Raw genomic sequence first — 72,089 nt, forward strand, 5'->3', positions numbered from 1 at the left:
AAATAGCGTCTTATTTTTGATTATTCGTACCACATATTATCACTTATTTTGTCAGCAATAGGAATTTAATTTTTTATGTTTTTTGACTAATACTCATATATTGGCGCAGCAGTCGCGCATCAGCAAATCGTTATTTTTAAATTAATATGTTCATATACCGTCATATTGATTTAAATAGATTGTATATAACTATAAGGAGTCAAAAAGTTTCGGTAAATTTTAAAAAATTCGTAAAAGAAAGAACACACAAATATTTCTTGTGTTGTTAATTCAAATATGTCGGAAATTTATTATTTCAGAACAAGGTCATCGAGTGGTGCACAATTCCAACTTGTTGCAAATTTAGTAGATGGTTTTACGCGCCAAAATGCTTCGTTACACGTACGATTCTAAAGATTCATCCGTCTGTCACGTCAATAACAACGACTCAGAACAATGCGTGATTCAACCGAAAATGTGAACTTGTTAATAAACATATATTATGTACATTTTAAATCAATAGTGCTTCGTCAGAAGGGTCAGGATCAGGATGATAGCTGGCTAGCTCTCCGTCAAATTGGCCGCTCACATGTAAATATCCAAATGGGCGGGTAAATCATGCTGATATGTTAATATCTATGCTATATATCAAGTGCGTTAATCTATTATCTTTTGTTAACGTTGTCATTTTATCACTGCATACTAGCTAATCGTTTTAATTCTGAAATTCGAAGTTATCGTTATACATTTTAATTTTTAATATTTAAGAAAACTATCAAACTATTCGAATTAATATTTTTGTTTTCTGTGTTTGGTTTAGAAACGTTGGAATATCACATTAAAGAGACTGAGAGACTGTCACAATCCCATGTATACAAATACCGGATAAATATGGGCATGATAATGACCTCATGAGCGAGTTAAGCCTGGAAAAGGCCGTAGTTCAAAGCAGTCACAAGGAAAAATCAAACTATTTTATACATTTCTCGCTTTTGGCATTTTGGCAATGACAAAATCATATTTAGATGATTTATTTGCTAAACTCCTTGTATTGGTGCTGATTGCTCAAGCACATGGACTTGAATTACAAAACGAACGTTTTACCAGCTAAAATTAGATTATTTTGAAAATGTTTCGGCAAACACAACCAACATAACATTTTCAAACTGCAGTGTATCCTATGTGCAGTTCGACGCATTCTGCAAATTTAATAACATGACATATTTGGACTTTACCGGAAACAACCTGAAGTCATTCAACATAGCTCTCAACCAACTGCAGGTTTGAATTTAGCTGACAATAAATTGCTTAGCTATTGAAAGTAAGCTGCTGCTGAACTCTCAAATTTACAAGAATTGTACTTGGAACGTAATAATTTAAAAAAGCATTGATTGGAATTTAAATGTGCATATCAACCTGCAAAAGTAATTCTAAATGAAATCAGTTAAGCAACCATCAGTCTGATTTCACCGACCTTACCAAGAACTTTGGATTAAATTTGAAGACGCACGGGTTGAATTTTCAGCAGTAAGCAAAATGGAACAGCTTACATTTTGGAATATGGAACAGAAACTGATGGAGCATTATTGTTGGTTAAGCAATTCTACACTGATAATTCCGATCTGGCAACTAAAAGAGATAAAATTTGCGGCAATTCTACTATATAGAAAGTAAGACATCAGTTATTATTAATTTTTAAAAAGCACCAAGGCTTAAACTGTAAGATTGAAAGGCACGTTAAGGTACACTATGATGATATTGGTATTTCTAAAAGGGAGAGTTTTATTTAACTATGATGATGTGGTTGTATGCTCTTCTGGCAACAGTAATTTGTATTGGCCCAATACAAATTGTAGTATTTGCTTTAATGTATACGTTCAGTTTGAATTCAGAAACGAAAGGAAACGGACAGAAACATCCACAAATTTGTTAATTTTTAAAGATTACTTATCTCGATATATAAAATAAAGTCGACATAGTTACTACTACGCTTATAACTTGTTTTGAACTACACGTTAAAAGTGTTGAAGTGGCGCTATCTAGCTTAGAGGGGATTGTATGTAGCTTGTCAGTTTGTCATTTTGTGGCAGGTTTTTTTTTTTATGTATTTGCGTCGCCACTCGGGAGGTGAGGAGCATCTCGACCTACAACATATTAATATCATTGTTTTGTAAATAATTAGTGGGATTGAGACAAATCATGTAGGGTGACTGCACCAGTAACAAACCGATTAAGCGACATTTTGAGAAATAATTTTTGATATTGTTACTCAATTATTACAACAATCACTGCAAAAAAGGATTACATACTCCTTGTCCACTATAGAATCATGGCAGCTTATTCCAATTTTCTTAATAGCTGTTTAGGTTTTCTTTTGACGTGATAACGTCTTTAAAATCGTTTACAGGTGACCGGTTCAGAAACTGTGTCACGAGCGAGGTCGATCGCAGGTATACCCCCCTCTCGTTATAACGAGAGAGAGACGAGACCGATCTCCCGTCTCCATCTCGAGCGCTGCCAGTCATTCCGAAAACTTACTTGGCGGTGACGCGGAATCACACGAGGCGGAGGCGGGCATAGCGTTCGAGTGAGTTGACCGATCTTCCGTCTCTCACTCTAGCGGCATACAAACGGAATGGAGATTTTCTCGTGCGGTTAGAGTTTCGTTGAATCTTTATCGGCCGATAAAAGTTTGTGAGTGTGCGGGGAGCCTATTAACAGTAAAACAAAATGTGAAGTGCAAGTGAGAGTGTTACAACAATTGCAAACAAAACTTATATCACCAATAAGACGTTATCACATGCAAACATCTCGATCGTAAACCCACTACTTTACAAACAACCATTTTTAAAGTAGAAAACTTCTTTGGAAGATATTAAACAGGTTTCTCCGTCTCTCTTCTTTGTACACGATGCTTCGTAGCTTCCCCCACTCAACAGCCTGGCGACCAAAACGAAAAATCTTACCGACAAAACCGTAATGCAACTAGGATTCGAAGGATAGCAGATGAAAGGACTGAAGAAGAACAAAAATTGCACGTGAAAAGCGCCGTGTTAGGTGTGACTCGACTTTGTGCTTCTCAATCCACAAGGAAACAAAGAAACGAGGCGGAACAAAGTTTGCCAGGTCAGCTGGCTAGTACAGTATGTTTATACAAAAGTATATTAATATTTGTATCAAAAAATAAAAAGAAAGAAAAGCAAAATAAAATAAATAAATTACCAAAGTATATATAAAATTAGTTAACCCGGCAAAACGTTGTTTTGTCATATATATTATTCTATTTTTCTAGATAAATTCTAGCGTGAATAAAAAGTAACTTACTTATTATAAGTGTCAGTATGTAAAACTTGATTAACTGAATAAAATATATTTAATAATTAATAGTTAATATAGGTTACACGGAGATAGCAATATGATAATTGTAAACGTTGCTACTACACTTGATACATATACTCGTACCATAATTGTTGGTAAATTGGCAGAAATGTATCAAAATTAATACTGTGTTATATCTCTGTAACATGCTACTACTAGCATACATAGTGAGGAAGAAGATTGGAACTAACCAAGAAATGTAATGTAAAAAGTATTGGAAATATATTAGTCTGTTGCTGCACATACACCCAAGTCATAATAATAATGATGGCCGAAAACTGTAGCAGGCAGTGAGTCCTCATTCCTTCTCATTCCTTCAGGCAGGTTGAAAAATAGTTAAATTACTAAAATGGCTACAAAAATAGGGGTTGGTGATAAAAGTAAATATTTAGGGATGTATGTATTTTTAATGCCACATTATAAAAAATAAAACAAACTATTTTCATCCAAAAATTTAACCACAAAAATAATGGGGTATGGTGTATGTATATACTTAGGAGTATGAAAATAGATAGTAGCCTCAGACACTGAATACGCATATAAAATTTGGTAAAATCGGTATATAGCCGTTTCGGAATGCGGTAGCTATCACTGCTTGACTGCGACACAATGTCTCATGTCAAAGTCTGTTATATGGTCAGTCAGTGGTGTTAATATATTTACTATTAATAAGCAAATAAGACAAATAAGATATATTTGATCTGAATTATATTATTCCCGTTATCACAGATTAGTATCATTTTGTTGTTAAAAATTTATTACTAGCACTTTATTTTTTGTTTTATTGTACTCGTGTGAACTTTTAATCGTATGTAAATGTTAATTATGTGTAAAAGTTGTGTTGGGGCGAAACCTGCGTAGCTTGTCTTCCCTGGTTCACAGAAGACGGTTGCCGATTTTTGCTTGCGATGCTCTCCGGCACCCGCTCTGACTGAGTTTAGCCGGTCTAACATCGCGCTCTAAGAAATTACAGTGATGTGGTGGATGAGAAAACTCTTGCTGATTTTAACCGTTTATTTCCGTGTTACTTCCACAAGAGCCCAAGAGCGAATGAATCCCACAAATCAAGCAAATGCAGATCCTGGGGACATTCCTGCCAACGCTGCAGGAACGATGCAGCTGCTGTCCGGAGCGAACTCGGAGAACAAAGCACACAATTGCAGCTGCTCCCCTGGCAGGTGCTCCGCCAAATGCAAACGACAACAATTCGCCGTGTCATCAGATTCATTTTGTCGGACTTGGCCGGGTACTGCCGCCCGCGCGGAAGGTTGATATCCTTCAATGATATTGCGCTTGTGGTAATGAGTTACATCGATTGTACATAAACAAATAAAATTGAAACAATTCAAAGTATAAAACATGCACTAATAGTAAAGATGCCTTAATGTCTAAAATATAGAAACAAGTAAGTGATAATATGTTTACATATGTAAATAACGCAACAATAAAAATTCACTTGGCGCAGTCTATTGGCAAAGCACACATATACTTGTCTGGGGCGTTTAATAATGCCGTCGACGTCTTGATTGTTGCGACGCTATACAATACCATCGGCACCAGGATGCACGCTTGCACACGGCCAAGCACCCATGAACATGTTGCGAAATGTTTCGTCCTTTAGAAGCACTAAATCACCAGTACGAATATTGTTTTGGAACTGCGTTTTCCACTTGGTGCGTTGCTGCTAACTCACACAAGTACTCTCTTGACCACCTTCGCCAGGGTGCTGGAGTAAACTGCTGCACTCGTTGAAATCTGCATAGCCTTGTTTCTGGTAGGTCGGTGAGGTCTTCATCCGGAGGTCCGCTTATTGGTCGACCAATTAAAAAATGAGCCGGAGTCAAAGGATTCAGGTCATTCGGATCATTTGAAAGCGGTGTTAATGGTCTTGAGTTTAGGATACCTTCTACTTGTATCAAATGCGTATTTAGCTCTTCGAAAGTAAGCGATGCGTTACCAACAACGCGTTTTAATGCTGATTTGACTGATTTTACACCCGCTTCCCAGGCCCCAAAATAGGGGAGAACGCGGGGAATAAAATGCCATTCAATATCCAATTCGTTCAGTTTTTACCTCTTCTTATAGAGTTTTGATTTGCAATATCAGATATAAATTTTCCGAGCTCATTTAACTCTCTTTGTGCTCCTACAAAATTCTTGCCATTGTCAGAATAAATTTGTGATGGTTTTCCACGCCTGCTACAAAACCGGCGCAAGCATGCAATGAATGCGGCAGTCGTTAGATCCGAAACAAGCTCTAAATGTATTGCCTTTGTGGCGAAACAGATAAATATGCATAAATAAGCCTTATGATTTTTGGCGCCGCGACCCTTCCTGTCCTTAACAATAAAGGGGTCCTGCGTAGTCAATTCCACTTAACCTGGAACGGACTACCAGGACTGATGCGTGTCTCAGGCAAAATCACTTACATCAATTGTTGTGATTTGGTTGGATTGCATTTAAAGCACGTAATGCAATTTCTTAATTTTGCGACATAAGCTTCTCCCAGATAGCGGCCAATATTTATTTCTAATAATTGCTTGCCAACAATGCGTGTGGACCGCAATGTAGCTGAACTTTTATGTTCTCTTTCCTAATATGAGTGTGGTTAATGTTGATTTGCTTTATGCAAGAGTATGGGATGACGTTTATCGAATGAGTAGGTTGAATTTCTTAATCGACCACCTACCCTTAATATACCCTCTGAGAAATGCAAAGTGGATTTAATGCCAGGATAGGCTTTCTTTGCATAGATTTTCTTTGTTTTCAATGAATGTATTATCTTTTCAAGTGCTGCAGTTGTGATAGCTTAACCAATGCAAGGTTGGCGTATTTTTAATTCATTTAGTTTGTAAGTGGACCAGAACGTTTGTGCGTTTGTTTTCCTTACAATTTGAAATAAACCTAAAACAATAACTGACAACGCGGCACAATTTGCTATGATCGGAATTATTTTTGAAAATGTCAAATTCTGAGATCACACTTGCAGCTGTAACATGTATTTACCTTGCACTGTTCAGTCTCGCAATCTGAAGATATTGAGAGTGGAATTGTATTTCCGATGGCCATTTATCAGCGTTACATGTTAAAAAGGTTGGCCCTGACCACCAAATGTTGCTTTTTATTAATTCCCTTGAAGTAACTCCCTTGTTATAAGATGGCAGGATTGTCAAAAGTCCTGACGTGTGACCATTTACCTATTTGGGAAATTTTTGAATTTCGGCTACCCTGTGTATTATTTTAACAAAGGTTTTTCCACTTATTTGCTTGATGCCGCTTGTGAGCCAATGCAGCACTTTATTGTTTGTATCACTCCAATAATATTCGGCGTCAAGGTAATTTGTAGAGTATTTCAATTTTCTAACTGTCAGTTTGGCAGCTGTAATAGCGCTCCTGAAGTTCTAACCGGGGTATAGAAGAAGATTTGTTTTAATGGAGCCACCTTAGTTTTGCGCAGAGTAAATTGATGTGTTAACATTACCTGCCTTGTTAACAGTTCTCACGTAAATGCGCTCCATATGCAACTTAGGACGCATCACAGAATCCGTGTAGTTCGATTGAATCATATTGGTCGCACATGATACGCCGATTTATTTTAATTTGATCAGGTTGGTTAGATTATCAATGGAAATCGTCCATCGGGTATGAATTTCGATTGGCAACGATTCATCCCAATCTACTTTAATTTTGCCATAACGATTGCATAATCCAACTTTGCAGTTGTATTATGATTGGGGATAAAAATCCCAATGGGTCAAAAAGTTGTCCAATTAATGACAATATTGTTCTTTTTGTGATGCGAGTGTCGCTTAAAGTTTTGTTTTTGTAACCGAATGTATCTGTTAGTGAATCCCATGATAAACCTAACGTTTTAATTTCGGCAGTGTCGGAAATTGTGAGCGTATTTGATGTGTCGCCTTCCACAATTGGCAGAACAGACGTATTGTTAGACAACCATTTGCGTAATTCAAAACCGGCGCTAGCTAGAATGTTTGTCAGTTCGGTGCGCAATTGCGAAAGGCTGGAAGTCGTATTGCTTCCCGTCAACAGATCATCCACATAGAAATCATTTTCAATGACCGAGCTGGTATGTGGATGAATCTGTTTGCTATCCAGAGCCAGTTGTTTTAGGCAGCGGATAGCTAAAAATGAGGCCGAGGCGGTGCCGTAGGTGACTGTGTTTAACTCATACTCTTTTATTGAGTCATCAGGCGAAGTTCGCCATAAAATGCGTTGTAACGATCTATTCTCAGGGGCGACAAGAACCTGTCGATACATTTTAGCAATATCGGCCATTAATGCATACTTGAATCTGCGAAATCTTACAAGAATTGAGAATAGGTCGCGTTGTATGGTGGGTCCCACCATCTGAATCTCATTGAGAGATATGGTGGAATCCGACTGAGCTGATCCATCGAATACCACACGGACCTTTGTGCTGCTGCTTTCGTATTTGAAGACCGGATGGTGCGGTAAATAATATATTGGGCTCGATTGACTGTGAGCTGGGTTAATTTGACTCATGTGGCCCAACTGCTCATACTCCTTCATAAAATTGCAATATGAATCGCGAAGGGATGAGTTCTGGAGTAATTTGCGTTCTAGTGAATAAAACCGTTTCAATGCCAGGTGCCGCGAGCATCCTAGCTGATTTGCATTTTCACGGAGTGGCAGAGATACAATGAATCGACCGTCTTCCTGACGACGCGTGGTGTTAACAAAATGCTCTTCGCAAAGTCTTTCTTCTTTCGTTAAGGGAGATATCTCTGGCAATTCTTCGAGTTCCCAAAACTTTGAAATTTCAAAATCATTTACGGCTAAATTACTAGACACATTTGTCATTTTTGAATGTATGGGTATTTGCCCAGCTATGACCCATCCTAATTTGGTTTTTTGTAGTCTGGGCAGATTTTTCCCTAGGGATATTTGCCCTACACACAGCAGACTCCAGAATAACTCTGAACCGATTAGCATATCGATGTCACCGGGTGTATTAAATTTTGGGTCAGCCAGTTTGATGTTTTGAGGTATATTTATTCGCGAAGCGTTGATTTTAAATTGCGGAAGTCTTTCAGTGATTTTGTCCATAATTAGACATGATAATTTGGTTGTGAATGATGAGCTATACGATTTAATTTGTATAGCTGCCTTTTCGTTGACGCGTGATATGCCTTGAGTTACTCCAGTTACGGCTATGTTGATGGTTTCTGAGTTAACACCTAATTTTCGACACATCTTCTTTGTAATAAAGTTCGACTGAGAGCCAGAGTCGAGAAGAACGCGGCAAGTGACTGATCTTCCGTGCTTGTCAAGCACGCTGACGCATGCAGTTGAAAGTAGTGTGTGCACGTTATTGCACACAAGATGGCTAGAAGTGCTAGGTGTCGCATTAGTTGTTGGCGAATTTGTATCAACATGTAATATTGAGTTGTGCCTTTTTTGGCAAACCTTGCATGCATAATTGCTCTTACATTGGTATTGCTTGTGACCGCTACCCAAACAGTTCGTACACAGATTTAGTTCTCGGACCTTCGTTTGTCTTTCGGCTGCTGGTAAAGCATTTAATTCGGGACATAAACGAATGAAATGGTCTTTATTACATAATTTGCAGGCGCCGAATTTAGCCTGAGTGGTAGCGTTATTAGAAGTGCGGAATGGTTTCGATGAATTTTGTTTAACTGATGGTTTTGGCCCTTGAAAGCGCAAGGTGTCCAAAAGGTCGCATTTTCGCCTTAAAAATTCAAGTATTGACTCTACGTTTGACAAGTTGTTAGATTGATTTTGAAGTTCCCAGTCACTTCTGGTTTTAAAATCAAATTTGCTTTTAATTAGGAAACACATTGTGATATCCCACATATCTTTGTCCGGCACAATGTTCCTAAGAGTTCGTATGTTACCCTTCGCAGTGTCGAGAAGGTTTCGCATTGACGCGTGTATGTCTTTACTATCTAAAGACGTATCCCATATTGCTTGCAATAGCTTGTCAACAATTAATCTTTTGTTTTGGAATCTTTCAATTAATAAATTCCAGGCAATCTCGTAATTGTCTGATGTTGGTGCAAGAGATGAAATAGTATTTGCCGCTTCTCCAGTTAAGCACGAGCGCAAATATTGAATTTTCTGGACGTTGTCCAGGTCAGGATGGTTGTGTATTAAAGATTTAAACGTCTCTGAAAATGACGTCCATGCGTCATATTGACCATTGAATTTAGGCAATTCTAAATTCGGTAATTTTGCATTAAATGACTTTGCATTAGATTGCGTCATATTTGACGTTGGTCTTGCTTTTGATGCAGAGTCTTTAAGCAGACATTTGTACTTTGAAATAATATCAAAATACGAATTTTCGAAAGTTTCATACTCATTGTTATGCATATCTGTATTTTCGCCATCAAGGATCTCAAATTGATACATGATATCATTAAATTTGTCGAGCAATGGCAAAATTGTGTCAAGTCGCAATTGAATGTTGATTCGGTCAATTACTTCTAAATCGCAATTAATATAGAAAGTATTTGCACGAGTTAGCGCGGATTTAATTCGACTTTTTTGGATTGTAAGCGATTTTAAGTTATCTCTTTCGGCCATTTTGATACGAGTATATCGGCAATTGAAGGAGGTATAACGAAAAGGATAAAATGAGTTGACTCACTCTTTAGTGGTTGATGTCGTCGAAGACGAGCTGCGTTGATGTCGTCGAAGACGAGCTGCGTTGATGTCGTCGAAGACGAGCTGCGTTGATACACACGATGCTGGAAAACTGACCAACCTCGGCGGATTCCTCTTGTAAATATACTTCATCCGGTTCGAAGGACCAATGTTGGGGCGAAACCTGCGTAGCTTGTCTTCCTGGTTCTGAAGACGGTTGCCCGATTTTTGCTTGCGATGCTCAAGCAACTCTGACTGAGTTTAGCCGGTCTAACATCGCGCTCTAAGAAATTACAGTGATGTGGTGGATGAGAAAACTCTTGCTGATTTTAACCGTTTATTTCCGTGTTACTTCCACAAGAGCTCAAGAGCGAATGAATCCCACAAATCAAGCAAATGCAGATCCTGGGGACATTCCTGCCAACGCTGCAGGAACGATGCAGCTGCTGTCCGGAGCGAACTCGGAGAACAAAGCACACAATTGCAGCTGCCCCACAACAGGTAGCTCCGCCAAAATGCAAACGACAACAATTCGCCGTGTCATCGAATTTCATTTGTCGGACTTGGCCCGAGCAAGTTATTTAATGATTTAATATATTACATCAATTGAAGTCATTGTAATGTGTTGTATTCGACAAAATCCGTCTTGAAGCAATTGATAGTATCATTTCTGCGGAAATTCAGATCCGTCTAGTGACCAAGTTTGATATTGTTACAGCATACGATCCATGGTCCATGCGGAAAATGTTCTAAAATTTTCATAAAGGTTTCACTAATGATACGATAACAAATACCGACGGATGATATCAATATGTCGTCGAAGAAATTCGATTATGGCGGACAATCATTTGTAAAATATATCAGCAACATGAACATTGACGTTGACAATCATTGGGTGGTGCCGTATTCGCTTCTGCTAAGCAAGACGCCACAATGCTCATATTAATGTTGAGTTTTGCAGTTCTGTGGAGAGCATCAAATATATTTTTAAGTATGTCCGCCAAAAGCATAAAGTGATATGACTGTATTTAGGAAGCCACACAGTACACATAAATCATGAGTGGCTTGCAGAAGGGGGCTATTTTAGCAACAAATAATGCAGACATTGACAATTTAAGTTTGAATATACAACAGTTGTTGCCAGGGAACTTGTTATCATATAAATCTATTGATACAATTTGCGATACCAGCGATGTTGTCAATTTTTCCCACAAATTTTTGAACTCACTGGATTTGCTAGACATGCCACATAATTTACAATTGAAAGTTGGATCTCCAATTATTTTGCTTTAGTAATTTAAATAACCCGCCACGGTTTTCCAACGGTACGCGATTAGTGCTTCAAAATCAATTAAAAACGTTATCGAAACCAGCATCTTATAGCAGTTCAGATGTAAATACATTAATACCACGGATTTATTCCAATTATACCTACAAAAGTGTTAAATTCAGATTCAGAAGCAAATTCCAGTTTCCCATTAGATTGGCATTTTACCAATGACAATACGCTACGTATTGCTAGTAATCACTAAAAAACACCTGAATTGTGTCACATACAATACTTAGTGATCGTAGATAATTAACCCCTTTCACAAAACGAAATGAAACAATCAAACAAAAAATAAATCAAAGAAAACTGCGGAATTTGTTTTGTTTGTCAGTGGACAAAGAAAACTCAGTAGAAAGTTAATTTTGCGCAAAACACCATATAAAACAATAAACGTAATAAGTCGAAGAAGGCTGCCAATTTGTTTCTGTTAATCGATTGGAAAAAAGAAAACTTCAGCTTTTCCCCGTTTTACCGGTAATTATTCCAATTTTTCTCGCCGTAAAACCACCCTAGACTTTTAAACGGCAGCATTTTAAAGTTGTTATGCCGATTTTTGCAATTCATTTTAAATCTTAGATAATAAAATTATTAATTTTGGGCGCATTTTTGCACGATTATTCAGTTAATCAAGTTTTAAATACTTACACACTTATAATATGTAAGTTACTTTTGTCTACACCTTTAAATTTATCTAGAAGCTAAAATAATTTATATTTCAAAACAACGTTTGCCGGGTTAACTATAGTATCTATATATATATATAAATGCAAAACCGTGTTGGTTACCTTGATTATAACTAAAGAACGCTAATCCACTGCAGCCAAAACAAGTATATGCAGCTTTAGGCCAGGAAAAGGTAATGGGATACTTTTGAAATGAAAACTTTCTACGCAAAGGCACTAAACGACACTAAAAAAAGAGACAAACATATTTGCGTATAGGATTATCTTGCGGGAGAATAAGAGAACGCAAATACAAAGTTTTCTATTATTCCTGTCTCCTTTGTGCGATGCTTCGTAGCTTCCCCCAAGCATGGACGTGTGTATGTGTGTACGTGTGGGTTGAAGTTGACCGGTTGATGTTTTGTTTGGAGAAGGTTAATAGATACTTTTGAAGTGAAAACCCTTTAGAGAACACTAAACGACACTAAAAAAACAAACATATTCGCTTATATGGTTTAGCCTACGGGAGAAAAAGAGCACACAAATACAATGTTTTCTATTATCTCCGTCTCCTCTTTGTGCGATGCTTCGTAGCTTCCCCACTCAACATGCAGCGACCAAAACGATCAAATCTTATCCGACAAAACCGTAATGCAACTAGGATGGAACAAAGTTTGCCGGGTCAGCTAGTATTCTATATATTTCATTCACGTTTACATTTGTTTCATATTGTAGATGAAGGTAGCTTAAGTTGAACCACCACAATGTTTGCTAACTTAGTTGTTAACTAATAATTAACTGTTAACTAATTTCTACTAATTAGTATATATTTTGCTCACCAGGTCGCTCGTCATTGTAAACATATTGTCCTTGTTTATACCAACATTATCAAAATACACCAAAGTTGCCTGTGATGACTTAATTCCTGAACACATAGCAAAATTTCAAGATAATGATGTCATACGTGTCAGTTTATTATCAAAGAATCAACTGAAAAACATTTGCATGAATCCAAATGTTGAAGCACGCAATTTTTTGGAATCATTGCACGGTGTTCAAATTGATGACTGTGCAAATATCAATCATTGCAAGGGATTAATCACAAACTTTAAAAATATTGTACAATTGAACATGGAATCAACAAACTTAAGAGAATTTGACTTCAGTTTGATTTCTTCTACTGATTTAAGTGAAATTAATTTAAACGGAAATGCTGGGATAATGTTACGAGGATTAAGCATTGCTAAATTAGTAGAGTTTTCTTGTGCTGGATGCGAACTCAACTCGTCAAGTATTGAAACATTGTTGCAATTCAAGGATTCCATGATAGTATTAGACCTACGAGAAAATAATGTAGACGAAAATGAAATACGCAAACAACTTCCAAATCTGCAAGAAATATATGTTGATACAAAGTATACTATTGCTATGGAACCAGTGAACAAGAATAGATCTAGTGAAATGGGTCTTCCGAATGGGTTTGAATTGTCTTTAGACAATATTTCGGAAAACACTACCAACATTTCACTTTCATACTACAAGGTATCCTATATGGAGTATGACGCATTCAGCAAATTTGAAAACATGACGTATTTGAATCTCACCGGAAATCTCTTGAAGACATTCAACATAGCTCCCAACCAACTGCGAGTTCTTGATTTGTCTGTCAATCAAATAACATATATTGACTGTCAACTTCTGCTGAACTCTTCACATTTGAAAGAACTATACTTGGAACAAAATAGTTTAAAAAGGATTGATTGGAATTTAAATGCGCATATCAACCTGCAAAAAGTAATTCTAAATGAGAATCAATTAACAACCATCACTCTGATTTCACCGACCTTGAAAGAACTTTGGATTAAATTTGAAGACGCACGGGTTGAATTTTCAGCAGTAAGCAAAATGGAACATCTTACATTTTTGGAGACCAGCGGAACAGAAACTGATGAAGCTTTGTGTTGGTTAAGCAATTCTAAACTGATAATTGGATCAACTGAAGAAAATAAAATTTGCGAGATTTTGACATGGAGTTGGCCTTGGATAATTGTATCATGTTGTACTCTTTTCGGTTTATTTCTTGCTATTTTGTTTGTCTTGTTTATTTCTAAACAAAAAAATCAGGCGGATCAGACAGAGAATAATTTATTAGAATATGACGCGTAGAGTTGAAATTTGAACAAGAAGAAAGAGTTTATTATTAAACGCCAATAATAATCCAGTGTATCTTAGTTTTCCATAGAACAGAACTACCCCCGACAAAATAACAAACTTAACTAACTTACAAACACATAAGGTGGCTAAAAAGACCTTAAGTTACTTGGGGTGAAGCCCTCGTGGCGCAACGCTATTTGTGAAAGAGCGCAAAACTCAACAGAATAATTACCTATAAAATTTCCTTAAATTAAACAAATAAATCAAGCTATGTAAAGTAAACACTTACTGTACGCTATACCCTCACAATATCGTTATGAAAAACGATATATTACTAAATCATTGCAAGTCAAGGCAAGTATTTGTCAAGCCTGATGTGGATAGCTATTTCGACCATTGTGAGGGTATAGCGTACAGTAAGTGTTTACTTAACTTTACTTAAACTAATTGTGCGAATTCACTTAAAATTAATAATTTTATTATTATGAATAAAATAATAATAATTAATAGTTAATATGAGAGTTACACTGAGATAGCAATATGATTATTGTAAATGGTATAACTACACTTGATACATATACCAGAATGATGGCCGAAAACTGTGTAGGGAGTGAGAGAAGTCTTATTGTGTGTGAAACAGGAGACCAGCTTCAGTCTCATTCCTTCGAGCGGGATGAAAAATGATTAAAATACTAAAATGGCTATAAAAAAATAGGGATTGATGATAAAAAAGTAAAAAATTAGGGTTGTATGTATTTTTAATGCCACATTATTAAAAAATAAAAACAAAATATTTCATCCAAAAATTAAACAAAAATCTAAGGTGTATGGTGTATGTATAGGGGTATGAAAATTGATAGTAGCCGAGGCTAAACCATATAAGCGAATATGTTTGTCTCCTTGTAGTGTCCTTTAGTGTCCTCTAAAGAACTTTTCACTTCAAAAAGTATCCTAGTAACCTTCTCCAAACAAACACATCATCCGGACAACATCAATCAACACGTACAACACACGCATGTCTATGCCTAGGGGGAAGCTACGAAGCATCGCACAAAGAGGAGACGGGGATAATAGAAAACTTTGTATTTGCGTTCTTTTATTCTTCCACAGGATTATCCATATAAGCGAATATGTTTGTCCTTTTTTAGTGTCGTTTAGTGCCTTTTTAAGAAGTTTTCCCTTTAAAAAGTATTCTATTACCGTCTCCCGGCTCTAAGCTACCTCTTCACAAATTTTTAGCTAAATCGGATTATCCGTTCTTTAGTTATAAGTGCAGTAACTAAGTCGACTTTCTTTTATATATATATAGACTAGCAAATCCGGCGAACTCCGTTTCGCCACCAGATGGCTTCGTTTTTAGTAACATTTCGTTTGGTGATCAAAAGATGAAGAATTTTTTTTTTGTTTTTTTTTATTTGAAAACGAAATTTTTTTTTATTTGACAACAGTAATGAACGCATTTCGATTTCAGAAATGAAGCGTTATTCAGTTGAACATCTATAAGTAAATTCTGTAAGTAAATGAAATTGAATCCAAAGAAAATTTTGAATCGAAGCATTATACATGTCCGCAAATTATCGGTTTCATTGAAGTGCTTTTTGGTAAACCACACTTTTGGTTTTTTGGTCTGACATTAACACAAACAAAGCGGATAATTTCCCTACGCGTGAACACGCAACGTGTATCTGCTCATGTGAAAAACAATGATTTTCTAAATTTATCCCGCTAACACTAAGCGATTGGCCTTGCGACTTGTTAATTGTCATTACGAACGCTAGGCGAATTGGAAATTGCAATCGTTTTGAAGTCAAACGGAAGATCAATCGGAATCATTGTTATTCCAGAAATACATACATTTTCACCTGCGTACTTTCCGTTAATAATTGTTGCCTCAATCAAATTCGGCATAAGTGTTTTTACCGAAAATCGAATACCGTTGCAAAGTCGCGGTGGATTCAAATTACACAATATCATAATAACTGCACCAACTTTGAGTTGTAAGTTATGTGGTGGAAATCCACGTTACTCCAGAAAGTTTGAAAACTCCGTTGTATAATTTAGTACATCATCGGAATTTGTTATGGAATCAACGGATTCGTATGTCACCAAATCGTCAGTAATTATTTTAACAAATCTTTATTAATTATTATCATTGTTCTCGATACCGCGACTGAAAGTGCTCAAAAGTGCAATTTTTCAATTTTTGACCTTTTATTTCAATTGCTAATATCTCGTAAACTAAAGGAGATAGAAAAAAACGAATCGCAAAAATATCGACGACAGTGATGAGTATTATTAAATATTTGTTCAATTAAAATAACTATTCTCTGAAAATTTCATGTTTAAACAATTTAACTTTTGCAACTTTTATACACTTTCAATGCGTCTGGCAGGATGATAGAACCGACCAAACTGTCTGGCGCGAAAGAAAATACAGTTTCATAGCTCTCTGTATAATGTGAATCAAATTGAGCTTTCCTAATATAACGAAAGTAAAAAAGTTAAAAAATAATATACTTTAGGGGTGTCTGGCTAGGGTTGGAACCATACCAGGTGACTGGCAATGGGCAGCGCATGTTATAATAATGTTACGAACAAAATATGCAAAAATGGAATTTGCTAAAATAACGAAACATAGGTCATCATGTGTACATCTTTGTTGGCTGTTAACTGCCAAAGGAACCACGATCCAGGTTTCATAATTGGGGATCTTTCTTACCTGTGTTGGAGAAATACATGGACAAAATTTCATCTTTCCTAAAATGACGAAAGTCTGGCCGTCACGGGCTCTTAGTCTATTAGAGAATGTTTTTATAATAAAATGAAAAAACAAAAGCAGACAAAAATTACAGATTACTTACAATAAAAAATACACTTGTATGTGTTATAATGTGCTGATTACGTGCAATTTTGTTGTTTTAATATGTATGTATACATATGTAATTACTATGTTTTTGTATTAAAATACTTAAGTACATATGTACATATTTACTTAATAGATTTTTCATTTCACAAAACGCTTTGTATGACGTCCGCTTATTACGACATGTTTGTCAATTCCTTTCGATGTCATTATTAACGGACTCTACTGTACAATATGCATACAATATTAACTTATGTAGTAATTTGAAGCAAGAAAGGCACAAAGGGGGTTTATCGCTGCAACCTGAACAAAATGTTATAACTCGCTTCGATTTTTGAGACGCAAACTTTCTTCCCCCCTTAGCATTTAATTGTTTATAGCATTCGCGGCAAAGCTTCCTTGCTGTTCTTGTAGTGGCCGAGTATTTTTCGAAATAATGCTTTTCTCCCTTTGGCACCTCCTGTAATTGATCAGGTAAACTAAGGAGTCCATCTGTTACGATCTCTCGAAATTTGAGTAAATTTGTTCCACGCTTTTATAATGGCTGTGCCACGAATTATTTCAATTACAATCTTTTTATACTACATTATTGCTTTTCGGAGTAGTACACTAATAGGATGTAAGTTGATCTGATAAGTCCACTCCTTTTTTTGCTTGATTATAATCTTTTAATTGCGTCAGGTTTTAGTTTTCCTTTGGATCTTCGCGTAATTTGCAGGAATGGTAATGAGCTGGTACACCGCTCTTTTGTCGGTCCATTCCAAAAATTTTACTCCTTGTTTATTTTGTGTACAAAAAATTTCCCCGCGTTTTTGTTTTGCTTTGACTTGCCTTGGCAAAAACTTTCTTATTCTATTGACGGTACCACAAAAGTAAGTATTTTTCCGAAGCAATTCCTCGGCTAATGGGACGCTGGGGTAAAAACTGTCGGTAAATAATGTGTCGGTGTGATAATGATCTACCCCGCTTTTCCCGGCATATACTTCTATACTGTAAGAGCTGTTCGGAAATATAGTTTGTATAATTTGATTCCAAATTTATGTCGTTTGCCGGGAAGGTATTGTCGAAACCGAAGCCGTTCTCGCCAAGCAATCATCGACTCATCAATCACAACCTCTGAACCTGGAATAATAATAACTGTTGAAATTTGTTTTTAGTTCAACCAAAATATTAAAAAATTTGTTCAACCGGGTTATTATCACTAAAATGTAGATATTTTAGTATGCCAAGAAAGCGATCTCGCTTCATAATTTCGTTAATTTTTAGATTGGTGTACATTTTAGTTTTAGACCAATACATCCTAATTTTCAGGAAAGTGTGGAATTTCCTTTATTAGCAAATTTGCTAGAAACTTTTTTATCTTGTCGAAACTTACTGCTGTCCATTCCAAGTTGTGCTTTCCAGTGCTGGTACAAGACACTGCATCTTCTTTCATTTCAATTCGTCTCTGGGTTGCATATCTGTTCATTGCATCAGCCATAAGATGCAAAATGCTATCGTTTATAAACAGTTTGTATAGCAAATATGGATCATTGCAATCCACATCTACAAATAATGCAAACCAGGATTTATAACGTTATTGCCCGTTTCGGTAACGGGCCCCCAAATTTCATCTTCAATGTTGACGTTTTTTAGATGCGTAGCCTTTAGATTCAGAATCCGTAAATAACTCTTCGTAGGAAGATGACCGCGGTTTCGGCACCCTTTTCTTCAATATAATCGACTCATCGGAAGAACTTTCGCTATCAGTTAGCATCAGCATTTCGTTTTCGTTCTATTGAATATAAAAAAAAGTATTTTATGAACTTCATATATGCACACTAAATAAAGAAAATAGTACTTACCAATAAACAAGATATCGGCAATATTCAGCAATAATTCAGATGTGGATGCGAAGTTACACACAGCGCGATGACTTGTAAAATATGCGTTCGCTAACGTTAGTCGTGCCAGTTGCTGTGCTCGTGCTGTGATTTACACAATTTGAAAAATAGACAAACGCTGCCAGATGGACCAGACAAAGAAATATTGTGCCGGTGTCAACGTGTTAAAGTTAACCTCAAATCTACATATGTGACACTTGTTTGTTATGAATGAATCAATGAATGAATGAATCAAAGACTGATTGAATAAACATAAGTCTCACATAAATGATCGGCAAACTTCGCTCCATGTCGGTTCCATTCGGAATTCAATTCGTGTGGGTTCGAGTTACGCCCAACTCGAGTTAACTCGAGTTAGTTACTTGAAGTAACAGTTTTGTGCGGCACGCCGGTTGTTTGTCGCTGTTTGTTGGTTAAGGTGCATCAATCTCTTGTGAAGGAATAAAGAAACGGCTGATGTACAAGTGAAATATTCTCAATAAAATAACCCTTTAAGATGAAACACAATATCAATTATAATAATATAGGTAAATTGCCATAAATTAAACGAAGCCATGCGGGTTAGGCAAAACATAACCAAAACGTGCAGCAACAGCAAACAGTATCACCACACGTGACAACGAATTAATTTAAATACAATACCAGTGAATCCGTTAAAAAACCTTACAACCTAAACTAAATCTAAAAAATGTATCACAAAACGATATAAATATTAAGATATAAATATTAAATCCCAAAATGGAATTCAGTGACTACATTAATGCATTAAAAACTAATCAAAAATTAAATGTAATACTGCAAAGCAGTCAGAGATATTTTTGAAATAATAATTGTAGATTAATATTACTGTGAACTCCTAATGTTACGTACAAGTAACTAGTCAACTCTTGATTGTGTGTGCATTATTCGACAGTAACTCTTTATGGAACAGCTGTGTTGGCGGGCTTGCAAGTTTCTATGCGTCGCCTATCACTCGCTCTCTCTCTCTTTCTCATTCGCCATCTTTTTCTCAGTTTGTCTACTCTCGTCTTGGCCGTTCAGCTTTGTTTGAATTGCTGATCCCTAGATCTGTCTTTTTCTTCTTCACCTTTAGTGGTGCACTGTCAGCTATTTCTACTTACGAATATTACGACAAGGGCTCGGGTCTACGGGTCTCTTAAGGTCTCAAAATGATAATACACACTTTCGTTTAACAAGTTAGCATCTATTCTTCTCAATCTCCTCTAGATGTCGCTTCCTACATTATATTTAATTTAAAACACAACACGAATTTAGTATGAAATACCGGTATTTCGAGGCTGATACACATCAAATTCCTCTGATGAACTTGAGATTGCTCGAAAATTTTTCCTTACATCCAAAAAATGTCTTGAGCGATAGCTTAATTACCATGCGCAACGGAATGACACTTAGGTGCCGACCGCTTTTACAATCTTATTTGTATAATTTAATTCCAGCGATATCTAATCGTTCGTTCTAATCGGTCAGTTTATGACATGACGGACTCTTGCTCATTTGTAAATATTTTTACTATCTATTTCTAATATTAATATTGTTGGTGTACATATTATGATATTACTATTGACATTGCACCACTGTACAGCTTAATGTCTTTGTTGTCCACATCCGAGGCGACGCACTGTCGGCACTAAATACGCACAACACAAAATTCCAAGTTGGAAAACATCACTAATGTGTCTGCCGCTTTTCTGTTTGCGGTGCAAACATGCTGGGGCCGGCCGAAGAGGTGCCTCTATGAAGGATCGATGGTGAAGCTGTTTGCGGTGGCGAATATCCGTGCTGATGGTGCTCAGCGACTTCTGCTGCTGGATATAATCGAGTCCTTAAGCGATACATGTTGATGATGTGAGTATGATGCTCTTTGCCAATTTGTGATGCATCGTGTTCATCACTTGAGTCTGGAATTTTCCGAATTGGTTCTGCATTGTACCATTTGTCTCGTTCAATGTGTACAGTGTTGATCAGCATCAATTCCGATTGGGATGGTTTGTTTTAATGAACTCCTTCTGGTTCTCGGTTAGGCCGTCGATATATCGTGATAGACTTCGTCATTTACTCCGTACATAGAGGTGAAGAGAGTTCCAAGAATTCCACGTTTGATCCTATTCATTGAAGCAGTCCGTCATCGTATTTGACCCACTCTAACCTGCTGATTTTAAAGTGCAACCAGCTAATTGCGAAGTGCGTATTACACCCAAAAGACCTCTTATTTATCGTTATAAGCTGTATATTTGCAGAAAGTTTTCATCAATTTCTGGGCCGGTTGAATGTCGTGCTTGATTTTCCATGTCAATCATCACCACAGCATTCGAAATTCTCCTCTTGTGACGGTGATTCTCAGATGTTCTACGAAGATTCCAGACGTGATGCTGGATTTGATGAAGGCGCAGCAGCAAGAATATTATAGGTATCACATTAATTTTGATTTGGACTTAGATTCCTTTCTTCTTGTTGCTGTTTCGTCGCTTGCTGATTGAGCAGGTGGCGCGTATGCGTGCGGCTGCCGTTCCGTATGTGACCCTTTGCCGTCTGAACTGTCGATGAGGTCGTTTGAGTCGGATCTCGATAAAATTGGTACCGTTGATGCGCCATTGCCACTGTGGGATTTGTCGGTACATCTTCTCGATGTCTGCTGTGAACATACCTTATGCTTTTTGACACACTTAGTGCGGACCGCATATACAATCTTATTTGTATTTGTATTTTCGAAGTTTAAATTTTGGGTCAAGCATCGAACTTGTAATTTGTGGGATCACTATTGATATGCATGCATCACTAATTGATAAAATGAAGCGTGACTTACAAAACAAATTTAAAACGGCTATTATGTTCTTTTATCACATCCCATTCCTTAGAGAGAAGAGCATCACCCCACATGTTCAACACTGTACAAGTTGGCTGCCTTTGTTGCTTTAAAAGTCTTGCACATCACGCACGTATGCTGTTTTACCTCACATCAACATCTTGTCAATTGCGCACACGGGCAATTGCTCATAGGGATTTACTCACACGGGCAATTGCGCACCTTGTGAGCAAAAGCCCTGTGAGCAATTGTCCGTGTGCGCAGTAAAGACTGTGCGCAGTTGTCTTGTGAGCGATCGTCTTCGTGGGCAAATGTCCGAGTCGATATCTGACTAATGCATGTATAACAATTCTAATTTGATTGGCAGTCTCATATTCATAGTGATCATGTATCGCGCAATATTTTATACATGGCCACCTAGGACTAGAAAAATCTTTTAAAGATTTAAACTCTAAGATTTAAACCGTTTAAACTCTATTGATTCATAATTTCTGTAACTTTTGCTCAACGATTCCAAAGATGTTGAAAGCAGTAAAACTAAGAAGCGAACGTGTTATACATGCATTAGTCCAGATATCGGTGGTAGCACTCACCCACTCGCTTCTTACAATTAAAGTCCACTTTAGATTTCATTATTTCATATCTTTTCGGTATCAGCGATGTTCTAAAATATTTTCTAGATTTCACCTGATATTTGTGAACTGCGTGATATATCAATGATGGTTCATTATTGCTTTATCAACTCTCTTATATTCAAAACACAGGAAGAAGCAATACGTAACTGAACGAAGTATTACATACGTACTGCCTCATTCGAGGGCTGTACTTTTGAGGGGGTACACTTGGTTGTATTACATACTCAGTTCAAGTAACTTCATAACTTAACACTCGCTTAAGCGTTACTTGTTTACAATGGTTAAGCAATATGAGTCATTTAACACATGCATTTACTAACAAATTTTTATAATAAATTTGCAGGTAACGATTTTGGTTCATATGGATCAATTAAATTGCTCCGAAGATGAAACTGATGCAGGTGTTTCAGATCTGGATGTAATGTCTGACGGTGAATCTGAATATAGTAACCATGATTCAAACACTGAGCAGTCCGTAGGTGAAACTGATTATGATACAGATGACAATAATAATAATCCGTCGAAGAATGAAACAACAAAGAAATTTATCCTGGGAAGAGATAAAACTACAAAATGGTTTCACGACCCACCGAATCCAAAAGTTCGAACCAAACGGCAAAATATTGTCATCCGTCTTCCAGGAGTTAAAAAATGCGCCAAAGATGCCAAAACCCCTCTAGATTGTTGGAGCCTATTTATTCCAAATGAAACGATTGTACAAATTGTTTATAATACAAATATCTTCTTGGAAAACTTACGCCTTACAAATAAAAAGAAGTCAGAAATTCAACCCACATCGGTCGAAGAAATACAGGCAATGATTGGATTATTATACCTGATAGGTGTACATAAAGCTTCGCGACTTAACTTAAAGGAATTGTGGGCGACTGATGGTTCGGCGCCGGATTGTTTTCGTGCAGTGATGTCCATGACGCGATTCTATAATTTATTGTCGGCGTTAAAGTTCGACGATATAAATGATCGTGACGATCGTAAAAAATTGGATAATTTGGCACCTATTCGAGAATTTTCGGAAAATTTTATTAAACCATGTCAAGAAAATTATACACCTGGTGCTTTTTTAACCATCGATGAAATGCAACAAGCTTTTCGAGGCCGATGTAAATTTCGACAATATATTGCCAATAAACCGGCTAGATATGGCATAAAAATTTACTCTATGACAGACTCCAAAAAATTTTACACTTACAATATGGAAATATACTGTGGGAAGCAGCCACCAGGACCTTTTCAAAAGTCTAATTCAGCATTTGATGTTGTTCAAAGATTGACCTCTCCAATACTGAACACTGGTAGGAATATCATCTGCGATAATTACTTCACATCTGTACCTCTGGCCAACCACTTGTTAAAAAATAAAACAACTCTTGTCGGAACAATAAGACGAAATAAACGTGAAATTCCGAATGAAATGACTAATATTAAAACTCGATCTATTTATAGCAGCAAATTTGTTTTTAGTGATAATAGTACGTTACTGTCATACGTCCCTAAAAAATCGAAGAACGTTTTGATGTACTCGACTTTACACTATCCAGTGATATTGATGTAGACACTGGAGAAAAACTAAAACCTGAGATCATTACTTTCTATAATGGTACTAAAGCTGGTGTAGACGTTGTAGATCAACTCCAAGGCGAGTATGATGTTGCTCGGGACACACGACGCTGGCCGATGGTCATTTTTTATGCATTTCTTAATATTGCCGACATTAACTCTAAAATTATCTATGAAGAAAACACTGATAATAAAATGATTCGGCGAGATTATTTGAAACAGCTTTACTCGCACCTAGTTCATCCGCACTTAGTGAGCCGTCTTCAGTTACCTAATTTATCATTGGCATTAAGATCAATAATAATAAAAACTGGAAAAATAAAGCCTAAAAAAAATCCTCAATTCGCGGAACGTCGACTGTGTTACCACTGCCCTAGAAGAGCGAATAGTTATACAACTAAAAATTGCACTTCTTGTAATGCTCCAATATGCAATAAGCATATGATTCGTTATTGCTGTGATTGTCAATCAAATCTAGTATCAAGAGAAGACTTATAAATAACTAATATTTAAAACACTAAGATTTATGTGTGATAGTACAAAACTTTAGCTTGTCTTAATTGCCAAAAATGAAAAGTAATGTAATTTTTACAATTTTGTCATTACATTTTGTCGTTAATGAAACATTGTTACAATGTTTTATATATTTTTATCACTTAACTAAATCGTCGTCCTTAATATTTTAATAACATTGAAAGTGCAGTATTATCATAAATAGTAAAGATTCTGTAATGTTAATTTAGCGAAAAAAAAATTCAAGTCAACTGTTCATATAATCATCAGAGGCAGTTTTTGTTACAAAACCTTGATTATTATATTAAAATATTTTTTGTTAAATATTAATAAGCAAAGTGATTTTAAATTAAAATAAGTTAATTATAATTATATAAACGTTATTCAGTGCAATAGTTGCAGACTAATCATCACAAATGTTTTAGAAATATGTAGTTTTAATTTGTCAAGTTTAACTTAATAAAATAATTTATCTAAATAGAAAATTTCATATTTATTTTGTCCTCGTCAGAATTATATAATTTTTACTTTAATAACACTAATATTTAATTTATATTATTCAAAACCCAATTTTTTATTTTGTATTTTACTTGGTGTGTAACCTACAAATATTTTAGTAGGTTTGAAATTTCGCGCTTGGCGCTTGCGCAATAGGCGTGAGATTTTCTCTCATCACGATATTAATGACTATGGTACGGGAGACGTATAGTCTGAAGGGTTAAGAACAATAACAGTTAACACAACACACAACGATCCCACAACTCTAATACAATGCTTCAACCGATGGAAGACTATGATAACTTCCGGGAGGAACATAATATTGCCATAGCAGAGATAATCGACATTGGTAGCAGCAGTGATGGCAACACAAGCAGCCTGAGTGAAGTAGATTCAGCGGATGTTGCTTTTATTGCAGATTCAGACAGTGAAGGTATGGAATAAAGTCTAGCCCTCTGGTAAAATTATCATTAATGATAGGAAGATGGTCAACATTTTCCATTGGTCAATGCTGAATCCTCAAATTTCATCGCACGCTAATTGGTTGATCACGTCTCATCATAGAAATTATTATAATCAAGCGCAACATTTGGAGGTGTTGCAATGTAGAGGCCCTAACTACTACCCAATATACTCCAAACTGCATAAGGCAAAAAAAGATCAAAACGAGAAGAGAAAACGACGACGACAACATAAAATGGACACGGAATCAATCCCGAAAAAGACAACTGTACTAAATCAATCCATAGCAATACTGCCTATACCATCTGAAGAATCAGTGGAAATCTAACATCCAAAATTGAATAATATTGTTGTGACAATTGCCGAGGTTGAGGTTGTTATACTACCGAGTAAAAAGCCAAAAGTTTATACTGTTTTGTGTTTTGTGTTTCTGTTTAGGTGGCGAATTTTAAGTTGTTGTGTGTGTTGATAATTATATTTTGTATTTCTTTTATTCTGTGTTGTTCTTGTATCATAAATAAAATGTTATCTACGTATCTACATCAATGAATTTGTGTATATATTTGTTTGTTTTTGTTTTTCTATTATTATTTGTAGAAATAATTCGCTAATGAAACCAAAGATCGGGTAGCCCATTGCAACGCCTGCGTTTGTGGGATATATTGTATTGCTGAATGTGCAGTAGTTTTGTTTTAATAGTTGCGTTATTATATCTGTGTGATTCTATATTTTTTGTTGTATTATGTTTATTGTTTCTGTTGTGGGTATGTTTGTGAATTGGTTTGTTATGTCAAATGAATATAGTTTTGTATTGTTGTTAATTTGTATGTTTTTTTTATATTGGTATATAAAATTATATATTGTTACAGGGTGGTTGGGAAGTTGAATTTTGGTTCTTTGTTCACTACTTGTTCCTCTGTTTTGTTCAATATTATGTCTGTTAGGTTGTTGAACTTTTTATAGTTTTTATGTGTTTGGTTTTTTGGTTGTTCTTTAGTTAATTCGTTTATTTTGTTTATTTGTTGGTGTAGTTGATATGTGTTTTGTATTAGTTATTCTTTTTTGATATATAGTTTTCTGAGTTATGCTTTTATTATTTGTTGTTGTAGTTTTAATTTAAGTTTTGTTGTTGTTGTATTGTTTTTAATTGTTGCGTAGTTTGGGTAGATTTGTTTTCTGATGCACTTTTTTATTAAATTTTATGTTGGCAATTGTTTTGTGTAGGTCTCTTTTGGTGTATTTATATTTGTTAATTATTCTGTTGAGTGGAATTGTGTTCAGTCTTAAAGAGACACTATGTTATTATTAAATATGCACAAGTTGAACGAACTGTCTTGGGCAACTCTCGAACTGTCTGTTGTTGATTAACTGATCGTTGTTGATGAACTGTTTGTTGTGTCTAGACTGATTTGTTCTTTTCTCCAAACTCCTATTTTTGGCAAATCGTTGAGGGGTACTCAGTAAGGGTAGGATTTGCCGGTTGTTGATTGGTGGAGTATCGGAAAAGTGGGGTAGCGCTGACCGATCAATTTGGCAACAGCGCGCTACATGGAACTTTGGATCGTCTGCTAATGTTGGGAATTTCAAGAAATAAGGGATGGTGCAATAATATAATTTGCAACAGTAGTAAAGTCCAAAAATGGAGTAATTGAGGATAGATTGGAAATTTTTTGGAACATGTGCTGTTGGAGATTCCCACAATTCTTTTATTCTCACTTACTAATTTAGTATATACAGTACTGTGTTTACTACTAGTAATACAAATAGGTATAGCTATGCGTGGAGATTGATGACTTTAATTCTAAGAATCAACTTAGATTATAAAGTACGCCACGGGGCACATTGTATGATGAAGTATTATTTTTATAATGAACTACGGAGTGAATTTATTTTTAACTTATTATACCCAAGCGGAGTCTTAAATTTTTAAGGTTAAGGTTGTATTCACCAATGTGAATGAAGCATTTTCTAAAGTAATTAAAACAAACGTTTTCCTAAGAAGGAAAGAATTTTGGCAATCCACAAATAGAAAATTCATTCATGTCGCATACAAAATGACTAAATATCGAAAGTCGATCAAAAGGTGTAACGTTTAAAAATGCTTCAATTCTCAGCTTTTACTGATCCTGTGTTTTAGATGTTTAGTGGTCAGACATGGATCATGTTTTATTAAAAACGTTGACTCGTTGTAAACTTTTGTGTTCTCAGCTATTTTATTGTTAGTGTTAGTTAGCATGAACATCAAATAATTATTCGCACGAAATGCTCTAAAATGCTTTCAGGTTCACAGGTTAGTGATTTTACAGATTTCTTCGTTTGAGTTCACTGTTCACACTCGGAACTTCCGTGATGTGTGCACTGTGTTTTATTTAGTATTTGCACAGTGAACTGAATGAATTGCATTTACTTGGGGAGTCCGCGTGACTCCCATTACCCGTGTGGAAATCCTCTAGAAAAGGAGATCTAGCAGGATCGTTTTACAAATGCTCTGACAACAGTTAGATTAAAGAGAACTTCTTTCTTGAATGGTCAGTTCACTTTAAATAGCATGCTAAGCTATCTGCAGATTAACCCATCCTTTTAAGGATGACGATCATGCTAGTTACATTTCTCTTTCCGTCTACTGAATAGTGTAAGTCCAATCACATTCATATATTGTCTCTACCACTACACAAATCACACAGAATGCAACCCTTGGACGTTTCTTTCTGTGGTTCGCTCAAAGTGGCCTACAAAGATTGCCCCCAGGGTAACCACCATTATCCGCATGTCGGTGTAATGGCAGTCAAATCGAGGATTTTAAGCATTTATAATATCAAAAGGTACTTATCAAAGGGGCCCCAGAAAATTATTTCTAATAATAGTTATTAAACGCCAGTTTAACCACGGCATATAGACCCAAAACGTGGTACTTTAAATACGGACGGCCAAGCCGTACATCATATTCATTATGTACAAGCATTAATGCACGCGATGGAGCAGCCGCCTGCGCATTTGTCTACGGAGCAGCACAAGGCGGTATAAGTACTTACGTACGACGTCCACTCAGAACACTTACCTGCATGAAGTGAGTCCTAAAATATTCATTTCTGATTGCATCACTTTTAATTGCAAATATATTTTTTAATGTTTCAAAATTTTAAACGTTAATGTACACTCGGGTACAATAATCTAGTTGATTTGTGTTGAAAGTATGCGCCGCCCATCTACAATTTCTAATAAAAGGCGTCTGGCATTCAAAGCCGGACAACGCTAGGCATTTGAGTTATGCGTAATGCGACAAGCAGCTAAACAATTTTCCGCCACACACTGCATAAGCATAAATTACGCTACGTATTAAGGTCCCGCAAATCTAATTGTATAAAGTCCGTTTAGTCTAAGTAAAGAAATCAGAGTGTCCTTTGTTGTCTGTTCTACCCCTCAATAAAAAATTATTTAGTATATTGTCTGTTTAGTCTGGGCAAGCAAAACGCTTGACAAAAAGGCTATTATATTTCTACCTATTACGTCATAATTGCTGACTGTCGGACCGACTTTCTCGCCCTGTTCACTATTGCTAACTGTATACACAAAAGAAATATAGCAACGTATATAATAAAATTGAAATTGAAACAATAATAAAAAAATAATTAAAAAATGAATGTACGCTATGCTACATTATAAGATAATATTATTATCTTTAAATACAGATAAAAACTACTCTCATTTATTTAATTCATAAATTACACTATATTATATATACACTATTACATTGTGCATTACACTAGTCCATGAACATATTTAATATATATTGTCTCCCTGACCACGGTGGATTTGCAAGACTTTCAACACTAACAACTTGATGTTTGCAGGTCAGTTGTTGCGCGTTTCCGTTGAAAACTCACTTTGCTTTATCGAGCCACTCGGTGTCATCATTTTCAGGCACAAATGCAGTAAATTTCTCTCGATCTGGCGCCTGATCGTTCGTGCGTGAGAATGCGTGAAGGATGAACATTGTGCATCTCTACACTATTATTAATATTTCTACACTGCTTGTGATATGAATTTACGTGTTCTTTTGACTTTCTTTTTGTACAGAAGTACAAAACCACACCCTCACTGACAATGCTGACGATCCTTTTGCAGACTAGGGCAATATTACAGATATAGGGCATTTTGTTGTGCTTTACTATGCGTTGGGGAGGATTCCAAGAGACAGACGCAAAAGAAAATGTGTAGCAATCGTTTTGCCATCATGCTCTTGGTGGCTTTAGTATACACAGGCCAGGACGACTGCAAAATTCTGGCAAGGAGATATCGCCAAGCACCGGCAAAATGGATCGAAGAGAACTCCGCACATGTCCACAGCAAGGCGGCCATCACACTTCAACACCTGGTAATAATATTAAGATATCTTAATCATATTGTCGTATGAGATAAAAGAACAAAATGATAAATAATATGTGATTACTAATGTACTCTGAAGCAAATACGGCTTCTGCACATTCTCGCTACACCACTGTGGAGAAGGTAGGTTCGGGAACAAAGCTTCAGCCTTGTCATCGGGCTCTACATACTCTGCTACAACGTCAGCGGTGGCCGTCGATAACCATTTTCTTCCATACTCTGAGAGAACTTCTCCAGCCTTCTAAAGTTCTTTTTTTCAAGATCATGATCTTTTGTTCTTCCTTGTTCATCCAAATGATTTCCATAAGAATCATGCGGGAAGTATAAGTCCAGATAATTCCCGGCTTAAAGATGCCATTCTCTCTCTCAAAACGGTTGAACGCGCTTCTGCCAGGTGCATTTGTAAATTTTTCATTCCGCATAATTTCCGTGAAATTGTTTGAGAGTCGCAAGAGCATAAGGTCCACAGCATGAGTAGAAGCTGTGGAAGAGGAATGTTTTGCACAGATGGTGAGATGGTGTAATGGACAGGCCCTTTGAAGGCCAGCAAAATGTGATGAGCAAGGCAGTAGGCTGAACACACTCTCGCACAATGTTAAAAACACGATAGCCTGCCTAAGCTATCAGGATTGCTCGAAAGCAATATATATAAGCAAGGTTGGCTACGTAGGTGACTACGAGTTGGCAAACGCTACCTACTTTCCGCGTATTGATCACGTGGAAACTCCTACAACCTCGTGAGCATTTGGCAGTTCGGTGACAACCGCCATCACTATGTTACAAAATTAGCATATATTGATGCGTAGTTGTATTTTATTAACGATTAACGTAATTTATTAAAAGAAGATGCTCGGACGTCGAAGGTCGAGAGACGCGTACGGCGTTGAGCGATGCTGGTGGTCAAGCGCCGCGAGTCACCCAGCATCCTTTGCTGAGCACCCTTAGTGCGGTCTATCGGCGGTGCTCGTGGCTCGTCGGCTTGAGGTGCGGCCTTCCGTTGGGGGTTGTAGGTCGCGGATGTTGTAGGCGTTCCGGACTTCGCCGCTAGTGGGTGCTGAGCCAAGGGCGACTTCAATATTATGAAAAAAGCTCCGGAGATGAGAAAGTCTTATAGTCTTTGTGACACGTTGTGTCATGCCGGGTCACTGGTTGAAAATCTCATCCAAGAACACAACTACTATGTTTTGAATGAATGGCCAATCAAATATACGTAATATTCGTGGAGTGCTTAGTGACAAACGATACCCACTCGTGGGTAGCTGGAAGACGCAGAATGGTGCACGAGCGATCACAGACCTTATTCACGGAGATACCTAAAATCCTTTTAGCCGCACTCCAATGCGAAGTTTGTGTTTTCAAGAAATTGAGAGGCTGCTTTAACAGCGTAGTTTGGCGTCAGGTCTAGCGACAATGGAGTTAGAACATTAGGCAGCCAACCGCTTCCCGATACGGTACACCACAGTATCTTCTTCATCGTCTAACAAAATATTGTCGCTGAGGGTGGAAACTGCGTTAGACTCTCGTGAGACACAACACAAACACTTGACACACAAAACACCCTTGTGAACGCAATCTAATCAGTTTCTGATGATGCTCACAGGGCGAAACATGTAAAACTCGCATACAAGATTAGGTAATTTTCAACCTAATATTACATTCTTTATAATCGATGTGTGCTTTCTGCAAAACGAAGGAAGTCATTATCAATCAATCCATCGCAAGTGATGTTGGTGTGACTGCTAACCACAAGGAAATTTAATTGAGAGCTTTGTTTGCTTTTGATATTGGAAATGAAATCGACGGTCCCAATTGATTCGATGGGTTTATCCGGAGATATCCCATTTATTAAAATGATTTCTTCGTTGTTTGGCTTTAGAGACGTTTGACGGATTTTATCGCTTGAAATAATAGAGGATGCAGCGGCACCCAGTCTACCAAGAATTTAAATTTGGATAATTTTACTATAAGCGGTTAAGTATGGTAGCACGATAAAAGATAAATTATTTCTGTCTGCTAAATTAATTTGGTGCTGTGGTCTGCTAGGAAGTGTCGAAGGTTAAAATATCTAATTGTCCGAGTGCGTGACACTCGCCCTGACTGATTGAGTTTAAATTGCAGTTTGCGTAAAATGAGCTTATGTTGATTATTGCCGTTGATTATTGATCTTGCTTTTAATTTCTGTTGATGTTATTCAATTAATCGACTGTTTATTATTAGCACAAGAAATGAAACGAATAAGATGTTACAGGAAATAACATATATTGAAAAAGAAACTTTAATGTGTATACAATATAAACTTGATGTGCTTACGCTAAGACGGCTTAACGAGTGCAGGCAGCCGCATCCGTCATCCTACAAGGGTGCAAGAAGGGCGGTTACTTGTCCCTAACAAGTGCTACCAACATACATACATTTAAAAATATGGTGGACTTATCTACAACACTTCCTCTAATAACACTATATTTCTGTCTAAGCACGGTCTAATTCCATCAAAGCACGAAGTTTTAAAAACCTTGGTTTCGGAAGCGGTTTGGTTAAGATATCCGCAACCTGCTCCTCTCCTGGCACATGTTCAATCTGGATGAGACCAGAATTTAACTTTTCGCGGATGAAGTGACTTCAATATGCTTGCTTCTTTTGTGGAATTCCGGATTACGCGCCAACTTCACCGCACTTGCGCTATCTGTGTAAAGGACAGGTGGTTGATCTAGCGTTTTTATTTCATTAAATAAAAGGCTCAGCCACACTGCCTCTTTAGTGCCTTCGCATGCAGCTATATATTCTGCCTAGGTAGTTGACAGAGCGACGCATGATTGCTTTTGACAGCACCACGCTGCAGCAAAACGCTGGAGCGGCTGTATGCTCCAGCGTTTTTGGAGATGATGCCGCTTCTCGAACGTCGAGATTGCTTGTCACCCGCGTAGTCGGCATCACTATAGACTTGAATGCTGATGGTCGACGCATTCTTTTGATATCGTAGGCCTAAATTTTCTGTTCCACGGAGATACCTGAAAATCCTTTTAACCGCACTCCAATGCGAAGTTTGCGGTTTCTCAAAAAATTGAGAGGCTGCACTGACAGCGTAGCTGATATCAGGTCTCGTGGCAACAGATAGGAACATAAGGCAGCCAACCGCTTCCCGCTTCTTCATCGTCCAACAAAATACTGTCGCTGGGGGTGGAAACTGCGTTAGTCTCTCCCATAGCGAAACGCTCAAGTACTTTGGTGTAGTTGTGCTGACTTATAAAAATGTAGTCTGAACATTGGTTAACGTTCAAACCTACGGAGCAATTTAATTTGGAAACTTTGATTTTAAAAGTTTTTTCTAGTTCAGGAACTTCTGCACCATTTTACTGTGGTCGGTGGCCACAAGTCCGTCATCTACATATATTGCAATTATTATTACCAACGTTGAGATTCTTTTTATGAATAAACAAGGACCAGCTTGGTTTTTAATAAAACTTGTTTCTCTTGGAATTTAACTCAACGACGGTTTCAGCATCTAGAAGCTTGTTTAAGCCCATGTATGCTGCGCTATGGCTGGACCATATATACTTCCTCGTCCAATTTTCCGTAGAGATACGCAGTTTTTACATCAAACTGCACCAGCTGCAGTTGATCGCATACCGCTACGCTTAAAACGGCTCTTACAGTTTCAAATCTAGTCACCAGACTATAAGTTTCATTATAATCAACATGTTTGCGCTAAACGAAGCCTTTTGCTACTAGCCGAACTTTGTAGCGCTGAATGGTGCCATCAGGGTTTTGTTTTACTCGTAGAACCCAGCGACAGCTTACAGCCTTCTTACCCTTTGGTAGGTCAACGAGGATCCATGTGTTGTTTTCATGCAGAGAAACTTCTGGTTCTATTTCGTCGTTCATGAAGTAATCTTCCCAACGCACTGGACGTTTTGTTTTTCGTTATGAAAAACATGTTGGTTCAACAATATTTTCGTTGACATCATCGTTATCAAGTTCTTCTTTCTCTTGATGTTAATGCACACCGATTTCTGCTATAGACGTTTTCTGCAGCTTTGATGCAGGTCCAGTCTTTTTATTTTGAGATTTCTGCAAAACATGTTCATTAAATGCGACGTCATGGCTAATAATCACCTGATCGTCATCCGGTATCCAGTTTCTGTCGCTTCTGAGAAGGAATGTAAACGTATCATTTTGTGCCAAATTTCTTCAAGTATTTGGGCGTGGTAATGTTGACATTAAACCATAATTTAGCTGGTGGTACGTGTGGACCGCTTCAGCCCACAGCTTCTTCGGCATCTTCTTCGGCATCTTCTTCGGCATCTTCTTCGTGTAAATTATCGTGCGCGCACTTTCCATCAGTGTTCTATTTTCCTTTTCAGCTACACCATTCTGTTCTGGTTAGTACGGCATGGTGATCGTGAATACGATCCCTTTCGCGGACAAAAACGCTCTCAACGCATGGTTGTCGAATTCTTTTCCGCCATCACATTGAAATTCCCGCACTGTCACGCCGGCTGTAAAAGCCTTATCAAAAAAAATGGTTGTTTGTAAAGTAGGTTTACGATCGAGATGTTTACGTGATAACGTCTTATTGGTGATATAAGTTTTGTTTGTTGCAATTGTTGTAACACTTCACTTGCACTTCACATTTTGTTTTACTGTTAGGCTCCCCGCACACTACAAACTTTTTATCGGCCGATAAAACATTCAACGAAAACTTAACCGCACGAGAAAATCTCCATTCGTTTGTATGTTGCTAGGAGTGAGAGAGACGGAAGATCGGTCAAATCACTGAACGCTAAGGACTGGCACGGAATGACTGGCAGCGCTCGAGATGAGACGGAGATCGGTCCGTCTCTGGTTGGCAACGAGAGGGGCCGGAAATGACTGGCAGCGCTCTCGAGATGAGACGGAGATCGGTTCGTCTCTCTCGTTATAACGAGAGGGGGTGGGTATAACAAGTATCGACTTCTCGCTCGTGACACAGTTTCTGAACAGGTCACCCGTAAAACGATTTTAAAGACGTTATCACGTCAAAAAGTTTTGATGCATTCAACCGCTTCATTTCTATGTTTCATAAAGAACACACGACGATAGTTGCTAAATTTGTCCTTTATACATAAAAATTATCGCGACCCGCCCAGCGATTTTTCTTGCATCGGACCGCATACATCCGCATGTACGCGTACTCCGGCACTTTCCGCTCTGTCTTTTCGAACGCGATAGCTCAACCGATGCTGCTTTCCAAATATGCACGCTTCGCAGGACTCATCTTCTTCACGGCCATCACCGCAAATGCCGTGCCTCTTTAGAACATCACGCACATGCGTTTTGTTTTGATGGCAGAACCTTTCATGTCATACTTGCAGGGATTCTACTTTTGTGGATGATCCACTCGTTAGAATAGCTTCGCTAGCATAGCTTCGCTGTCATCAAGATAATTATCAATTGAATTACGCTCATGCAGAGCCCGTACAAGCCTCGCGGATTTACTTTACCTATTAAACGTACGTCGTTGTTTCTCACGAACTTGCATGACCGTTCATCGGCATAGAGTTTAAAACCCTGCTTTATGGCTGCGCTCACAGGAAACAAATAACGCCCGAATTTTAGTACGTACCAAACGTCCAGCAAATAGTTCTGGTAATCTTTTCCGCCAACGCGCATTGTCACATTAATTACCCCGTTACCAATCACACTTATTACACTGGAATCTGCTAAATGCACACCTTTCTCCTTTTCAAATCCTTTGAAAGAAATAAAGTTGTCATTTGACTAGTCATGTGTGATGTTGCGCCACTATCTGCTACCCAAAGGTCATTGTCCGACACTGTTTGTTTATCGGTCACTGTGCACGCCACGAATGCGTCACCCGCACTAAAATTGTTCGAATGTTTATCCTTTTTTCCTACACTCACGAGCAAAATGTCCTGCCTTTTTGCATTTGTGGCACTTGATGACAAATTTTTTGTGCGTTTTACCCCTCACCGCATCCAACGCCGTTGAGTTACTCTTTTTGGAAGGCAAGCGCATTTCAATTAAACGCCGACGCTTGGTCAATTTGTTGATAGTACAATCTGCAAAGGGGACAGACTCCCACACACTTTTAAATTCGAAGTATTCGTCGGGAAGAGTTGACATGATGGGACTCATTAATAACAGGTCTGGCAGTTGGACCTGTGCCACAGACATCAATTCCTCATTTAACTCACGAAAAAGTCCCTGAAGTGGTGCAATGTGTGTCATGATATCTTCGCTCTCATTCTTATCATAGGTGAAGAGTTTTGATCTACCACGACCATGACCTCGTTTGTAGTCAGGCTTTCTCGAGTTTTGATTAGCAGCATCAAATTTGGTACAAATATTTACATTGTGATCAGTTATGATCTTGCAAATATAACAATGCCATTCACCAGTTGCTTCTAAAGGACACTGTTCAAGGTAGTGACCCATTTTATTACATCTATGGCAGTTGTCGTGATGAATTTTCAATCTTTTTGCTTGATTTGCACTTGCACCCTGTTTCAGAGTTAAGTCTGCAATACGTATATCTGGTATAACATTGTAGACAGCTTTATAAAAGGTTGATCTTTTTTCCTCGTCTGTTAAAGGCACCGCATTGTCACAGTTCTAATATTCAACAATAGTGTTGTCGAATCTATTCCAATAATTATCAATACTCTCCTTCGGTTGCAGTCTCATATGGCATAACTTCGTTGTAACTGAAGTATGAATGACATTGTTCTCTACCCTTTTAGCTTCTTTTAATTTTTTAATGACACTTACAGGGTCTTTATTGTTAAGATTTTTTTTTATAGTATTTATCATCTAAGTGGCTAGTTATGATTTCTGTCACTGTTTGATTTCTGCCAATAATTGCTTCTTCATCTAAATTATTAGGAGCAGTTACTGTTGAATCATGTTGATGTTTATTGTTACAAATGAAATGAAAACGAACAGGATGTTACAGGATATAACATATAGAAAAACTTTAATGTGTGTACAATACAAACTTGACGTGCTTTCGCTAAGACGGCTAAACGAGTAAGAGGGCGAGTACAGGGCAGCTGCGTCCGTCATCCCACAATGGTGTAATAAGGGGTGTAGTAAGGGGTAATAAGGGGGTTGCCCCTAACAAGTGCTACCAACATATATACTGTTTACGCGGTTGTCGCGGTTTGTTTAACGATCATTACTTAACTCGCGAAGGACTCGTTCGCGAGATCTAACTTAATAGATTTTCAAGTGCAAGTTCAAAGAGGTCAGAGTATAACTTAAGAAAGATGGCGTCCGGAACAGATTACAACGCAAGAAATACGGGCACGCACAACTTAATAAGCACTTCTTCTTCTTCTTCTTCTTCTGGGATTAGGCATAACTGTGCCTGTTCATCCACTCTACAATAGTCCGTCTTTCCAACGTTTGCGAGGCCTTCCTGGAGATCTTTTGCCTAGGGGGATTGAGTCCCGTGCTATCTTCACGGTTCTTGTTTCTGCCATTCTCGTTATGTGTTCGTTCCATTCGTTTTTTCGGTGACTGGTCCATTCATTGATGTTCTCGATATGGCATGCTTTTCTTATATCGGTATTCCTGATTCTATCTCTAAGAGTCTTGTTATTGATGCATCGTAGGATTTTCATCTCTGCCGTATTACACATTCTTGCTGTTTGCGTGGTTTCCGGGCGTGTTTCACAGGTATAGGTAAGGATTGGGCGGATGACTGCCTTGTATATTCTGCTCTTTGTGGCTATTTGCAGATTGTTATTCCTCCAGATCGTGTCGAGGAGGCAGCCTGCTATTCTGCATGCTTTATCCACCTGTGGCTTTAATTCTTCTTCGGTTGTCCCGTTGCTGGTTAGTAGGGTGCCAAGATAATTGAATTTATTGACCTGTTCGATGATTTTTCCATCGATTTCTAGTTTGCACCTTATTGGGTTTATGCTGATTGTCATGCACTTGGTTTTTTCCGATGATATCTGCATATTAAACATTTTCGCAGTGGTGTTGAATTCGTGAAGTATTCGCTGCAGATCATCCTCGCTCCTTGCCAGTAGAATTGCGTCATCTGCGTAGCAGACTACGCTTATGGTATTGTCGCCCATGGGGTACCCACGTTTTGTTTTGACCTTTTTCACGATTTCATCCATAATTATATTAAATAATAGCGGGCTGAGGGAGTCGCCTTGTCTGATGCCCGTTCCTGTGGGTATGGTCTCGCTTAATTGTCCGTGAATTTTGGCTTTCATGCTGTTATTTGCATATATATTCTCGATGGTTTTGATTATTCTCAGCGAGATGTTTCGCTTATATAGCAAATGCACAATGTCGGTTATTTGACTTTATCAAACGCTTTTTACTAGGTCTACAAGCATGTGAAAAAGCTGGTCTGTTGAATTCTAATGATTTTTTCTTTTCACTTGCCTTATGATAGTCATGGCATCACATAAAGATCTTTCCTTGTGAAACCCTGCTGTTCAATTCAAATAAAGGTCGCCTTCCGTCTTTGCTATTTTGGTTGTTAACTTAAGTATTGGTGCACAATAGATTAATACCTTCATTTCTTGGATCCTCGATTTTTCTCCTTCTTGTATATAAGAACACTTGTCCTGTGGTATGTATTGGTGTTAATTATCAAGTGTTGATTAGTTTCGTGAAGTTATGTAAGGAGTGGTTTTGCCTCGTATTTCAGAAGTTCATTTGGTATTTTCATCATGCCCTCGGTTGATTTCGGATTCTTCAGCGTTTTAATTGTTTTCTCAACTTCTGTTCTGTTATCACGATGGTTTCTTCAGTTATTGTTGTGATTGATTTGTGGGCTTAACATTGTTTAATTGGTACATTTTTGAGATATTTTATCCATTGATTCTTGGATATAGTGAGATTTCACTATTTATTTATTTCTTTTGCTGGGATCATGTACTCATATCTCTTTTGAGACCGTAGATACAAGTGTTCGAGTTGTTTGGAGAACTTGTTCCAATTTTGCTTTTTTGACTCCGACCAGTTCATGGGTCTCTCATTTATTCTTTTGTATGCTCTATAACATCTTTTCTGTTCATCTGACCTGTATCTGAGTAGCCTGTCTCTTCCTTCAGTATTTGTTCTAATTCTTCACAGAACCATCGGGGTCTTTCCTTCAATGGTATTATGCTTGGTTGTTTTCTCCAAACGCTTTCCCTATGGCATTTATAATGCAGGTTTTGAGTGTTTGCCATCTCTCCTCAACATCTTCTGTGAATCTGTTAGTTGTTTGTTGTTGATCTAACATAATGATTAGGTCGCTATCATCTATTTGTTCCGTCATATGATTACGCCGCGGTCGCCCTACGCTATCAAACTATTTATTAAGACATTACAATTAATATACTATCACCTATTTACCCAAAAATCGTATAAATTTGAGTTGCTCACAACACCAAAGCATCACTTTAATTCGATCATCCATTTGATAGTCGTTAAACGTATTCTAACACAAAAATGTTCAAACTTTTTGTATTCGTTGTTTTTATTGCCAGCGTAGTTGCTGAGCATCATGCTTCCTCTTACGTATCGTTCAATAATCATGTTCTTATCACCACAATGATCACCATGATCATCATGAACCACATGTAAACATTCAAGATAAATATTATTGTTATGTATAAAAATTATTGTGTTCCTTTTTTAGCATCACCCAAAATACGAATACAAATATGGCGTCGAAGACCACCACACCCATGATATGAAATCTGCTGAAGAGGAACGCGACGGAGATGTTGTAAAAGGATGGTACAAATTGGAGCAACCCGATGGTAGAACTCGTATTGTGCATTACACTGCTGACAAACACAACGGTTTCAACGCTGATGTCAAATACTCCGGCCATGCTGACCATCCTTATCATTATTAATTATATGTACAATCTTTTTTATTCGATGTGAAAACAACTATATATTTTCTAATAAAATTTTTTTAAATGCAACAAATTATGAGTCAATGTTCAAGTATAAAACTATAAATGATGAACTTAAAAACTGTTTTAAGATAGTAAAGTTAATTCATTGTATATATTAAGAAAACTTTTCAGTGACAAAACAATCAACATTTACGGAAATAGCACTTGTAAATGTAAAGGTTACATAATAGGCAACACCCCAAGTAGTTTTGAAAATGCACAATGTAAGCATAAGTAATCATTAAAATTTTATTTTACATTCCCTAAAGACTATGAAAACTAAAATGTGCCTAATTATGGAGCACAATTATATTTGGACTTCGATTTAAGTCTTTTTTCAGGAAGCCACTTTTATTTAAAAGTGGCGTAGTTAATAATACGTCTTGTAATTAAAGATATGTTATACTCATATTTAAAAAATATCTAAAGCCTATTCGACATAAATTAATCGTTTATCGTAACTATATGGTGAGTAATTATGAAACATAAAACTATATTTCCTTCTTTTAATAGGTGTTTTAAAAATTACAGATCTTCATAGATGTCTCTGTTAATTTTCGGATAAAGCAATGCCGTAATGATATATTATATAGGTTTAAATAGATAAATATATGTTCGATTAAACAAAAATAGATATAATGATAACATTTTATTCATATAACTTAGCACCTTGAATAAAGAATGAAATTTAACAAGGAAATTCAATGTCAATTATTGATATCAAATGAAATGTGTATTAGAATTGATAAACACTTCTGCGAAAATAATGTCCAATTAATATCCACAAATCAGAGTTACTTGCGGCATTAAATAACAATATATTTATATTTAAGCATATATCAAATAATTATTGATGTTTAATGAATGCAGGAATTCCGCGTTAACTAACTGTATCAGAATAACACATAAATAATAAGTTTTACAACATTTTACGTAAAGAGAACGTGTGTATTACATATACTATATGTCATATAGATTTGCGAAACAAAATGGAACCACCAAAAATATCAGTTTCATACGAACATTTGTTTGGTAAACATATAACTAAACTTAACTTAAAAATCCCGCAAAATGTTCAAACTTTTTGTGTTCATTGCCATGGTTGCTTGCGTAGTAGCTGAGCATCATGCTTCCTCTTACGCATGGTTCAATAATCATGTTGAACATTCATATCACCACGATGATCATCATGATCATCATGAACCACATGTAAAACATTCAAGATAAATATTATTGTTATGTAATAAAAATTATTGTGTTTCTTTCTTAGCATCACCCAAAATACGAATACAAATATGGCGTCGAGGACCACCATACCCATGACATGAAATCTGCCGAAGAAGAACGCGACGGAGATGTTGTCAAGGGATGGTACAAATTGGAGCAGCCCGATGGCAGGACCCGAATTGTTCATTACACCGCTGACAAACACAACGGCTTCAACGCTGATGTGAAATATTCCGGCCATGCTGACCATCCTTATCATTATTAATTACATGTACCTACAATCTTTTTTATTCAATATGAATACAACTATATATTTTCTAATAAAATTTTCTGAAACGCAAACAAATTATGTGGCAAATTCACTTCGGGAAATTGGTATACAGGGTGTTACAAAAAACCACTAAGGGAAATTATAATACAGAGTGAATCAAAAAGAAAACTACAATATTTAAAAAAAATCCTAAGTTTAAGTAGGATAACATATATCTTTCCCTTTTTGACAAACCCACTGATACAAAAAGAAAACTACAATATTTTAAGAAAAATCCTAAGTTTAAATTGGATAACATACATCTTTCTCCTTTTGACAGCAAGGAAAATTAATATACAGGGTGTTACAAAAAACAACTAAGTTTTAAAAGTAAAACGGCCAAACACTAATAATGGGTAATACACAAAGAATAATTAAGATTTAAATAGGAAAGCGGATGGAATCAATTAACAAGGCGACACTAACAAGATAATATAAGAAAAGCAGCATCAGGAATTTTAAAAAATCAAAACGCTTAGGTACACCGGAAATCAATGAAAAGTGAAAGGTAAGAAAACATAAAAATAGAACATTTCAAAAATTGTATTTTCTTTGGATATGAAGGAAAAGTGATGGGTCGGATATTATAAAAATAAAGCACAAAGCAGAATTTTATTTTAAAACATGTAGAACAACCAGCTATCAGCCCGGAAAGCCGCCAGAGGATCAAAAACGCAGCCGACGGCACGCGACTATTTTAATCTTTTTAATTTGTACATTAAACAAAAACAAAACAAGGTATTATCTACGTAATGCAAATCAACGGTATTGAAACAGAGACAAAAATTAATTGTAGGCTTAAAGACCACGCAGTTGAAGTAAAAACAAGTAAAGACAATAATGGTTTTGATTTTCATATGGCTGAAGAAATGCGAAAACATACCTTGATGCAAAAATTCATTTTTGCGCTTTTGGCCTATCCAATAAATTGCCACTCATCAGCCGTAAGATTCACAAAAACATCACCGAAAAATATAATGTAGAAAGTCTTCAAAACGAAAGCACTAGAAAACTCTTCGAATTACGACTTGCAGGAAAGATTATAGAAAACTAGCTTGAACCCGCGGCTTCGCTCGCGTTGAATCCATCAAATAAATATTAGAAATCATTATACATAGTTGAAACGGATTGATAGAAGAATGTATATTTCACTGCTTGGCTAGATTATCATGTGAAAAATTACTACACAATAAAGTTTTAAATTTTAGATGGAATGCTAGATTGCGTTAAAGTAGTCAATTGAAGCCAGATGCAGAGGTATGACATAAATAATTTCTTTTATTTTATTTAAAAAATTTTTTATTAAATAAAAAAGTAGCCTATAACCATTCGGGGATCATCGGGGACCACTAAGAATATGTGTACGGATTTGATGTTGACGTAGCTGTCGGTAATACAGTGTGATAATACAGTGTGATGGTACTATAGTACTTAGGTTTGACCTTCATTGCTGGAATGCTAGATGGCGTTAAAGTAGTCAAATAGCCAGATGCAGAGGTATTATTGGCTAAACAATTTCTTTATTTTATTTTTAAAATATTTTTTTTTATTAAATAAAAAAGTAGCCTATAACCATTCGGGGATCATCGGGGACCACTAAGAATATGTGTACGGATTTGATGTTGACGTAGCTGTCGGTAATCCAGTGTGATGGTACTATAGTACTTAGGTGTGAGCTTCATTGCTGGAATGCTAGATGGCGTTAAAGTAGTCAAATAACCAGATGCAGTGGTATTAGTGAATAAACAATTTCTTTATTTTATTTTAAAAAATAATTATTTTTATTAAATAAAAAGTAGCCTATAACCTATCGGGGACCACTAAGAATATGTGTACAAATTTTCATGATGATCTGTTAAGTAGTTTTTGCGTGAAAGCACGATAAACTTCAGGACATACGCATTTATAATATTAGTAAGGATGAGATAAACAACCAAGATTCAGTATGTGAGGCATGGAATAAACTTAAACATAATATACTAAGCAGTGCTAAGGAAGCTGTAGGGATCCGAAAGTGTAAGTCAACACCGAACAAAAATAAGAACAAACCGTGGTTCAACTCAATCGTAAAACAGCTAGCCAAAGAAAAATTAGATGCGTACAGAAGGTATAAAAGCATAAAGACCAGGCAGGAGTACGAAGCATACAAGAGAACAAGAAACCGCATAAACGCAGAAATCACCAAAATTAAAAACGACTACGGAGAGGCACTCGCGGCAGAAATCAGCCGAAGAGGAACGCGACGGGGATGTCGTCAAGGGATGGTACAAATTGGAGCAGCCCGATGGCAGGACCCAGTACGTCACGCACCGCTGACAAACACAATGGTTCTAAATCGACAATTAACAGAAAGAAGAATTCAAATTAATCAATTACTTAAATATTTATTTCAGATTTCTGCATTTATATTTGTTAGTTCAAATCAATTAATAATTGAACTAAATAATTTGTCATATTCAAGAATATTGCTCAATTGCTTTGCTTGTGGTTAATTAACTAACATTATATGTTAACATTTGCCACTGCTTCTACATTAATATACACATATATCGTGTCACACAATATACACGTGGTTGGGAATGTGTGTTCTTGCTTCCAACAATCGTGAGGCCTTGACAACAACCGCAACAAATTCATTGCACGCACTTGATAGAAATTGCAACAATAAGAAATGCTACTACTCTCCACCCCAACTTGTTTGTAGATCTGTGACATGCTGTATGTATTATTTATATTACCACAATAATATACCTAACAATATATGAACATTTTGATATTTTTAAATTTGATATTATTATAAACAAATAAATTTTATATTTTTGCATTATTACAGTTGCCTAAATTAGTTGGTTAATTTATTTCACTAAATAATAGCCTACATTATCAGTTTTTTTGAACCTAAATGAACACCAAATACAACACATTTTATTCTACTAATATTATGAAACTCATCAAATATTATGAATAAATAATTAATACACCTTTGAAATTATAACATCAATTCAAGCATTACATATAGAATGCCTTTCAAAATAATTAAACACCAAGTACTATAAGCACCACCATCGCCAAGTACTATAAATACCTAATATCATTCTTGATAATTCGCCAGTTGAACTGTGTTCGTCAACCAAACAAAAAACAACCAAAAAAACTTGTGAAATACAACAAACAAATAATGTTCAAATTTGTTGTCCTTGTTGCTCTGGTCGCGTGCGCTGTAGCTGAACATCACGCTTCATCTTACGCATCATTTAATAATCATGTTGAACAGTCAGATCAGCATGGCGATCATCATGAGCCACACGTAAAACTGAGAAATACATAGATGGTGTTATTATATGTTACATTCCTTAATATTTTTAGCACCACCCAAAATACGAATACAAATATGGCGTCGAGGACCACCACACTCATGATATCAAATCTGCCGAAGAGAAACGCGACGGGGATGTTGTAAAGGGATGGTACAAACTGGAGCAGCCCGATGGCAGAACCCGAATTGTTCATTACACTGCCGATAAACACAACGGCTTCAACGCTGATGTCAAATATTCCGGTCACGCTGACCATCCTCATCATTATTAAGTGATTGTGACTGTGTTATTATGTCAAATGTACCATAAACTATATATTTTCTAATAAAATTTCTTTAATTCAAATAAGTTTTTTGAAATGAAAACTTCTTTTATCCAACCGCGTGGCGACCGCACAAAACTGCAGGAAACAAAGAAACTTGTTTGTTTATAAACATTGATACTTTCAGTGTGGTAGTGCAGAACATGAGAAGAATTGTACTCGTACAATGTATGGAACTATTAATTTTTATTAAATTCTTAATCGGATTCTGATAGATAATTTAATTTAAGACGTTTATTTAGAAGATAGTCAATTTGTTTACGAGAGGCAAGGGGTTTTGACCCTATACTATGTTTTCAAATTTTCCTAAAAATGCTGTTTTTTAGAGGTTAGTTAGAGAGTTAACTATGGCCTGACGTAGAGAAACTCTAAGAAAGTCAATTAGTTCACTAGATACTGCGTTTTCCACACCATGTTTTTAATTTCCTAAAATTGCCTATTTTGAAGATCATTTAATGCACTTTCAGAAGGGTTGACCGACTGGCCCGGAACCGGTTTCATCAATAGGCATGCTAAGCCTAGCAAGCAACTACGCGCACAGTTTACGATAAGAAAGAAGAGATGCAAAGCCGGCCAGTCGATGGCACGCGGCCTTGTGCGCGAATTCGGGAGTAGGGCACTGTACGCACTCGCGGTCTGCCGAGGTGAGGAACGCAAAGTTTCGGTTTCGGTGGGACGCCTCGCAATTTTATTGGACATCTTATCTTGTCGAATAGCTTATTTAATGATTTAATATTTACCACTAGAGGTTGGAGAGGTGAGATTCAGATGGTATTTGCACGCAAAATGGCGTGGAAGTCAGTGCCATCCCCTTTGTCGGCGCTGTTTTTACACCGGACTACCTGGTGTATACCCGGTTACCTGTGCGTTTCGAGAAGTTTGTACGCTTCGTGCGTTTGTAAGGTTATTGCTTGGGAACCGGGCGTCGCCGCTGGCGAGTTTATTCACACATTGTACTAACGCGCATCAGCGCATGTCGCGAACACATAGCGCCATATTATTTCATTCCTGCTCGCAAACTTGAAAATTAATTTTAATATTTAGTATTACATTTGTAAATCATTAAGACTGAAGTGGTCCAAAAAGTACCCAGGACCAAAGAAACCACACGCACTACACCTACACCGTTGAGTTTGTCGCATTAAGTGAGTTCACGATTAACGCTTACTACCCGCGACTACGCTGTTGTTTAGGAGCGAAAGGACTAAAATGAATCTTATATGGTTTATTCCTCGAAGGAATTATTTGGTTCCAATAATGACTACTACCACTGACTTTAAAATTGTACTACTCTGGGAAAAAGTTTGTTAAAAGTTATATTTCGTTTATAGCATCTTTCTTTCTGACATTTTGTGTGTGAGAGTTCCTCAAGTTCTCCGACCAAAGCATATCTAGTACCTTCTTCTATACTTTAAACTGATATGCACCACAAACGCCATAATATTTCACATAAACAGCGTAAGTAAACGAGATCTTCGAACGTCCTAGTCCCTAACGCCAATACTTTTTAATTATATTGATAAATACGACCAATAGCCCTACTACCCGTTCTTACATGTTCATGCTTTTATGCCATATTTAGTGTAAAATATACAGTTTGAAAAAATTGGTATGTTCTAAAGCATTTGTACATTTGTTAGGTTCCCAGTTTTAAAACCTTGCTTACATTTCAACTTTCCTCAGTTTTCGACTAAGAAGTCCAAAATTTTTCAAAGTCCAACAAAATTCAATATATGAATATATGAAACTTAGTCGATAAACTTATATTTAAAGCCGAAATACATGTACTGAGCATTGAAGACTTGTTATTTTTTCTCAACTTCGAGCAAACTACCTGCTCCTATAGGGTAAAAGTACAAAAAATACGCCAACGTGCGACCTAATCTGAGTGGACCGTAAAAGTCGATTTTTTGGGTTCAGGAGGTTTTTGCGGCTTGATTCGTTAAAAATTTCACGAAATTTTTAGCCAAAATCAAAACCTCCCGAAAAAGTCCAAAAATCGACACTGATATATACAATGGAACGAATCACAGAGTTCCTTTAATCTACGGACAATTCTCTATAAGATAATGATAGTTAAATTGATATCTTTAGATGAAATTCTTAAGTCTTAAGAAAAAGTGGGTAAGGGGGTGCTAAAATTGAAATTTTTCAAATTTGACAATTTTTCCAATTACGAAATACTGCTGTTCGTGTCAGCACGGCACGTCATTTATAACCTTACATTTCCCAGTGATGTGCGAGAGAATTTCGAAGATTTCAAATACAAAAGTTCAAATACAAACCACAACGTGGAAATAGTGTAGAAGTAGCAAAATAGCGTAAACATCACGTATAAACGTAACCTACGAGCAGCCCCGTTTAGTAAATCCTTGATACACCTTGATACATAATCAAATCAAATGCAAATTCCTCATTTAACAATGCCAATATATTGCAATAAATATAGTATTAATTGCGCATGCTATTAAATTTATATTAACTGTCTCCTAATACTGAAGCAAAGAGAGTGGAATATTACCAAACAATTTTCACGCACCCAAAAATCGTATAAATTTGAGTTGCTCACAACACCAAAGCATCACTTTTAATTCGATCATCCATTTGATAGACGTTAAACGTATTCTAACACAAAAAATGTTCAATCTGTATTCGTTGTTTTTATTGCCAGCGTAGTTGCTGAGCATCATGCTTCCTCTTACGCATCGTTCAATAATCATGTTGATCATTCTTATCACCACAATGATCAAATTATGATCATCATGAACGCCATGTAAACATTCAAATGCATTTGTTTTTCGTATCTTTTTATTCTTGATATAATCGCTAAAAAAAATCGACCCTGTTCTTCAACCGAAAAAAATATTTTAACACAATAATTCGACCCTGCTATTGACCAAAAAAGTTTTAAGTAAAAGTTTGATCCTGTTTTTCGACCGAAAAATTTTTACAAAAATATGACCAGTAAATTTTTCCCAAAAAAATTGACCGAAAAATGAAATTTATTGGACAAAAATAGCGATATTCGGATTGCGATTTTAAGATTACTTCTAAAGGGTGTATGGGGTTACAAAGGTATGCATAGCATAAAGGGTCTCAGAGTTTTAAATTACGACGTAAAGAAACTATAAGAAAATCAATTAATTCACGTGATACAATGTGTTTCCACACCATGTTTCAAATTTTCCTAATTGCTCATTTTTTAGAGCATTTTAAGCAAGTACCCCAAAAGGGCTGGAAGGTATGAGGTGTATGCATCGTGTAGACAGGTACCCCTGACTCTCTTCTGGCGTAAAAGAAACTAGAAGATAGTCAATTTGTTTACGAGATACAGGGTAAGCTTTCCACACTATTTTTCAAATTTTCTAAAATTGGCTCAAATTTGAAGGGCATTTTCAAGCACTTCCGAAAGAGCTTGAAAGTCATTTAGTCTCACTACATACAAAAAACAGAATGTTTCCACAGCTGGTTGTCAAAATTTCCAAAAATTTCATTTTTAAGGGCATTTGCCGTTAATCTCAGAAGAGGTGAGAAGTTGGAGGGTATATACAGTTGGAGGTATTATATTAAGTATTCCAGAGTAATATGTAAATGTAAAATATTTCAAGCACTTATTTATTAAACTTTTATTAATTTATAAACGCAAACCTCAATTGAATCATCATATAAAATGGATCCATTTTTATTCAACAACATCTATAATATAATTGAATATAAATATTAATAATTACGCATACCTTCTTAACTTCTTAATATTACCTTATTTGCTAACGCAAACAGAATGCATATTACACACGAATTTGTGAATGTAAAACTGCTCAATTTATGTCATAATGCCCAAAAATGGTATATAAATTATACCAAAAGCATCAGTTTACTCCACTATTGATTTGACAAATTAAATAAAAACACCTTTAAAATTAAAACACCTTAAAAATATCAAAATGTGTTCAAAGTTTTTGTTCTTGTAGCCCTAGTGGCCTGCGTTGTTGCTGAGCATCATGCTTCTTCCTACGCATCTTCAACAATCACGTAGAGCATTCCATATCACCACGATGATCACCATGATCATCATGAACCACATGTAAATTATTTACAAGTACATATTACGGTAATATAATAAAAGTGATTGTGTCCTTTACTTGGGGCACCACCCAAAAATGGTTTGAATACAAATATGCCTGAGGACCACCACAATCTACGATATGAAATCAGCCGAAGAGGAACGCGACGGGGATGTCGTCAAGGATGGTACAAATTAAGCAGCCCGACGGCAGGACCCGCATTGTCTAATACACCGCCGACAAAACACAAATGGTTTCAATGCTGATGCGTCAAATATTCCCATCAGCGCCACATCCTCACCACATACCTAATGCAAAAAATATTACCAATGTAGTGAAAACGTATGCAGTGCGTGGTTTTCATCCTGCGGTTTTTGGGACCACCCCAGCCTGAGCGGGATGTTTCATATTCGTTCGATCTTTGTCGCCTGGCTGCAAAGAGCGTAGCAGCACGAACTGCAGTTGTTTGGTCGCTGGCCAGGCGGATCACCACGCGCTCGTGATCCTCGCGCATAATGTCGCTTAGCTTTCGAAGGAGAAAAGTTACCTTTCAGTCTTCTTCTGGCGTCGTTCTCAGCGTGCCGTTCTCCTCTGGTACTTATCTGCATAGCTTTATAATTTCACCTGTGCCAAAACGTGATGTGGGCAGGCTACTTTAATCATAAGGGTTATATTCAATATGTTCCGCAATGCGCCGATTGCTGACGAAGTTGTGAAAGTGTAAAGTAGATAGTATCGCCTGGTGAGCATTAAATGACGATGATGATATATTTGTAGGGCGATGCCGAGTGAAGTTAATGACGATCTCCGGCGTATTCGAGGAAAGCGACGGTGTCTTTCTGATAATCTCGACTATTGTTATTGTTTTCTAGCTTGTGGCCTGCAATTTTTAACCCGTTTGATATTTTATCCCTTCTTTGTATGTATTAATACGATAAGTTGGTTCTGACAGAGAAATAAGACGATTCAAACGATTGTTATCACACAAATTTGTGTACAGAGTATGTAAGCATTAAGAAACTACTAGATTTGAATATAAATACAATTTTTCAAACATGACCTTGGTTATTGGTTACAAATGTAATATTAAATATTAAAATTAATTTTCTTGTGATTTTATGAGCAGGAATGAAATAATATAAAGGCCCCTATGTACTGCGACATGCGCGATGCACGCGTTGATTACCACGTGAAGATAAACTGATGCGGCGAGCACCGGTTCCCAAAGCCCAATAACCTACAAATGAAGCGTACGAAACTTACAAACCTGCAAAAAGAAGGGATAAAATATCAAACGAGCTAAAAGGGCCAAGTACAAACAGAAAACGAGTAACAATCTTTAGTCGAGTTAGTCGGAAGACGCGTCGCTTTCACCTCCGGATTCGCCGGAATCGCTCATTACTTCCGCTTCGGCATCGCCCTCCTCGTCATCATCTTCATCATCATCGTCGGCAGTCTCACCAGGCGCATTTTCACTTACACTCTCCTTGGAGCTTCGTCTCGAAGTAGTCCTGAACGCGATTTAGCGCAGACATGCGAATCTTTTTATTTATATTATATGATTAAGTAATATCACACCAATGTTTTGAAACAGATTGAAGGATTATAAAGTGCTACCTGGATAAATTACCAGAGGAAGAACGAGCGCAACTGAGTTGGACATGGAGACGAAGAAAAGCAAAGACTGAGAAGGTGAAGAAGAATTTTTCTCCTTCGAATGCTGTAAAGCTACATTATGCGCGAGACGAAAGACGCGAAATCACAGAAATCGCACGCATTTTCGTGGTCAAAGTACAAACAACTTTCCGAAGCGGCTAAAACAGTTACTTGGACCGTGCTGCCGTAAGCATGCTAAATACGAACGTAAAGTCGAACAATTTATGAAAACATCCACAACTCAAGACTGAAGGTCCAAAAGTACCCAGGACCAAAGAAAACCACGCACTACACCTTACACCGTTGAGTTTAATGCATAAGGAGTTCACGATTAACGCTTACTGGTCCCGCGACTACGCTGTTGTTTAGAGCGAAAGCACTAAAATGAATCTTATATACTACATTCGAAGGAATTATTTGGTTCCAATAATGACTACTACCACTGACTTTAAAATTGTACTACTCGGGAAAAGTTTGTTAAAAAGTTATATTTCGTTTATAGTATCTTTCTTTCTGACATTTTGTGTGTGGAGTTCCCTGCTCCCCTCCGACCAAAGCATACTCCAGTACCTTCTTCATATAATTTCAAAACTCGATATGCACCACAAAATTCTAATATTTACGCAAACAGCGGCAGAACGAGATTCGAAACGCCCTAGTCCCTAACGCCAATACTTTTTTAATTATATTGATAACACGTCGACCAATAGCCCTACTACCCGTTCTTACATGTTCATGCTTTTATGCCATATTTAGTGTAAAATATACAGTTTGAAAGTAAAATTGGCGGCGTTTTGCAAGCATTTAACATTTGCTAGGTTCTAGTTTTAAACCTTGCTTACATTTCCAACTTTTCCTCAGTAATACATAAATTCTAGTAAATTTCTTAGTTTTAAGCCAAAAGGATTTTTGCTTTGTATACATTTTTTGGATTTGTTCAATAGTAATTACCATAAATTTCTTGAAGTCAAAGTCAATATTTTTCCCAAAATTATTCGGAGTTTTGCGCCAAAAAAAAAAGTCCATTTTTCCCTTCTCAGCACCCGGGAGAGGAGATCCATAGTTACTTACTTCACTTACCTCTCCCTATAGGGTAAAAGTACAAAAATACGCCAATCGTGCGACCTACTCTGAGTGACCGTAAAAGTCGATTTTTTGGTGTTCAGGAGGTTTTTGCGGCGGCTTAGGATTCGTTAAAATTTCACGAAATTTTTAGCCGAAAATCAAAACCTCCCGAAAAACTTAGAAAAATTTTCAACTTTTTTCGTTTTTACGGCTAAGTCCAAAAATCGACACTTAGAAAAATTTTCAACATTTTTTCATTTTTTCGACTAAGTCCAAAATTTTTTCAAAGTCCAACAAAATTCAATATATAATGAAACTTAGTCGATAAACTTATATTTAAAGCCGAAATATACATACTAGCAAGGCATATTGGGAAGACTTTTGTTATTTTTTCAACTTCAGGCAGAAAACTACCCTGCTCCTATAGGGTAAAAAGTACAAAAAATTCACTTAATCGTGCGACCTAATCTGAGTGACCGTAAAAGTCGATTTTTTTGGGTTCAGGAGGTTTTTGCGGCGGCTTAGGATTCGTTAAAATTTCACGAAATTTTTAGCCGAAAATCAAAACCTCTCGAAAAACTTAGAAAAATGTGTCTACATACGATAGAATTGGTAAAAATATTAAGTGGTAATTATTGTACTTTTAGGAAAAAACGGTACAAAAAACCTAAATTTAGTATTCCTCTAATACTTGAGGTGAATCAGTCTATGCCATTTGGCATTTTTGGTTTATTCATTAAATATGTTTAATGTTTGGTAAGGCAATTTATGTTTGAAATGTCCTGAGTTATTTCTTAGATTGGTGATGTTTTCTTATGAGTGTATTATTATTTATCGTGTTAGAGTAAATTTTTTTCTGACAGTTCGTATACGTGTGTTTTTTAACATGGTTGCATTTTTGAGGTTATGTAAGTGTGCGATATTTGTATATATATATCTTTATTTAATGCTAGCTGGAAGGCACTTGTTCTGGAATATTTGTAGTCTTTTTAAAGTCGGTATTAGAAATTCCGCACCAGATCGGGGCAGCGTAGGTGAGGGGATAAGGTCTAGTGCTTTTGTATAAAATTAAACTTGTTTTTGTTGATAACTTGCTGTAGCGGCACATTAATGGATAAATGTGATAATGCTCTTTGGGCTTTGTCCAGTGTGTTATGAATATGTTTTTAAAGTTCAGTCGTTTGTAAAATGACACCCGGTATCTTACTTCAGGCAGATTTTACTTCTTTGATTTTGCAGTATTGGCGGGGAAGGATATTGCAGTTTTAACTTTTCTGCTGAAGGCTATTGCTTCAGTTTTTGAAGCCATTTATTGTTATTTCCATTTACTGAAGTACGCTCCTAGTGTGTTCAAATGATCCTTACTTTACTTGGCTTAGTAGCTGCGATTATTGTAATGGAGTATATTGCCGTGTCATCGGCAAATAGGGCTGTGTTAGTTATCGGAATTTGTGGAATGTCGTTGATGTATATGGAAAATAAGTGTGGTCCTAATATCGAGCCTTGGGGACGCCCGCGGTTATTAATGTTGGTGTCGAGTTTGAGTGGTTTTAGTGAGACGTAAATTGTCTATCTCTAAGGTAATTATTTATTATTATTGTTAAGTATGGTGCTAGGTTTAGTGCGATTAGTTTGTATATGAGGACGTCTATCAGACCTTGTCGAACGCTTTTTGGATGATAGGAAGGCGGCAGTGGTGACTAGTTTTTATTGAAATTAAATCGAATGTCTTTAGTTAGTACGTAAGTTGGTGAAGATTGTGCTTTAAATAATCACTTCTGAACCCAGACGCTGAACATTGTTGACTGTATTGTTTTATTTCAAGGGAATGTTTTAAGTCTACTTTGTATGATGGTTTGGTAGTTTGTGAGTGTATTCAACGAATTGATAGTCCTATAACTGACAGGAAATCTTCCAAATCTATTGATTCTTGTAGTATTTTAATTCATACAACACATTACCAATATTAAAAAGTAAAGTAAAAGTAAAAAGAGGGTAATGGGGGGTCATAGGGAGAACTCAAATATAATTTAAATTATAAGCAAAATACTTGTGCAATCGCTTATAAGCATTGTTTATAGAAATACCTATTAGTTGAAATAATTTTCAGTCACTTTGACAATCAATTTTGGATATTAAAGTTTAAAAAAACAGATTTAAAACCTACATTACACCGACATACGGGTAATGTAGGTGAGTACCCTGGGGACAATCGGAATCAAACGAAATCTAGCAGATATCGCAAACATAATATTCCGCAAAGTCCACCCAGTGCATTTCACATGAGCCCATAGCCCAAATGAAGTGCTATGAACCACATTTAATTGTTTTTTTTTTAATCGTTGCACATTAGACATCAGTTTTTCCAAATCTTCATCCATCGCCCTGGCAAGTGTCGTGCCAATATAGGAATCATAAGTTTTGTTACTTTCCTGCAGTATCGTTTCTGCAGAAGGCCTGATGAAAAATAAGAAGTCACATTGCTTTTATAGGTAGGCCATTTTTAGAGGCGGACTAAGACAAAAGAAAAACGTCCATTGGGAGTCGCATGATACCCATTGCTAATTGCACTATTGTGAAAAAACAAAAATATTTCTTCAAAACATTAATGTAATCTGAACTGCACATCACGATTTTGAATGTTTGCTAAGACTATATAAAAAGTTTCATTCCGAATATTGCAAGATATTCGACACTTATCTTCTAATTTGCGTGGACCTAAAATTAGATCAGCGGAGCTCAAAAATAAAATATTGGCGTATCTCAATGATACACGCGCACCGATTTGCATGATTTTTTGGGGTGGCACTGGGGGCCAGAACGGAGGTAGGAACACGCCGTTTACGCGGTACTCGTAACTATTGTTTCGTGGATATATGGGTGACTCCCATTACCCTACTCTCCCCTACCTGATGACGTTAATTTGCCTTATTGGTGTTGGTTCGTTTGTTGCATGGCTGGAGTGGTTGTTGTTGTTGTTTTGCGTAGGATGGTAGTTCCTAGCAGGAAGTGTCGAAATAGTTTGCTGTCTCGGACATTTGGGCAGCAGGTGGTGGTGATCTATCCCTTTTCCATTTGTTGTTGACGCTTCTCAAGGATCTTGTCGTAAGAAAACCGGACAGTGTACGTAGTTTGCGGGGATGTTGTAATCCGCAATTGGGGACGCGAGGTTCCGGTCGGTCGTTATCCATGTCGCCTTCTTCCGGTTCTTCGGATGGGTGGTATAGTTTTAAATCTTTTGGAAACGAGCAGTCCCTCGAGAGATGTGGTCCTGCGCATTTCATGCAGCGCGGTGGTTTTCTGCAGTTGGGCTGCCATGCCCCATTCTAGCACGTGTGGCACTGAGTTACTTCTTTTTTTGACTTGTAGTTTTGTCAGTTGCAGGGTTGTTATTGATATGCCTTACTTTCTGCGTAAGGATCTGGATGGTGTAGCTTGGTGGGCGTCACCATGAAGAGGATGTCTTTTGTGTTTTCATGCGGAAGCACTTATCGACTTCCAGGCCTTTCTTAATTAATTCCTCATGGACTTGTTTTCAGAAATGTAGTGGTTGTGAAGTGTTATTTAGAGTCAATCATTCTAGTGATTGTGCTTGATATTTTGCAAATCATTGTAGTGATTGTGCAGGGTTAGCGAAAACCATTGTAGTGGTTTTGTAACATGTTATTTTGTGATTTTGTGGGAAATGTAATATTGCTGCATATGAGAGGATATGACAGGGTGGTGGGGTGACGGTGATTTAGGTACAGATAGAGATTCTGAGGATTTACTTTGTTTTACAGAATAAGCCACACGAGGACATTATTATTGCGCAGGATAGCCGTGTCGGATTCGAATACGAACAAGGACGCCATCTGAACATAAGATGGAATCAGCTAATGGAGGTGCAGCCTTGCATCGATGTGGTCTGGAGTGTGCGTCTCGAGTAAGAAGAGCGACAAGCGCAGAAGGATTCGAAGGTTTCGAGGGAAAGGCGAATCATGTATGGAAGTTGCTGCAGGAAACAAAGAAACTTGTTTGTTTATAAACATTGATACTTTCAGTGTGGTAGTGCAGAACATGAGGAAAAGAATTGTACTCGTACAATGTATGGAACTATTAATTTTTGTATTAAGTGCAATCGGATTCTGATAGATAATTTAATTCTACATCGTTTATTTAGAAGATAGTCGAATTTGTTTACGAAGGCAAGGGGTTTGACCTATACTATGTTTTCAAATTTTCTAAAAATGCTGTTTTTAGAGGTTAGTTAGAGAGTTAACTCTATTCTGACGTAGAGAAACTCTAAGAAAAGTCAATTAGTTCACTAAGATACTGGGTGTTTTCCACACATGTTTTTAATTTCCCTAAAATTGCTCATTTTGAAGATCATTTTAATGCACTTTCAGAAGGGTTGACCGACTGGCGGAACTGGCTCATCAATAGGGCATGCTGGCCTAGCAAGCAACTACGCGCACAGTTTACGATAAGAAGCAAGAGATGCGCAAAGCCGGCCAGTCGATGGCACGCGGCCTTGTGCGCAATTGGAGTAGGCACTGTACGTACCTGCGGTCTGCCGAGGTGAGAACGCAAAGTTTGCTCGGTTTCGGTGTGGGACGCCTTGCAATTCTTATTGGACATCTTATCTTGTAGAATAGCTTATTTGTGATTTAATATTTAATACTAGAGGTGTTGGATAGGTGAGATTCAGATGGTATTTGCACGCAAAATGGCGTGGAAGTCAGTGCTGCCATCCCCTTTGTCGGCACTGTTTTACACCGGACTACTCCGGTGTGGACGCACTCCGGTTACCTGTGCGTTTCGAAGTTTCGTACACGCTTCGTGCGTTTGTAGGTTATTGGGCTTTGGGAACCGGGCGTCGCCGCTGGCAGGATTTAACCTTCACATTGGTAATTAACGCGTGCATCGCGCATGTCGCGAACACATAGAGGGCGCTATATTATTTCATTCCTGCTCATAAAATCCTAGAAAATTGGTACAATATTTAATATTACATTTGTAACCAATAACCAAGGTCATATTGTTGTTTTGAAAATTGTGTTATATTCAAGACTCAATGGTTCTTCATCTTACATACTCTGTACACAAATTTGTGTGATAACAATCCCGTTTTGAATCGTCATAAACTCTCTGTCAGGACAACTTATCATTATTATTACATACAAAAGAAGGGATAAAATATCAAACGAGTTAAAAGAATTGCAAGTACAAACAGGAAACGAGTAACAATCTTTAGTCGAGTTAGTCGGAAGGCAGCGTCGCTTTACTCTCGGATTCGCCCGAATCGTCATTGGCAACTTCCCGCTTCGGCATCGCCCTCCTCGTCATCATCATCATCATCGTCGGCAGTCTCACCAGGTACATTTTCTTCTACTTTTACACTTTCTCTCCTTGACTTCGTCTCGAAGTAGTCCCGAACGCGATTTGGCGCAGACATGTGAATCTTTTATTTATATAATATGTGGATCTCTAATATTTTCTTCATGTATTTCAGAAAATGAGTTAACTCATCAGTGAAATATTCTGGCTCAATATCTTTTCATACTTAGACAATAATCGCTCTACACAATTATTAGTCTCATCACGGCTTAATTTTAAATCAAAGAATTTTAAAATCGTTAAGAACATTGATATAGACATCGCCCTTCGAGTAATTTCTGATGGTAGCCATCACATACAATATAAAAATGTTGATAATAAAAATTTCTTGACGAAAATGCTGTAGCATCATTTTTGTTCGTTTCATCATATTTGCGTTTTCTTTGTCTCATTTAGCCTCCTCTTCAACGGTTTCGAAATTATTTCCTGACCTCTGTTATAAATTCGTTTAATGATTTTAATAAACTAACACTATTAAGGAATATTTGCTTTGGTTCCTTGTATTATTTGCTGGTAATTTCGATTCTCTGTAGGAGTTTGTTCAAGAAAATTGTTAACAATGCCGTCTCAAATTGATCGAACTCTTTTGATAATTTTTTTGCTTCTAATTTTGAAATTGGTTTTTCATTTTTTTTCATTGATAATTGAGTCTTAGGGCTAAAACTGTGATACTTTTTAGAATTCTTATCCTTCATGCATTCAGTTAAAATATTCCCTGCATCTTGTAGATGCAGCAAAAGAAAGTTATATATTTTGCAAAAACATAAAATACTGTAATGCTCCAGAACAGATTCCGCAACAGTATGCCCAGCCAAATTTAAAAGAATGACTTCCCACATGAAGTATGAATGCAGCTGATTTGGAATGTTGTTTTGTAACGTGCCTGTAATCACTGTACTTACCAGACATGTTAGCAGCGTTATCACGTAAGATTGGCCTACAGTTTGTGATATCTAAGCCATAGTCATGCTTGTAACTTTCTAAGTACAATAATTTCTTCTAACGACTCACTGACCACTCTCTGTTTTTTAATCCAACTACCACCCCAAAAATCTAGATAAAAATTGTAGGAGGATAAACGTCGGTACAACGTGTTCCGCAGATGTGAAAAATGATAGAAAGACAGAAATAATTAATATTCAAAAAGAGAGTTACCCTTTATTTTACAACCTCAATGGAATATTCCTCAACTCATCTCCTCCACAGATGTTCGAAATTTAAAAAATGGCAATATACTACTCGCATTATAGCTACAACTTTCTAACGCAATATTCAAAGAAAAGGTCACAAAATTCGTGGCAGAAAAACATCAAATTTTATTTTTAAACGAGTTTGCCATAAAGAAATAAAATCGGAGATAAAAGTTTTAAGTCAGCTATATATCCGTGACGGTTGCTTTGCGAACTTACGTGTGAAATGTCGTTTTGGGCGCCAAGTGAAAGCAATACGCTATTCATAAAGGCTGAGAGTCAAAACCAACTGATGAAATATTTGTGGAATTACTATGTCTATATAGGACATATAATTGCCAGAGGGGCCCCTCAGGCAGCCAGGGCCCCAGCGGCCAGGGCCCTGAGCCGTAATCCGCCACTGTTTATATTACATACTATAGTTCTCACCCGGCAAACGTTGTTTGCCATATATTATTGTAATTTCTAGATAAATTCACAATTGTAGACAAACGGTAACTTACATATTATAAGTGTGTAAGTATGTAAAACTTGATTAACTGAACTAATCATTTAAATACACACTTAAAATTAATAATTTTATTATCAAGAAAATTTTTTCTTCGAGAGCGGCATGAAAAATGATAAAAAATAAAAATTTAGGGATGTATGTATTTTTTAATGCCACATCATAAAAAATAAAAACAAAAAGAATTTGTCCAAAAATTTAAAAAGTTAAGGGTGAACAACCCTTATCGCACTTAGAAAGTGTGAGAAAAATAGATGTTAGCCGATTCTCAGACCTACTGAATACGCATATAAAATTTGGTAAAAATCGGTAAACCGTTTCGGAGGAGTATGAAACAAACACTGTGACACGCAAATTTTATATATATAGATGGATAAGTAATACTTACACATCACGTTTTGAAACAGATTGAAGAGTTATAAAGTATACCTGGATAAATTACCAGAGGAAGAAGAACGAGCGCAAGCGCTGGGTTGGACATGGAAGAAGAAGAAAAAGAAGACTGAGAAGGTGAAGAAGGGAGAGAAATTCTTCTTCACCTTCTCAGTCTTCTTTCTTCTTCTCGCACAGCTACTTTTTCTTGTATCACTTTTCAATTTCTTTTCGTACTCAACGCGATCCTCTTTTGCTCACTTGATTCCATTTTGCTTAATGTAGTTTTCGCACGATCCTTCGCAGCTAATCCCGATAACTCACCCGATGACATCAATTGTTGTGAAAATAAGATGTTGTTGCTTCGATAGTTTACCTTCCCGGATTTATTCAACATTTGAAGCCCTTCTTTGTTGAGGATTGTCTTCAATGGCTACTTCTATTAGGATGTGAAAAGTTATAAGCTTGAACTACGTCCAAGTACTTTCTATGCTCGGCAACTGCTTGTTTAATCCATGGCACTTTCTTTTTAGCCGACATTTTGTATGCGCTTTTATCAACTGACATGTTCCTCTTTGCTGAGGTGGTCTTCCAAACAGTGTGAATGCAGTGCGTGGTTTCTTTGGTCCTGGGTACTTTTGGACCACTTCAGTCTTGAGTTGTGGATGTTTTTCATAAATTGCTCGACTTTACGTTCGTATTTGCGCATGCTTACGGCAGCACGGTCAAGTAGCTTTTGTTTAGCCGCTGCGGCCTATCAATAAATTGCGTATCATACAAAAAGAGTATCCGATGGCCGAAGGAACATCACTCACGTTTTACCTCTGCCTATAAACAATTCGCATTTAACGAACGCCGCGCATAGCTCGCGCACAAAGAGGGAAGGAGCATTTAGAAATATTACGTAATGACGCGAAGAAATTAAGAACTCAAATTATTCTGAAGAAAATGTGCGTGCAGATCACCCGACGACAAATATGAGACTGACGTGGTAAGGCAAGCCAAGCGCGTGTCGACCGCACAAAATTGCGAATGAAAAGCTTGTTGTTTGTAAACACTAAAACATTCAGTGTACAGTGTTACTTGCAGAACATGAAAGAATTGTACTCGTACAATGCATGGAACTTTTAATTTCGATTAAATTATGAATCGGACACCAGTAACGAAATTATAGATTAAAGCTCTATTGACGTGTAAACACCTATTTTCTTTAAAATTGCAAATTGTACTGTTAGGATAATAAATACTAAACAGTTCTTTTAATTCTACTACATCGATTATTTTAGTAATTTTTTTTCTAAAATTAACCGTTTAGAGCCCTATTTGCAAATTTTCGTAGAAAGCACATTTGACACTAAAAAGAAATCTTTGCTTTGCTTTGTTGTTAGTGTATGTTTTGACTACTTGGAGTTTATGTCGTTTTGAAATGTAGAATTATTGATGTGTCTATTTTGTGGACGCATTTTGAAGTGGATTGGCAAAGTTCGGCTTTATCCTCGGCTGAGTAGGAAGTGGCGCCAGATGGTGATTTAAGCGGAGGTATGTATGAGCCTTCGGACTTAAGTGCCCTTGTAACTTTCCATATTGAGCTGTCTTTCGGTGTTAGTTTGTCTAGCTTTTTGTCCCATGCTGCGTTAATGTCTTGTTGGATGTTGAATTTAGCGATTCTGTTAGTATCGTTTAGGGCCATTTAGTTAAGGAGTGCGTTTTGTATTGCGCGTTGCCATGTTCGTCTGTACCGATTACGGCGCTTTAGCGATGGAATTTAGTTATGGAGCTGAAAGATGTTGTGAACGGCTTGATTGTCAGTTTGGGGATTGCTATAGCTGTCGCGTTTTTAATCCTGAAGTGTTAGGAGGAGATTAACGGCTTCGTCGATTTCGTTAGGTGAGTTAAGATTGCTGTTGATATTGACTTGGGGTTGAGTGAATTTCGAAAAAGTTTCCAGTTTGCGTTTTTGTAATCCATTATGGTTTTTTGTTTGTGATCGGAGGTTAAGTCGTTTAAGGAAGTTATGGAAGGTATGTTTGTGATATTTTTCGCAACAACTAAGTCTAACGTGGAGGGTGGATTTCCGTTCGGCGGGAAGTGTGTAAAATCATCGGGATGTAATAGGATTAGATTTACATTTAATTACTATATGTTTCTAAGAAGTGGTGCCGTTAGCGTCACAAGATCGGCATTTCCATTCGGTATGTTTGGCGTAAAGTCACCGGCTAAGATAACTTTGTAGCCCTGAGTTTGTGAGGATTGTGTATGTCGATGGGATTTATTCTATTGTTAGGATGGTTGTAAATTGAAGAATAGTCAGACCGTTATCAATTTGATACCGATGTTTTCTATAGTACTTGTAATAGAGTCTGTTTGGCTATACTTTATGCCCCGACTTGTTGATGACAATTGCCACTCCCCGATCTGCTGGTATTATCATTTTTTGACTAAATTGAAGCCAGGGGACTCACGGAGATCTCTTGTACTTTTATTTTTAAAACCGTTAGCGTTAGTGATTTCATTGTGCTTTATGTTATTGTTGGCGCTTGTAAATATTTCTAGTAAAAAGTTAAGTTATCAGGTTTAGCTTTTAACTTTTGATTGTGGAGTTAATTGTTTTGAGGAAAGACAGGAAATCTTCCAAATCTAGCTTGATTCTTGTAGTATTTTAATTCATACAACACATTACCAATAAAAGTAAAAGTAAAAGGGAAATTAAAGGGTAATAGAGGTCACTTAAGGGGAGAACTCAAATATAATTTAAATTATAAGCAAAATACCTACTTATTGCAATCGCTTATAAGCTATGTTTACTTAAATACCTATTATTTGAAATAATTTTTCAGTCACTTTGACAATCAATTTTGGATATTATTAAAGTTAAAAACAGTTGACTCCCATTACACCGACATACGGGTAATGGTGGTCACCCTAGGGGACAATCGGAATCAAACGAAATCTAGCAGATATCGCAAACATATAATATTCCGCAAAGTCCACCAGTGCATTTCACATGGAGCCCATAGCCCAAATGAAGAGTGCTATGAACCACATTTAATTGTTTTTTAATCGTTGCACATTAGACATCAGTTTTCAAATCTTCATCCATCACGCCCTGGCATAAGTCATCAGTGCCAATATAGGAATCATAAGTTTTGTTACTTTCCTGCCGTATCGTTTCTGCATGAAGGCTATTGAAAAATAAGTCACATTTGCTTTTTATAGGCCATTTTTAAATTGGACTAAAGACAAAAGAAACTTACGTCCAAATTTAGGGAGTCGCATGACTCCCATTGCCCTGAAAAGAATTGCACTATTGGCAGAAAAAAACAAAAAAAATATTTCTTCAAAACATTAATGTAATCTGAACTGCACATCACGATTTTGAATGTTAACTAAGATATATAAAGTTTCATTCGAATATTTGCAAGATATTCGACACTTATCTTCTAATTTGCGTGGACATGGGGAATTAGATCAGCGAACTCAAAAAATAAAATATTGGCGTATCTCAATGATACACGCACCGATTTGCATGATTTTTGGGGGTGGCACTGGGGGCCAGAACGGAGGTAGGAACATACCGTTTACGCGGTACTCGTAACTATTGTTTCGTGGATATATGGGTGACTCCCATTACCCTACTCTCCCCTACCTGATGACGTTGGTGCCCATTGGTGTTAGTTCGTTTTGTTGCATGGCTGGAGTGGTTGTTGTTGTTTGCGCGTAGGATGGGTGAGTTCCTAGCGGGGAGATTATCGGAAATAGTTTGCTGTCTCGGACATTTGGGCAGCAGGTGGTGGTGATCTATCCGCTTTCCGTTGTTGTTGACGCTTCTCAGGATCTTGTCGTAAACCGGACAGTGTGCGTAGTTTGCGAGATGTTGTAATCCTGAGATTAGGACGCACTTGAGGTTTCGGTCGGTCGTTATCCATGTCGCCTTCTTCCGGTTCTTCCGGATGGGTGGTATAGTTTTAAATCTTTTTGGAAATGAGCAGTCGCGAGAGATGTGGTCCTGCGCATTTCATGCAGCGCGGTGGTTTCTGCAGTTGGAGCTGCCATGCCCCATTCACAGCACGTGTGGCACTGGAGTTACTTCTTTTTGACTTGTAGTTTTGTCGGTTGCAGGAGTTGTTATTGATATGCTTACTTTCTGCGTAAGGATCTTGATGATGGTGTAGCTTGGTGGGCACGTCACCATGAAGAGGATGTCTTTTGTGTTTTCATGCGGAAGCCTTATCGACTTCAGGCCTTTTCTTAATTAATTCTCATGAGGACTTGTTTTCCAGAAGGTTTAGCACGAGTCCTGTGAGGAACAAATGCATTCTTTCTTTGGGACTTGGGTGTAAACGTGTGGGGCGTTTTATTATCTTTTGGTATTGCTCATGATACGAGCGTGGTCAACGAGGGTGTTGACAGAAGTACCATGACTTTGTCGGACGATATTTAATTATGAAATTGTCATGATTTAAAAGGTGATTTTATATAAGGACACATTTCCTCATGTTTGGATTTTTCCATCAAATATTATCGGCGGAATTTTTAATTTCTTTGGTGGAGTTTTTACATTGTCAGGAGGCCAGCTCGGTGTCCATTTCATGCTCGTTTGTTGTTTCTTGGGCTGAGCTTGTGCCAGCGGCGTGGTATTCAGTACCTCGAATTTGTTGTTCGTACTTACTATTGTTTTTAATTGTTGGTGGCTCGGTGATACGAATTTTCGCCCGCGTTGAGTTTGAAATCTGCCGTCAGGATCAGAAGCTGGATCGAAGTCCGTTTTGTTCTTTGTGGAATTACGTTCCACTGGTTTCACCGGACACGGGAGGAATATTAATTTCACTCATGTTCGGCATGCTGCCGGCACCCGAGCGGGGGCGGACCGTGTTTGAAAGCGTTTGGTACTTAAGGGCGCGCACTGCGATACGACTGCTCGCTACGACGGTCGGAGCGAGTCTCGGACGAGAACCGGTGCATTCGACGTGGTATGGCCGTTGCTGCATAACTATATTAATATCAAAACGATAAGCAAGTCTAAATACGCAACAGCTAATGTAGTACATAAGGTATTGATATTCTGTTTCTGTGCAAACTTGTATTTCTTGCCAGCAATGCATTCGTACTTTGGTGTATAAATATATTTATGGTATTGATATTTTGTTTCTGTGCAAACTTGTGTTTCTTGACAGTAATGCATTCCTACTTTGGTGTATAAAAATATTTTGGGGTATTGATATTTTGTTTCTGTGTAAACTTGTGTTTCAGATTTCTGCATTTCTGCAACAAATATAAATGTTAGATCGAATCAATTAATTATTGAATCAAATTATTTGTGACACTCATGAATATTGCTCCGTTGCTTTGCTTGTGGTTAATTAACTAACATTATAACATTTGCTACTATTTCTACATTAATATACACATGTATCGTGTCACACAATATACACAGATGTTTCGTGAAACACGGGGTTGGACGTGTGTGTTTTTGCTGCCAACAATCGTGCGGTCTCGAAAACAACCGCAACAAGCGCTACTCTCCACCCCCCAACTTGTTTGTAGATCTGTGACATGCTGTATATATTATTATTACCACAATTATATAATACCTACTCAACAAAATATAGAAATGTGTATATTTGTTCGTAAACAAATACATTTTATATTTCTTGCATTGTTACAGTTGCCTAAATTAGTTGGATAATTTATTTCACTGGATATTAGCCTACATTATCAGTTTCTTTAAACCTAAATGAACACCAAATACAGCACTTTTTATTCTACTAATATTATGAAACTCATCAAATATTATGAATAATTAATGCTACTAATAATTAATTATACCATCAATCAAGCCTTACATATAGCATGTCTTTCAAAATAATTAAACATTGCAGCACCAAGGACTATAAATACCAAATATCATACTTGGTAATTCATCAGTTGAACTGGGTTCTTCAATCAATCAACAACCAAAACAATTTTGTGAAACAAAACAAACTAACAATGTCCAAACTTTTTGTTCTTGTTGGCACAGTCGCATTGCGCCTGTAGCTGGTATCATGCTTCATCTTACGCATCATTCAACAATCATGTTGAACATTCCTATCACCACGACGATCATCATGAGCATCATGAACCACATGTAAAACTGGCAAATACATATACGATGTTATTACATGTTAAATTTTTTAATATTTTTAGCACCACCCAAAATACGAATATAAATACGGCGTTGAGGACCACCACACTCATGACATAAAATCTGCCGAAGAGGAACGCAACGGAGATGTGGTTAAGGGATGGTACAAACTGGAGCAACCCGATGGCAGAACCCGTGTAGTTCATTACACTGCCGATAAACACAACGGATTCAACGCTGAGGTCAAATATTCAGGGCATGCTGACCATCCTCATCATTATTAAATTTCTGTTAGTGTATTATTATGTCAAAAAATTATATCAATTTCGAGTAATTGATATAGTGAGGAATAATCAAATGTACCATAAATAATATATTTTCTAATAAAACTTCTTTAAATAAGACTAATATATTTTTTTATGAACACGGTATAATATTCCAAAACGACAAACATCATAGTATACTTGTGCACGCGGTGGTGCGAGTGGAGCGTGGTAGCTCGTGGTACTGGTTGCTGGTGATGTAGTCTGTGGACGGTGGCCACAAGGCTGCACCAAAGGCTTGAGGAGGATATGTGGCAGAGTACGGGTTACAAACTCTTGGTGAGGAGAGTCAAGGATATGTAGCTGGCTAGCGAACTGCACGGTACAGGTTATGACACTAGTTCTTCTTCTTCTTCTTCTGGGATTAGGCATAACTGTGCCTGTTCATCCACTCTACAATAGTCCGTCTTTCCAACGTTTGCGAGGCCTTCCTGGAATCTTTTGCCTATGGGGATTGAGTCCGTGCTATCTTCACGGTTCTTGTTTTCTGCCATTCTCGTTATGTGTTCGTTCCATTCGTTTTCGGTGACTGGTCCATTCATTGATGTTCTCGATATGGCATGCTTTTCTTATGTATGGGTGTTCCTGATTCTATCTCTAAGAGTCTTGTTCTTGATGCGTCGTAGGATTTTCATCTCTGCCGTATTACACATTCTTGCTGTTTGCGTGGTTTCCGGGCGTGTTTTCACAGGTATAGGTAAGGATTGGGCGGATGACTGCCTTGTATATTCTGCTCTTTGTGGCTATTTGCAGATTGTTATTCCTCAGATCGTGTCGTTGAGGCAGCCTGCTATTTCCTGCATGCTTTATCCACCTGTGGCTTTAATTCTTCAATACAATAGCTTCGGTTGTCCCGTTGCTGGTTAGTAGGGTGCCAAGATAATTGAATTTATTGGCCTGTTCGATGATAATTTTCATCGATTTCTAGTTGCACCTTATTGGGTTTTATGCTACGATTGTCATGCACTTGGTTTTCCGATGATATCTGCATATTAAACATTTTCGCAGTGTTGAATTCGTGAAGTATTCGCTGCCGTAGATCATCCTCGCTCCTTGCCGAGTAAATTGCGTCATCTGCGTAGCGAACTATGGTATTGTCATGGCGGGGTACCCACGTTTTGTTTTGACCTTTTTCACGATTTCATCCATAATTATATTAAATAATAGCGGGCTGAGAGTCCTTGTCAGTACCTTGCCGTTCCTGTGGGGTATGAGTACCATTGTTGTCAAGCGTTTTTGGCTTTCATGCTGTTATTTTGCATATATATTCTCGATGGTTTGATTATTCTCGGCGAGATGTTTCATATATAGCAAATGCACAATGTCGGTTGTGTGACTTTATCAAACGCTTTTACTAGGTCACCACAAAGCATAGAAAGCTGGTGTTCAGACCAGATCCGACAAATGAATTGATGACATGACGAATTGTTGTCGTTTGCATTTGGCGGAGCACCTGCCAGGGCAGCTGGTGTGTGCTTTGTTCTCCAGTTCGCTCGGACAGCAGCTGCATCGTTCCTGCAGCGTTGGCGGGGAATGTCTGGGATCTGCATTTTGCTTGATTTGTGGGATTCATTCGCTCTTGAGCTCTTGTGGAAGTAACACGAAATAAACGGTTAAATCAGCAAGAGTTTTCTCATCCACCACATCACTGTAATTTCTTAGAAGGCGCGATGTTAGACCGTAAACTCGGTGAGATTTGGCGAGGCATCGCAAGCAAAATCGGGCAACCGTCTTCAGAACCAGGAGGAAGACAAGCTACGCAGGTTCGCTAACAGCTGGTCTGTTGAATTCCTAATGATTTTTCTTTCACTTGCCTTGCTGATAAATGTAGCGTCATTACAAGATCTTCCTTTGTGGAAACCCCTGCTGTTCGTCTTCCAAATAAAAAGGTCGCCTTCCAGTCTTCTTGCTATTATTTTGGTTGTTAACTTAAATTTTTGATTGCACAATAGATTAATACCTCTGTAGTTTCTTGGATCGATTTTCTCCCTTCTTATAGAAGGATAAAGAACACTTGTTTTCCAGTCCTGTGGTATGTATTGGGTGTTAATTACTGCGTTGATTAGTTCGTGAGGTTGGTGTATGAGTGGTTTGCCTCGTATTTCAAGTTCATTTGGTATTGCACATCATGCCCTTGATTTTCGATTCTTCAGCGTTTTAATTGTTTCTTCAACTTCTTGTTCTGTTATCACGATGGTTTCCTCAGTTATTGTGTTGTGATTGGATTTGTGTGGGGCAACACGTCTGTTTGGTCTTAAACATTTCTTTGAGATATTTTATCCATTGATTCTCTTGGATATGCGGATTTCAATTATTTCATTTATTTCTTTTCGCTGACCGCGTATAAATCTCCATATCTCTTTTTTTGGAGACCGTAGATGTCATATTCGAGTTGTTTGGAGACTTGTTCCAGAATTCTTGCTTTTGACCTGACCAGTTCATGGGTCTCATTTCTTATTCTTTTGTATGCTCTATAAGATCTTTCTGTTCTATCTGACCTGTATCTGAGGTATGCCTGTCTCTTCTCTCTGCATTTTGTTCTTAATCTCTTCACAGAACCACAGGGTCTTCCTCTTGGTATTGCGTTTTTGGTTGTTCTTTCTCCAAACGCTTCCTTTTGCGGCATTTATAATGCAGGTTTTGAGTGTTGGCCATTTCTCCTCAACATCTTCAGAATCTGTTAGTTGCTTGTTGTTGATCTGAGTTTCAAGTCTGTCCTGATATAGTTTCTTGTTGATTCTACATGAATGTTTTCTATATTGATCTTAGGTGTTCCTGCTTTTTGGGGTATTTGTTTGTGTATATTAGGTTGTGAGGGTCACTTCCTAGGTTTGCAGAGGTTAAGCACTTTGTATCCAGTATTGTTCGTGGGTGTATCTTGCGATTGGATTTATTATAAAGTCAATCATTGACTGGTGACCTCGACTATTTGCTACTTAAAAGTGTGTATTTGTAATTATTGTTATGCATGAAATAGGTGTTAGTAATTTTTAGCTCGTTTGTTGTGCATAGGTTTATAAGTAGTTCTCTCCATTTTCATTTGTTCGGCTCATTGAACTTTTTGTTTAACGCACCTGGTATTGGGTCATTTCAATCCGTGAATTGAAGTCACCAGAATGATGACTGAGTCTGTTTTTGGGATTTCGTCCATTGCTTGTTGTAATTGGTTAAAAAAGGCTGATCTAATAAATTCTTGTCTGCATTTTCTGGAGCATAGATTCCAATGACGCTGAATGTTTCGTTCTTGAACTTTATTCGGACCACTATAATGCGGGAGTTGATATATTTGCATTCCACGTTCATTGGCATATTTAGTATGGATGAGAATTCCTGCGCCTTCTTTGGCTCTTGTTTCTTTTGCTACTCCGCTGTAAAAGCATGTATTTATCTATAATGGTCTGTCCTTTACCTTTCTTGTGTGTTTCCTGAATCCTAGCGCACGTCGATTTTTCTTCGTTAGTAACTCATGGCAAAGTTCTTGTTCTCTGTTTCTCAGTGATAAAATATTCCATGTGGCAATTCTGAAATGTGTTTTCGTTTCCATTTTCTTTGCGCGTGGCTGTCGTCGTCGTTGTCCTTCTTACAGCCCTAGAACCTTCCTCTTTTACACGGGCTTAGGACGTCAACATAACCTCGAAACTACTCGATCCTTCCAGGCATGTTGGCTTGGGGAGTTTTAATAAGCACTGAGGGTCAAAATACTCTAGATAACTCGATGACGATTCGATGGAAACAAGACCGGATGCTCTCCGGCTGGCCCTTTATTTGCACCCTCGTACTCCCTCTCAGCGTATCAGCGGCGCCGCTGAGAAAATACAGTGGCGACGCAATACATAAAAACTTATACTAAGTAACAAACTTAACAGCCTCATCACAACCCTCTAAGCTAGATAGCTTCACTGCTACACTTAGTTCAAAACACACATGTAGTTCAATGCACTGCTCAAAACATATACATTTAGGGGTGCATTCGCGTTGGACGCTTACGCGCTGTGAGCGTGCTTACACATATCATTTTCATCGTTCGACTTGGCGCTGTGGTGTCACGCCAAAGTACGATCATGGCTGAGTTCGTAGCACAGACTTCGCGCTCATTTATGCTCACGCCACAGAGGTAAGAACTGGCAAGCGTAGTGCGAATTTTATTATCTGTCAAAAGCAGATACAGCAGGCATAAGCTAACCAAAAATTTCATTTATTTCTAAGTGCCAGTTTCAAATGGAGTATTACAATACTCCCATTCCATGTCATTATCATATCTTCAATCATATCAAACTCATCACTATCATCAGACTCATCATCGATAATTTCCTAATAAATTATTTATTATTTATTAGAAACAGTTGCCATGTTGATGATTATTGGCCGCTCACAATATCAAAACGAACGAAATTTATTTATTGATTCTAAGCGCCTATAGGCCATCTCGAACATAAAAATTTGTGCTTATAAGTGACTCTAGCGGCATAAGCGTCCAACATGAATACGCCCATAAAAATATGGTGGAATATATTCACAACAAATCAATTACATCTAACAAATCAGCACATTTGTTAATTCCAATCTAAGTTTATTCATCCAAATGTTGATATTAGCATCAGGGTTGAGATTATACTTTCTTTGAACTTGGTAATAAGTTTTATTTTATAGTTTGATTCAAGAGTAGTTTTCAATGCAATAATTGAATCATTAAGAGCTTTGGTAACTTCTATATTAGTGTTTTGTGGACTGGATTGAGTGTTCACTTCTGTTCCTGTTGGTATTGAAGCATCGTCTATGAAAGTAGTCGAGTTAAGCAAGTTAAAGGGTTCGACCCTGCATTCGTAGCCGTTCTACAGCTAGAAAATTATTATTTACTCAAAACCTTTATTTCGAAGCTCAATGTTTTCACTTTGTTTACTCAAGAACTGAATAACTTGTGGAATTTATTGCAGTTAGTCAGTCTGTTCACCGTTTGAATCACCAGTGTTGCCACTTGGTTGATATACCATAGCACTAGCAAGACTCGGTGTAGTAGCAGTCTGAGTAATTATTGTACTTGTCGACATTGGAATAGTTTTTGATCGTTGGTGTATTTATCTGACTATCAATAATTTCAGACTGACTTGTTACTGGAGGCGCCCTTTGTTAATAATAAATATTTTAGTTTAGATTTTACTTTACGATTCATTAATAATCGTAACTTCTAAAACTTCTAAAATAAATAAAACATTTGCATTTATATATAAGTCGGATTAACCTCCTCCTCAACAACATCAACAACACTCCAATTCAAATTACGCGCAATTTATTACAAAGTATAAGATTGAACAAAACCAATTGAATCGGCGTAACGGGATGAGTTCTGGGTGCGCGCTCAACGGTGCCCTTGGAGTGAGCGCGCAGTGAGTGAGGATTTGAATACAGACGAGGACGCCATCTAGATATAAGAAGACGAATCAGCATAAAGTTTTTTTTTGTATCCAATTAAATTTAATCCAACATCCACCAGCCGGCACGGCACGTGTCTACGTGCAATAATAATAACATCGGTAGCGGTACGTAACTCGTTGCGCACCCAGTGGCAGAAAGGGAACTATGATCTGGGTTTATAATTGTGTACCATAAATACTATGGGAAAGCCTATACCGCGCGGACTCCTTGTATCGATACTTTCTCGTTTCGGCGTCCTCTTTTCTCAGCCGTTTAGATTCATCGTGCGTAGTTTTACCCCACATGTGCAACAAAGCCATACACAAATGCATACGCGCACGTAGCTATTTTACCCTCCGGCTGAAAACAAATACAGTAGAGCGTCGATTATCCGAACTAATTGGGGGACTAATTGGGTGTTCGGAAAACCGTTTTTTTTCGGATAATCGAACTAATCGAATTCAGCCATACAAATTTACGTACAGGTAAATGAAAACCATATTATTTACATTTATGAATATCTTTAATGACAAATAGTCAATAAACAAAGAAAAGTGGAGACAATTTGTAGTAAAACTAGTCTTTACTAATTACAATTAACGCTTAAAAAAATCTTTTCTGCCGAAGCAATCCTACCCGCTTACGAGCGGCTAGATCACGTACTTTTTTGAGAACAGATATTTGATACTGGTCGCTCTCGGCCTGTGTTTCAAACCAGCGCAAGGCAATATCTAAGCAAGTAAACGCTTCAGAAGAACTAACTATGTTTTCATCTTCATTATCTGAACTTGCAGTTGACGTGGTGCTAGTGGCGGCGTCAGCTTTATTAGTCATGAGGTCTAAAATTTCGTTATCCTGCATAATTTGGTACCCGGGATCTTCATCGTCGATATCCATCCATTCTTGAACCTGTTCTTCATCACATTCGTGGCAATCGAGATTTTTTAGCAGATCCATAATTTCAGATACATCTTCGTGTTTTTCATTATCACATCCAACTTGAGGATCTTCCCCTGTACCCAAAACTTTATTCCACGCTTTTTTCAAATTCTGTTCCTTGACACTGTCCCATGCTGTTCCGATCATATAGGACGCATCTTTTAAATCAATCT

At 37.3% G+C, this 72,089-nt stretch overlaps 4 protein-coding genes and 1 long non-coding RNA gene across 6 annotated transcripts; 3 read left to right on the forward strand and 2 right to left on the reverse strand.

Annotated features, from left to right (window-relative positions):
* Nucleotides 1-7,037: 7,037 nt before the first annotated feature.
* LOC135802545 (uncharacterized) lies at nucleotides 7,038-8,198 on the reverse strand. Its single transcript, XM_065316134.1, has one exon. It carries the CDS (start codon nucleotides 8,196-8,198, stop codon nucleotides 7,038-7,040), a length of 1,161 nt encoding a protein of 386 aa, XP_065172206.1.
* An 8,746-nt stretch (nucleotides 8,199-16,944) lies between these two features.
* Nucleotides 16,945-20,091, reverse strand: LOC135802549 (uncharacterized). Of its 2 annotated transcripts, XR_010550584.1 has the most exons (4): nucleotides 19,160-20,091; nucleotides 18,858-18,980; nucleotides 18,389-18,787; nucleotides 16,945-18,135 (listed from the first exon to the last, which is right to left on the reverse strand). It is a non-coding gene; the product is annotated as an uncharacterized lncRNA (long non-coding RNA). The 2 variants fall into 2 exon arrangements; XR_010550583.1 differs by lacking the exon at nucleotides 19,160-20,091 and having other exon boundaries at nucleotides 18,858-19,149.
* A 2,606-nt stretch (nucleotides 20,092-22,697) lies between these two features.
* Nucleotides 22,698-24,058, forward strand: LOC135802548 (piggyBac transposable element-derived protein 4). Its single transcript, XM_065316137.1, has one exon. It carries the CDS (start codon nucleotides 22,717-22,719, stop codon nucleotides 23,926-23,928), a length of 1,212 nt encoding a protein of 403 aa, XP_065172209.1. The 5' UTR covers nucleotides 22,698-22,716; the 3' UTR covers nucleotides 23,929-24,058.
* A 1,159-nt stretch (nucleotides 24,059-25,217) lies between these two features.
* LOC135802546 (uncharacterized) lies at nucleotides 25,218-39,663 on the forward strand. The gene is made up of 3 exons (XM_065316135.1): nucleotides 25,218-25,377; nucleotides 28,303-28,424; nucleotides 39,442-39,663. The coding sequence occupies exons 1-3, from the start codon at nucleotides 25,218-25,220 to the stop codon at nucleotides 39,661-39,663; spliced, it is 504 nt and encodes a 167-aa protein (XP_065172207.1).
* Nucleotides 39,664-64,968: 25,305 nt separating this feature from the next.
* LOC135802547 (cuticle protein 19-like) lies at nucleotides 64,969-65,526 on the forward strand. Its single transcript, XM_065316136.1, has 3 exons — nucleotides 64,969-65,031; nucleotides 65,138-65,245; nucleotides 65,305-65,526. The coding sequence occupies exons 1-3, from the start codon at nucleotides 64,969-64,971 to the stop codon at nucleotides 65,524-65,526; spliced, it is 393 nt and encodes a 130-aa protein (XP_065172208.1).
* Nucleotides 65,527-72,089: the final 6,563 nt, after the last annotated feature.

Source organism: Atheta coriaria, unplaced genomic scaffold (assembly GCF_025399875.1).
Source record: "Atheta coriaria isolate IRGN ID8LTWV9N9 unplaced genomic scaffold, Caltech_Dcor_3.1 hic_scaffold_35_pilon, whole genome shotgun sequence".
Lineage (NCBI taxonomy): Eukaryota > Metazoa > Arthropoda > Insecta > Coleoptera > Staphylinidae > Dalotia > Dalotia coriaria.

What these genes read in the sequence shown, in the direction of transcription:
- LOC135802545 (XM_065316134.1), bottom strand. Translation starts at nt 8,198, where the DNA reads ATGACAAATGTGTCTAGTAATTTAGCCGTAAATGATTTTGAAATTTCA.
- LOC135802548 (XM_065316137.1), top strand. Translation starts at nt 22,717, where the DNA reads ATGGATCAATTAAATTGCTCCGAAGATGAAACTGATGCAGGTGTTTCA.
- LOC135802546 (XM_065316135.1), top strand. Translation starts at nt 25,218, where the DNA reads ATGCTTCAACCGATGGAAGACTATGATAACTTCCGGGAGGAACATAAT. An exon ending in TGCAGATTCAGACAGTGAAG is followed by an intron (nt 25,378 to 28,302) that starts GTATGGAATAAA and finishes CACGGCATATAG; the next exon opens with ACCCAAAACGTGGTACTTTA. An exon ending in CTACGGAGCAGCACAAGGCG is followed by an intron (nt 28,425 to 39,441) that starts GTATAAGTACTT and finishes TTCCTTTTTTAG; the next exon opens with CATCACCCAAAATACGAATA.
- LOC135802547 (XM_065316136.1), top strand. Translation starts at nt 64,969, where the DNA reads ATGTCTTTCAAAATAATTAAACATTGCAGCACCAAGGACTATAAATAC. An exon ending in AATACCAAATATCATACTTG is followed by an intron (nt 65,032 to 65,137) that starts GTAATTCATCAG and finishes TTGTTGGCACAG; the next exon opens with TCGCATTGCGCCTGTAGCTG. An exon ending in ATGAGCATCATGAACCACAT is followed by an intron (nt 65,246 to 65,304) that starts GTAAAACTGGCA and finishes TAATATTTTTAG; the next exon opens with CACCACCCAAAATACGAATA.